Source organism: Malaclemys terrapin, chromosome 10 (assembly GCF_027887155.1).
Source record: "Malaclemys terrapin pileata isolate rMalTer1 chromosome 10, rMalTer1.hap1, whole genome shotgun sequence".
Classification (NCBI taxonomy): Eukaryota; Metazoa; Chordata; order Testudines; family Emydidae; genus Malaclemys; species Malaclemys terrapin.
The window spans coordinates 82,416,479-82,488,567 of NC_071514.1; the positions used below are offsets into that span (position 1 = coordinate 82,416,479).

The 72,089-nt window shown below is 44.4% G+C and overlaps 1 protein-coding gene across 6 annotated transcripts; it reads right to left on the reverse strand.

The window, feature by feature from the left end:
- Positions 1-30,364: 30,364 nt before the first annotated feature.
- Positions 30,365-45,017, reverse strand: SSTR5 (somatostatin receptor 5). Of its 6 annotated transcripts, none has more exons than XM_054042162.1 (4): positions 44,925-45,017; positions 44,142-44,176; positions 32,642-32,723; positions 30,365-32,390 (listed from the first exon to the last, which is right to left on the reverse strand). In XM_054042162.1, exon 4 carries the CDS (start codon positions 32,371-32,373, stop codon positions 31,219-31,221), a length of 1,155 nt encoding a protein of 384 aa, XP_053898137.1. In that variant the 5' UTR covers positions 32,374-32,390; positions 32,642-32,723; positions 44,142-44,176; positions 44,925-45,017; the 3' UTR covers positions 30,365-31,218. The 6 variants fall into 6 exon arrangements, with proteins under 6 accessions (XP_053898137.1, XP_053898134.1, XP_053898132.1 ...); XM_054042159.1 differs by lacking the exons at positions 32,642-32,723; positions 44,925-45,017 and adding exons at positions 43,068-43,224; positions 44,617-44,730; XM_054042157.1 differs by lacking the exon at positions 32,642-32,723.
- Between the last annotated feature and the right edge of the window lie 27,072 nt (positions 45,018-72,089).

Consider the following 72,089-nt stretch of genomic DNA (forward strand, 5'->3'; position numbering starts at 1 on the left):
TAGACCAGCTCCCACCATTACAGAACCTGCTGGAGGACCCTGGAACAGAAAGGGTGGAGAGGACGAAGGCTGTGGTATTGCAAAGGTGTCACAACCTCCTGAGCACACGGCTTTGCTGCCCATGGAGCAGGAAGGAACTTGTACAGACCTCAGAATTTGGCCCACCTGTCTCTTAAAGACATTTTGATGGAGTTGTGCAGTTTTTTTCTATTTACTGCCTCATTTATTCCTATCTATGGTTGGATGGGTGGGTGGGTTAGACAATAAAATATTCAAGAGTCTCCCTAGCTTCACAGGTTTTAGGGGCAGAAGAAACCATTAGTTCATCTAGAGTCTGACCCCCTGTCTAACGCAGCCTGATGTAGGTGAATGCACAGCGCCGATGTGAGCTTTAATTGAGATTCAACTAGAGTTAAGAACAATCTGGTTAATTCTGTAGTCTAGAGGATGTTTCATTTCCTTTCATTACCCAGCACTGCCATCATGTCTTTGCCTTTTTCGCTTCCGCTTTCTTAATCTCGATACCGACTGCGAGGAGTATCCGACGGCGCCGTTCAGCTCTGGAGGGGACCCTGGCATCCAGGCAAGGTGATCTTTTAAAACGAGTCTGTACTTTCGCAGCAAAAGAGCCTGCGTCTGTAATATGCAAAATCTATTATACTCTGCCGAGCATTTTTCAGCCCAGACGTTTCAGCAACCGTGGTGAATCCTAAGTACCAATTTGAGACTGGGAGGAAAATACGGTGCAACAAATGGTTCTATTAATTTGATTAAATCCGTTTCCCTTGCTCTTGCGCTCTGTCATTTTGCAGCTGACAGTGGGTTTATGACTGGCTACCGAAGCTGAGCGCGCGAGAGAGACAGCAAAAGCTGTAGCTAGTAGGAGACAGTGTGGCTTAGTGGATAGGGCCCGGGGTTAGAACTCCAGAGACCTGGGTTTTACTTGGCTGTACCACTGCGTGGCCTTGAATCAAGTCACTTCACTTCTCTGAGCTTGTTTCCCTCCCCACTCTTTGTCTGTCCTTCCTATTTAGATCGTCAGAGCAGGGGCTATCTCACTGCGGTACAGCACCAGGCACAATGGGACTTAGGTGCTACTGGAGTAATAGCTATCTCAAGGCAGCAAGATGTTCTCTGCATGGGGTCGGATTGAGGGGTTTCCGTTAGCTTCATACTGAAGAAGAAATCAGAAAGTGACTAGTATCGTAGGCACCAACTTTCCCCAGCGCCGGTAGGTGCTCACACCCCTGGCCCCGCCCCGCCCCCATTCCAACCCCTTCCCCAAAGTGCCCGCCCCAACTCCACCTCCTCCCTGCCCCTATTGGATCCCTTCCCCAAATCCCCATCCTGGCACCGCCTCTTCCCCAAGCACACCGTGTTCCCCCTCCTCCCTGCTCCCTCCCAGCAAGCGCTGGGAGCTGGGGGAAAGAGCAGGCACATGGCGCGTTCAGGGGAAGAGATGGAGTGGAGGCGGAGGTGAGCTGGGTGGCGGGCGGGGAGCTGCAGCCCCAGAGCACCCAAGGTGTCGGCGCCTATGCCTCGGATGGGGAATATGGCCTTCCCACCAGATGAAAAAGCCTGTGGCTGTTGCTTGAGTCGGTGGGTGATAGTGGAGTGGAGGGGGGTGAAGCCAGCCAAAGAAAGGATAAGAAAGCTACAGCCAAAGAGGTCTGTGGTGCTGTGGAAGAAAGAGAAGGAAAAGAACCCATCCCAGGGAGAGATGTGCACAGGGTGCGTATGCTGGCACTGCGTGGGGTAAAGGTATGCAGCCTTGTATCATTTAAAATCTGCTCGTCTAGACAATTCAGGAGCTCCGCTGATGGGCTGTGTGAACCCTGCTGACCATAAATGATGGCCATGAATCCAGCAGGGTTTCATCTCTTGAAGGTGGAGGATTTAAATCTGGGTCGTTCCTTGGGAGTCATTCGGAGTGTTAAAATCCCGATCTTGCAAACCGTTAGCACCAGGATCAGTCATTCCATGGAGCTACGTGGCCCACAGCGCGGCAGGGAATTTTAAGCTAAAGGCGACTAGTGTGGACAAAGCCAAAGAGAGCATGAGAGCAGCCATTGCTACTGTTCTGCTATTTATCAGAGATGGGCCAGAACCAAAGCCTCAGATCCCAACAGCCTTGAACTTTGGGAGGCGTATAATGTCCACAGCCATATTTTGCAGTTCACGGCTGTTTGCAGCATAGGAGCTGGAGCTAGGGGCATCTCCTGGCTTGAAGTGGTTTCTATTATTAACCAGATTTACAGTTTAGTTCAATGGTTTTCAGCAACCCCACTATAGACATTCTTCCTGCACCTATGGTTAGGGCTAAGATTTAGTCACAGGTATTTTTAGTACAAGTCATGGGCAGTAAACAAAAATCCACAGCCCCGTGACCTGACCATGACTTGTACTATAAATACCTCTGAATAAATCTTAGGTGCTCTGGGGGACTCTGAGAGCACCGCTGGTGCTCTGGAAGGGGGCTGCAGGGTGGGGGGTGCCACTGGGGGAGGCAAGACCGCCATTGCTGCTCAGGGGGAGGGCATGGCCCAGAACTGCTGCTACTGCTGGGGGGGTGCAGCACAGAACCACCGCCGCTGCCGCTCAGCAGCGAGGAGAGCAGTGGTTCAGGACCACCCCAGCGGTGGCTGGTGCGGCTGGCCCCGGGGCAGCCCTGGGGTCAGCCGCACCAGCCATTGCAGAAGTCGCTGAGGTCCCGGAAGGTCACAGAATCCATGACAGACTGGCAGCCTTACCTATGGTTTCTAGTATATGGGCTATACCGCTCCGGCTATAGATACATTCATGTGCACAAAGACCTGGCCAGACTGATCCCTATGGTATCTCCATCAAGGTCAATAGACTTACTGCAAAGATCGGCTTGGGCCTTGCTCTATATACATTGCAATGTCCTAAGAGGTGAATTAAGACTGAAAACTAAACTGTTCACCTTATATCACCTAGCCTCCGCATGACTCCTAGCCCCAGAATACAGGAATATTCATCCTCTATTGCACCTGCTTCATTTGAATGGGCATTGGCCATGCTCTTCAATTAAACATGTCTGAAAGAAAAACATAGTGGCAATTTTGAAAGATCTTTCCAGCAGAGGAGAGTCCAAGGAAAGAGATTACATCTGATGTTTGGAAAGGCTCATAAATAAATCACTGACCTCAGAGTCCTGGATCAAAAGGCTTAAAGGCTCAGAATAATATCTGGTAAGAGCGAGGAGAGAAAGCTTTCACCTGTAGTGACTTTTCAGGGAAAGATGAAGAGATACAGAGGATTAAGGGTTATGAGATTACAAAGGGAAAAAGAAAGAAAACACAGATACCGTAGAGCATTATCCATCTCATAGCAACACGGCTGGGTTAAGATGGGGATATTCATATGTCACTGAAAAGAGCCAGGGAGAAATGAGTGCGTGTGGATATAACTGACCAAGACACTTCGGGTGTCTGAGTTAGAGAATGCAGATATTCCATTCGGGCAAAAAGGCCGACTTCTTCAAATGGGCTTTAAATGTGCTACTTTTTGCACAGCTCTGATGGCAAAGGGGAATGGAAATATAACCGTGTTAGGGAAAATGTCTGGTTTAAAAAGTAATATAAGTGGCTGCCTTTTTAGTGATATTTTTGCTGCGTCAGCGGTTGGAAACTAGAAACAAACCCAAAGCACTGTGAATTCACAGGAAATATGTAGCCTTTTGGAAAACTGCATTCGCTCAGACATGGATCAATCTGATGTTTAGGGTTATAAAATAACAAAGGCATCTGCGGCTCTACCACTCCTGGGGCGACCAGGACAATCTAAATGAATGGGACACTTCATTCACATGAGTAACGTTAAGCACGTGCAAAGTGTGTATGGAATCTGGGTCTGATTTAGAATATAAACCCCTTGAGCCACCCTTTCTCTATGTTCTGCGGGACAGGGAGTAGGGTAACCAGATGTCCTGATTTTATAGGGATAGTCCCGATATTTGGGGCTTTTTCTTATATAGGCTCCTATTACCCCCCAACCTCTGTCCCGATTTTTCACACTTGCTGTCCGGTCACCCTAGCAGGGAGAAACGATGATGTTGGTCAGGTGTCTAAAGAAGCTGGGGAAGGTATGTTTTCAATAAAAATTCTGATAGGTTTTTCCAGATCGATTGGGTTTAAATGAAGGAGTGACTGAGCACTATTGATTAAGGAAATTAGACTGTGTGTGACAGTAGAGGGGAAAGGAACAAACTGGAAACATAGCCCTGAGTCTTCTCTCACTTCTGTCCCTGCAAAGCCAGAGACCTCGGCGGAATCGCTCCTGATTAAGACGCTAATTCAGGAAAGCATTTGGGCCTGTGCTTAACTTTAAGCACACACCGAAGGTGAAATCGGGTCCCACTGAAGTCAAAATTCACCCTTGAAGTTAAGCATCTCTGCAGTGCCTTCCTCTGCTGGAGCCTTAGCTGGTGTCAGTGAGAGGAGAACCAAGGCCTGTCGTTCACAGAAAATATGAAGGGGTGAACCTGGGAATCAGGAGTTCTGGGTTGTAGACGTGACTCCACCTCTGACAGGAGGCGTGAGCTTGGCAGTGGTGCAAGTCTGGTGGTACGGTACGGTATGCCGTGCCAGTAAGAAATGTATAGCTGATACGGCATACCGGAAAGACAGAGGAGGAGCCTGCCCCCCAGCCGCACCCCCTGCCCTTTCACGGAGCTGCGTCTCCTCCGTCGGTACAGCAGCCCCGCCAGAGGGCAGGGCTGCGGGTGCGGGGCTGGGGATGGTATAGCTGCCAGAGTTGCTGCCGCCGTTCTGCTCCTTTTCCCCCTGCGGTTCCCAGGAGCAGAACATGGGGCCTCTGGGCAGCCCTACACGGGCAGCTCCTCCAGTGCAACTGTACCACCCCTAGCCCGGCTCCAGCCCCAGCCCTCCCATGCAGCTGCATCTCCTGAATCCTCCTGCCTGGGGTCTGTACAGCAGAAGTCTCCCGAGTAGTGGGAGGAGGACAGAGCTCCCCCCCACCCCCGCCATGAAATGTAGGACGTATGTGGATCATGGGGAGGGGACGGGGAAAGCGCCGGGGCCCCAGGCTGGGGGCAGGGTGGGGAGGAGTCACATGGGGGGGTCACGTGTGGAGGTCATGCGCCTCCCCTCTTTGTGTCCCTCCCATGAGTGCAGCATACCGGCAAGAAATGATTTCTATTTGCACCACTGGAGCTTGGCTAAATCTTACTCAGTCACTCCGTGCTTCACTTGCCCCCTCTCTAAAATGGGAATAATTGTAGTGTATGGGAAGAGGGCAGCATCCCTTTATATAGTTTGAGAGTCCTCTAGCGGCCTGGGTTTGAGAAAGCCCCCAGAAAACAGTTGGAGCAGCAGTATTTATGTAGCTACGCCTGGCATATCCGTGCATATCTAGTACTGTAAATACAGTTATTTGAGACCTAACTCTACCTATGTGCTTCGTTCATATTGTTTTTGTATGTAAAGCGCAAAAGACACAGGAATGTTACAAAATACTTTGAAGTGGTCAGTTGGAAGGTGCCAAAAGGGGATTACTGTATTCTACAAATATTGCCCGAGTGATTTTTTTTCTCTATCAAATTCTATGCACCTTTTTTGGTTGCACAAAGAAAAGTAATGCTACATTTGCAAAAGAAATTGGTCCTTTGTCCCAATTCATCCCTTATTTTCTCCTTTCATATATACTTTAGCAAGCCTGACACTACCTGGCAATTTAACATCTCTTTGTTTAGCAAGTGATCTGCATTGATGAACATTCATGATGTGTGAGTTAAACAGGAAAAGTGCACTGTGCCCGTATTTTTTTGTACATTTCATGAAGGTAGGAGGGACACAGGACATGGCCTCTTTTCACCCTTCAACCTTCATTTGCATATATGTGGGTTAGTCTTCACCAGTGGAGCCGGTTTGCTAGCATTTGTTTTGCTTTCACAAAGCACAGGGATCGCAAAGAACTGAGAAGGCAAATGGAGTGGAAAGATTCTAGTTAGAGCACCGCCTGGCCCTAAGCATTCCAAAAATCATAAGCCAGTTCCTCAGAAATCTTGAGATTGGCTTAAAAATCACAAAAAAAGTTAAAGATAATAAATGTTGGGTTCCTTTTACATGTCTTCTGGTTTTCAAGTAGAGCAGGCTGGAAAAATTTCAGTGCAACATTTTTCATCAGAACATGCCAGTTCTTCGAAACTGAAAAGTTTCATGGGGACGTGTCAATTTTGAAGAAGTTTTGACGGAAAACAGATTCCTTGGCAGCTTCTCCAGCCTTGGCCATCTGCACTCTGTGCTTCCACTGCGGGTGGCCCTGGGTTAGCCCGGCTATACAGAAGGCTAATTAATAAAACATCTAAACCAAAAGTGTGGGAAACACACATTAGCAGCCGTGATGCTTCCTGGGGTTGAGGCACATTGCTACCACCGGCCCTTAGTGCAGGGGTTCTCAAACTGGGGGTCGGGACCCCTTGGGGGGTCGCGAGGTTATTACATGGGGGTCGTGAGCTGTCAGCCTCCACCCCAAATCCCGTTTTGTCTCCAGCATTTATAATGGTGTTAAATATATAAAAAAGTGTTTTTAATTCATAAGAGGGGTCACACTCAAAAGCTTACTATGTGAAAGGGGTCACCAGTACAAAAGTTTGAGACCCACTGTCTTAGCGTGAGGAAGTCTTTTCTCTGCCTCTTGTTGGTCAGTTCCCCAACACCTCCAGTCTCTGGCAACACAAGCACTCCACAGGCCCTGATCTTTCATTACAGGTTAACGATAGGCACACTGTAACCCCCAAGTCCTCCACACATCTCCCTGGAGTGCCCAGCCCCTGATCCACTGGACACTCACAAAATTCCCAGATTGTCCATTCCTGAAGGACCAGAACACCACAGCTTACCCATTACACCATAAAACACAGCTCCATACAAAACACCACACTTAGATTTGTTTATAGAGAAAACACGTATACATTTATTGAACAAAGGACAGAGATTCAAATAATAGCAAGCAGAAATAGTGGAAACAAAGGATTATATATAAAATAATATCATAACACTCATACTAGAGCCTAAACTCAACTGATAAGACATTATGTCATAAGAGCAAAAGATCACCCCAAAGGCTTCTAGCATATTATAGCCAGACTTGGCTGTGATCTTCTGATCATGCACCAAGCTCACTATCAGCTGGCCTCCTGGGTGTTCCTTTGCAACCCTGGACATATCAAAACAGTCCTTTGATCTTTATTCTTAAATCAGGCACCCTCCACTTGTGCGTTCCTTCCTGTAGGTTTTGTGATCTCTTGTTAATTTCTTCATCTTGATTAGCTGGTGATTTAGTATGCAAATAGGTATCCATTGTAGCATATACAATAGTCCGTTTGCATGAAATCAGACAGATAGATCAGTGTCTCCCGCCTGTCTGAAAGGAACAGGTCTCATACCCTGAGACCAACATGGCTACAACAACACTGCAAAGGAATAGTTTTGTCACCTCCTAGTGACCTGCTTTAATTCCGAGACCTTAAGAATATAATTTCTACTATAGGTACCCAGCTCCTTGAATATTACCCGCCTGTATATTTGGCAATGATTTTGATGACCAGTGTGGTACTGGCTCTCAGTAGAGACCTCACATTCCATCCTTTAGTGAGTTATTATGCATATAAGTGATCCCTGTAAAACTACGCACTTCATGGGCTCTCTGCCAGTCGGCAGCAAGAGGTTCTTGGAGAAAATGTCCAATAAGATTCAGCTGAAAAGGCTGGAAAACTCATGATCAACCAACGTTTGTAGTTGGTTTCTGTTCTTTGGGACCTGAAGATTTTTTTTTCTCCTCTGTCATTGATGGGAGAGCAAAAAAACTTGACAACGGTTGGGCAGATTGTGCGCTGTGACCATCACCCATTGGGCAGGGATGGTGTCCCTAGCCTCTGTTTGCCAGAAGCTGGGAATGGGCGACAGGGGATGGATCACTTGATGATGACCTGTTCATTCTCTCTGGGGCACCTGGCATTGGCCACTGTCGGAAGACAGGATACTGGGCTAGATGGACCTTTGGTCTGACCCAGTCTGGCTGTTCTTATGTTCTTACCATGCTAATCAGTATTGTTTCCTTGTGCTCCCGCATCTGTCTGTCTCCAGCTGTCGTCTCTTAGACTGCAAACTCCTTAGATTGCGGTCCTGGTCCATCATTGAACTCCTATGTGCTACTGCAACACAAATGGTATAATAATAATAATGTCTGGCTGGAGTTTTTTCTAAATGTTGTGTTTAGAGTTGGTCAAAAATGCAAAATTTCTATTTGAAAGTTTTTTAGTGCAAATTTGAAACAGCTCTAATTATGTCATTAGTGTTGTTGATGGCAATAAACATGTATCCTGAAGGCAATTTCAGAGTCCAGTGGGTCAAAGTATTCCAAAATTCATTTGTTCAATGAATTCATTATGTTCAATTTTGATGGGGAAAAGAGGGGTGGAATTTTATGAACGTTTTGTTTAAAATGCCACCTGGTTTTTAATCAGATCTAGTGCTGGTCAAAGTATTTTGATGAAAGAATTTGGATGGGGAAAAAAAGGGAGGAGTTTTTCATGAAAAATGTTCCAGTTTTTTATCCGCCAGAGCATTCGCGTGAGCAGCTGATTCACTGCTCAGCTGTGTAAGGGAGTACTCTGACGGGAGTAAGGATATGCAAATACGGGACCTACAAAAAGGCAACACAGCACCAATAGAGAAAGCTGGTGTAATGGACAGAGGTAAACCAAATGGGTGTGGTTTTGTCTTGACTCCCGAATTTCCGTATTCTGGGTGTTCATAGCCAGCCCTGTTCTCCCTTTAAGAAGAGAGGTTTGAGGCTGGTAGAGATGATAATCAGACCCAGCTGGGAAAGGACCAGAGCCTCAAAGGTATTTAGGTACCCGACTCCCATTCAAATCAATGGGGAGGACTGATCTGGGCCCTGGTGATTTGAGGATCAGGACCCAGTGATTGCCTGATGAGCACCTGATTCTTATAAAGGCTGAGAGCGCTCAGATTGAGAAGATGAGCTATTTAAAGCAGGTAGACTCATGTGGCGGGGAACAGATGGTGTGTTGGAGGACTGGGGAAAAGCTCAGAGCAGGGGAGGCTGCATCAGGGGACTGTTGGATTTATGTTATTTTGGGATTTTCTAAAGATTGTGCAGCCAGTAAATGCTGCCCTGAAAAAAGGGCCTGAGCAGACTCTAGGTGTGGTGTTTAATCCTTCCAGGACTGAAGAGCCAGGCTAGCAGCCTACGTGGTATTTTTGTTTACTGTAGAGACTGTCCCTATCCCAAATAGAGCCCCCTCATTATGTTTCCCTACCAGGGAGAACCATTTATTCTGAAATGGAATGCCCTAGACAGCTGTTCGCTCAAAAGGTCATTTTGCTGTCTTCTCGGGTAATTGATGTATTAAAAGCTTTCCTAAACTTGCTAATTAAATATGATACATTACCATAATAACTGTTGAAATGTTAATGCAGAGGCCTGAAACTTGAAATGCGGCCTTAATTTCCTGATAATGAAAGCCCTAATCCTGCAACAGGTAGCGTGTGGCTGGACTGCTGTGCCCAAGTGGGACGGTCTTGCCCTTATATGCAGCAGAACTGAGCCCAAAGGTACCAATTGTTCTACTGATGCCCTTTGCAAATCCTCAGACTTGATGGTGGGAACTAACAGTTCTCCAGTGGCAGAACGGAAAGGAGTTTGGTTCTTCCATTGCTCGAGGTGCATTACTAATATAACTCCCAGGAAGGGAAAGCAGAGGGAGGAAGCTAAAGCAGCAAGAGATGGGAGAAGGGTAGAGGAGTGCGGGGGAAAGAGAAGGCAGAAGTTGAAGAGGAAGAGAGCAGGCATGGAGCAAAGAAAGGGAGAAGGATAGAATGGGGAAATGAGTTTGGAATAGCACTGGATGGAAGCCAGATTTTCTGTTTTAAGGGGATGTAAGTGCCTGTGTTCACATTTAGGTCACCCCCTTGTGCCTGCACCTGGTGTTAAAGGGGACTTCTCCTCTCATCCCCCTCCTCCTGGTAGCCACTTCCTTGGCCATGCAATGGCCAGTTCCAGCCAGCATCTTCTCCTGACTCCCTCTCTGGGCCTCAGCTCTCTGGCCAAGTCACAATAGTTCACAAACGATGTCCAAATGTATAGTTCTTCTGACTCTCTTGGGCTCATCTGAAATCCTCTGCTTCCGAGCCCCAGTAGAGATTCTTTTGAACGGCTTCTTCCCCAGCCGGATTCGCCTGCTGCTTCCCTTCACCAGCAGCTTACCTCTGGGGATCTTCCTGATCTTTATGGGTGCTGAGGGCTCTGTGGGTGCCTTAGCCTGATATTCCCTTGTTCCACTCTCCAGGATCTTCCTTCCTCTGCTGAGTTCCCATCTTTATTTAAGTAGTTGTCACAAACCCCATGCATTGGGTGTCCCTAGCCTCTGACTGTCAGAAGCTGGGACTATACGACAGGGGATGGATCACTCGATGAATGCCTGTTCTGTTCATTCCCTCTGAAACATCTGGCACTGGCCACTGTTGGAAGACAGGATACTGGGCTAGATGGACCATTGGCCTGATGCAATAGGGCTGTTCTTATGAATCTGAGGAAGAAGAGGGCCAGGCGGGAACAAAAAGGAGCAATTCACAGTCAACCCAACAGTTCCTATCTGCAGAGATGCATCAATCTTGCTCAAATGAGCAAACCCCGTTCCGACCTTTTCTGTAAAGTCAACTGATCGTTACACTTCATTTAAGTGAAGACACTAGCCTGCTAATTTCGGAACTAGAGTTTCCCATTCCAGTCTAAACACTGACAATTAATCTTTCAACTACTAGCTGGGTAACGTCGGCTATAATTACCCAGTAGCTTACACAAGATGTAATGATTCTATTTAAAGTAGATGTTTCTTGCCACATAACTGCCAAGTGTTTAAATACTTACACCTAACCCCATAAGGATGCCTTTCTCTGTGGGATGATATTGCTGTCTTCAAACTATTACAGCGCTTGGGGTGACCAGATCAAGTGTAAAAAGCAACAGAGGGTCCTGTGGCACCTCTAAGACTAACAGAAGTATTGGGAGCATAAGCTTTCATGGGTAAGAACCTCACTTCTTCAGATGCAAGTAATGGAAATTTCCAGAGGCCGGTATAAATCAGTATGGAGATAATGAGGTTAGTTCAATCAGGGGGGTGAGGTGCTCTGCTGGCACCATCAGATCAGGATTAAACAAAGACTGTGAATGGCTATCCAACTACAGAAGCAGTTTCTCCTCCCTTGGAGTTCACACCTCTACTGCTAGCAGAGCACCTCACCCTCCCTGATTGAACTAACCTCGTTATCTCCATACCGATTTATACCGGCCTCTGGAAATTTCCATTACTTGCATCTGAAGAAGTGAGGTTCTTACCCACGAAAGCTTATGCTCCCAATACTTCTGTTAGTCTTAAAGGTGCCACAGGACCCTCTGTTGCTTTTTACAGATTCAGACTAACACGGCTACCCCTCTGATACAGATCAAGTGTAGTTTCCTTTCAGAGGCATTCTCTAAGGCCTGGTCTACACTGGGGGGGGGGCGGTCGATCTAAGTTATACAACTTCAGCTACGTGAATAACGTAGCTGAAGTCGACGTACTTAGACCTACTCACCGCGGTGTCTTCACTGCGGTGAGTCGATGGCTGACGCTCTCCCGTCAATTCCACCTGTGCCTCTCGCCCTCGTGGAGTACAGGAGTCAATGGGAGAGTGCTCGGGGGTCGATTTATCGTGTCTAGACTAGACACGCTAAATCGACCCCCGCTGGATCGATCGCTGCCCGTTGACCCAGCAGGTAATGTAGACAAGCCCTCAGGCTAGGCGTACACTAGAGGGCTTGCAGTGGCGCAGCTGTACCGCTGTAAGATCTCTCGTGTAGCCGTTCTGTGCTGATGGGAGAGAGCTCTCTTGCTGACATAATCCATCCCCAACAAGCAGCAGTAGCTATCTCGGAGGGAGAAGCTCTTTTGCCGACATAGCACTGTGCACACTAGCACTTACGCTGGAGTAATTTATGTTGCTCAGAGGGGTGGAATATTCACCCCCCTGAGTGACATACATTTTGCCGACATAAGTGGTAGTGTAGACATAGCCTAAGGCTCTGATCCAGCAAAACTCTTCCGGTGGTTTAAGTGTAACAAAGGTAGTGCATAGCCCCTGTGTTTGCCCTCTACACAAGAGTGAATTTTACCCATACTGGATGATAAACAATAGAGCTTAGAGATCCTAACTACCAGCCTGCTGATCTAACCAGTTGGCCACAGTCCTGTCTGTACATATGTGCACGCATGCTGAGCATTCGTTTGTCTGGAAGTCTGGAGAATGCCACCATTCTCAGCACAGGGGGCTGGACTTGATGACTCCTTGAGGTTCCTTCCAGCCCGACATTTCTCTGATTCCAAGGATGTTTGAGAGATACGGATGCAGTTCTTTTCTTGCAGAGAATCTCTCAAGTTTCTTCTTTTGATCAGTGCAGCTTCCGCATGCTGCAAAAAAATAAAATAAATCAGCCAACCCCATGTAGTAATTTGTCAAGCTGCTTGCAAGACTCCAGAAGACATATTGTGAAGCATTGTGCTGAGTTTCAATTAAGGAGCATGAAAGTCTGTTTAACAAACGCTTAGAGGCTTATTAGCTGAGACATAATTAAGCTCAATGTTAACTGGGGACCCAAGGAAACAGATCTGAAAGTGAATCAGAAACTGCTAGAGGGTTTCCACCATTTAGATAATGGGAGAATAAACTCTCTGAAACAGCTGCTATCATATCCAATCCTGAAGTGAAATGTGCTGTGCTGGAAAGAAATACAGTTTTGCATCTTTCAAAAGGTGAAAATTAAAAGGGACAATAAAAGTTTTCCCTATTCCATGAGAGCAGATGGAACCTCTCTCATCTCTAGTGCAGTGTGGGTTTAACCTCTGCAAACACTTCAGGCCTTTGGAGTGTACTTCAGAGGAAGCCTGAAACCAGCCTCTTGGCAGGTCTTTGAGAACGAGTCTATCATTCCTCCCCACATCTCACTTTCAAACTGAGCATCAGGCGCAATGGTACATACTCGCAGCTTTCGTCTTATAGAAATTGAGAGACTATCCGACGAAGGGGTGCTACCAAAGCCACCCCTGGTGATGGCTGGATCCTCCAGAGAGAAGGATGATCTGGAGGTAGCTTCGGTATACCGGGAGGAGATCCATATTCAGGTCTGGGCAGCAGAGTCCCCTCCAAAGTTCTGAATATACAACCCGCCTGTTAAGCAGGGCTCTTTTCTTTCTTTCTTTCTTTCTTTCTTTCTTTCTTTCTTTCTTTCTTTCTTTCTTTCCTGAGCATTGAAGGAGCTTTTAAAGGAACCATTTAGTGGTGCGAGTTTGTTAACTCCCCCGGGAAGGTGGATGAAAATGACCTTTCTAAAAATGAAAACCCGTCTACAATGACTGTTACTTTGCAGAAATCAGCAAATAGCCACCTACATCGTTCATCTTCAGCTTGTGTGTGCGCGCGCACAAATGTTCAGACACAAAGTGTTCATATCAGAACTATTTAAAGGGAGGCAGATGCACATTGAGGTCAGTGGTTGTACCCACGGATGGCATGATTCCAATCTGGATAGAGTTTGACTTGGGTTTCTGTTTATTTATAGCATTTATATGGCCCCCATTACCATAGTTCCTGAGCGCTTCTAAATCCTTCCATGTATTTCTCCTGACAACACTCTAATGAGGCAGGGCAGTGTTATTATCCCCATTGTATAGATGGGAAACTGAGGCCCAGAGAGGTTAAGTGACTTGCCCACGGTCATATAGAAAGTCTATGGCAGAGCAGGGACTTGAATCCAAGTCTCCCAAGTTCCAGGCTAGTACATTAAATGCTGCCTCCCACAATCAGGTTTAAGGCTGAAGCAGGGCTAGATTTCAGGCTTCGGTTGGATGATGCAAAAGTTCTGTGAGATTTCAACCCAAAATTGCTGTAAACTCATCAGAACAGTTGATCGTGAAGCCTGCCATCTGGAATAGAGATGATGCTAACCAGTTCAGCTGTTCTCCTAACATTACCTCCATTCAGAGCCAGGATCTCCTGAGAAAAACCTTTGTCACAAGATTTCATCTGCCTCTGAACTCTAGCACCACAAATGTAAGTGTTAACTTGTATAATTCCATCAAAGTAACACAGTGGTGAATAAGGCCCTAGAACTGGAAAGGTTTTGGATCTGACACAGAACTAGAGCTGGTAAAAAAAAAAAATCAAAATGTGCAACTTCAGTCAAAATTTTAATTGAAATTACAAATGTTGATTAAAAAAGCAGGTGGAGATGTTAGCTAAACTGAATCCAGTTTTCCAAACAGCCAGGTCAGCTTGGACCTAGAGCAGTAGGAATAGATTTGTACCTGGGGATTCAAATCCAACAAGGTTTGAATTTCTTCTTCTATTTGCCTTTCTCTAGTTATAACAGCGCTTCAATGTTACTTGAACATAATTCCAGCATCAGTATTCTTCTGATTCATATAGATTGTTGTTGTCTAGCTATATAGCAATATTTATTCTCATTACTAATACTACTTTCCACTTCTGTCATGCCTCTTATCCAACCATCTCCGAGCATTTTACAACGATTAATCAGAGTTCATAATGTTTAGTTTACTTGCCAGTAAAATAAACCCATAGAAATCATTTGGTAATACAGCATGATAAAGTCTTGATTTTTTTACAGTATAGAAAAATTAAAATTAACAGAATAAATTCAAAGCATCAGAACACCTGGTGTGATAAGCAACAACTATTATTATGCTCATTTAACAGAGTGAGAAACTATGGGACAGTCTGGACAATTCCCAACTCTGCCACAGATTTTCACTGTCATCTTGGGAAACTCACTTAGGACTTGTCTATGCTGCCCCACATTTTGGACTACAGGGGTCTGAATAGCAGTGTGCACCAAAGTGCCACACTGTAACTCCCCCTGTGTGGACACTGTGGGCGTGAACTAAAAGGTTCCTAGATTGCATTAACATAGTCCTCTTCAAACAGGACTACAGTACACTCCCATAGTCCAAACTGCGGGGCAGTGCAGTAGCTCTCTCTCCACTTCATCTCCCCATCTGTAATATAAGGACAGCAGTGCTTTCTTTCTCCTGAATGCAGTGCCTAGCATACTGGAGCCCAGACCTTAGCTGAATCTGCTAGGTGCTCTTATAATACAGATAATTAATAATAAGTAATGCTAGTGGGAACACTGCGTAAGGCAAACAGATAACAGGATGTGAAAGAAAATAATGCAAACACTACCAAGGTCAGACTGACCTAGAGGCAAGCACGACATACGCAGAGAAATGACCGGGCGAGGCTTAGTGGAGAAACAAGCTATAGGCAGGAATGAATGGTGATGCTGCTGGCACCTATGTGTGCAAAGATGCTCGGGGATGAAAAGAAGAGCTGAGTGAAATTTTTTGGCCAAAACACTTTTTTCAGCAAAAATGCAGATTCGGCAACACCAAAACATTTCCTGAAGTTGTGTCTGTTTTGCCAACTTGTGGGGGAGGGAGGGCGCGGAGGGGGGGAAATCCACAAATGTTTTTATTTCAAAATTCCCTTCAACTTTATTAAACATGCTCCAAATCGAAATGAAAGGTTTTCAATTTTTTGATTCGCTGAAAATTTGCAAACCTTTCGTTCTCAGGATGACCCCAAATTATTCTAATTTATGATGCTGGCCTTACCAGCGAGCTGAAAAATCTCATTGGTCCCACCGCTTTAATAAGAAGGTAGAGTAAGACAGTGGGAGACTTGAGAATAAAGCCGAAGGGTTCCAATTCCCAGTCTTTTTCTCTAACGAGCAGGCTTTTTAGCCGGTATTTTCTAATGGTTACCTGATTGCTGTGATTGCTAGGGGAGTTATGCACACAATAAGGCATTTGTTTTTCAGTTTCCTTTTCTGCTTTTCAGCTTATGAAGGATGGATTTTTCTCTTATTGGGCTGTGACTGGTACTGCTGGATTAGTTATCATCTTCTTTTATACGGCTTGGGTAGGTAGCAACAACTACAGCTAGATTAGTAAAAACATAAGTCAAGGTAGGGAGGCATTGAAACCTATAATCAACCTACTTATCCACAGCATCCCCAAAACAGCTCCACCACTTACTACCAGCTATGCTTCTGGGTTTCGGTCAAGCCCTAATATCTGTAAAACAATCATTTGAGTTTCCCTTTAACATTTCATCATGGCACATCTGCTTTAGAAAGCAAACAGGGAATCTTTAATAACCTCACAATAGAGCTGCTCGCCATTTGGGGGAATTTTGAAATTTCAAAACTAGAAATGTTGAGATTAATATTTTTTTGGTAAATGTCAGCGCCACACTTTCAGTATTCGCCCCCATTTTACCATCAATGATAGGGCTGTTCAAAGCTATTCCTGTTCCTAAATTTCAGAATAAAGAAAGAAAATACAACGGAGGGGGAAAAAATCAGAGGTTTGAATTCTCCCCCCTCCTCCCCCCCCCCCGGTGATCATTTACACTTAAAAGGAAACAGCCCATTTCTTATACATGTCTATTGTGATCAGAATGGATAGTTTATTGAGCCCTGATTTTGTGGCCTGGAAGAGCAAGGCATTACTTATCATAAACTATGCACATGTGGAATGTGCTGGTGGTAGGTGATTGACGTTAATCAATAGCTGCATTGAGATGGGAGCAGAAAAAGGTGAAAGATGAAAAGTGTGCAAACTGTCGAATTCCTCAAAGCTTGGCTTTTTTGTCTCCCCCCCCCCCATCATTTCTTTTATTTATTTGTTTGTTGATTTATTTATATTTAAGTTTCTTCTGCATATGCATGACAGGGTCAAGTACAGCTTTAAGGTACACAAGTATAGATCCAGAAAAAAGAAGAACAGGAGTACTTGTGGCACCTTAGAGACTAACAAATTTATTAGAGCATAAGCTTTCGTGGACTACAGCCCACTTCTTCGGATGCATCCGAAGAAGGGGGCTGTAGTCCACGAAAGCTTATGCTCTAATAAATTTGTTAGTCTCTAAGGTGCCACAAGTACTCCTGTTCTTCTTTTTGCGGATACAGACTAACACGGCTGCTACTCTGAAACCTATAAATCCAGAGTAACTCCACTGGGCATAATACTGAACTCTTGGTTTATCAGGAGTAAGTCCAATATAGGAGTAAAAATGGAGGGACTGAGACCAGACCCACTGAAGTTCATCTGGATTGACACCTCTAAATGAGAGCTAGATTTGCCCTGATATTTTTAGTCTAGGTATAAATAGGGGCTTAATTCAATCAGGCCTTGGCTACACTTACCAGCTAGTTCGACGGCTGGAAATCGAAGTTCTGGGTTCGACTTATCGCGTCTAGTCTGGACGCGATAAGTCGAACCCGGAAGTGCTTGCCGTCGACTGCGGTACTCCAGCTTGGCGAGAGGAGTACCGCGGAGTCGACGGGGGAGCCTGCCTGCCGCGTGTGGACCAAGGTAAGTTCGAACTAAGGTACTTCGACTTCAGCTACGTTATTCACGTAGCTGAAGTTGCGTACCTTAGTTCGAATTAGGGGGGGTAGTGTAGACCAAGCCTCAGTTACTTCATTTGGAAGTTTTGCCTGAGTAAGGAGAAATGGAGTTAGAGAAATGCTTTTTTCCCCTCACCTAATCTCACACAGGAAAGTAAATCAGAAATAGCCCCACTGAAGTGATTGTCATTAATTACCCTTATGTAAGACGGATCTTGGCACCAAGTTCTGCTCTCTGCCACTTTGGTGAAAACCCAGAGTAACTACCGATTTCAATGGCGCTACTCTTGATTTGCCTGGGTGCAAACTGAGAGCCGACTATATCCCTACATGATTACCACACACTGAATAGAACACCTACAATCACAAGCTGAAATGTAACTGATAAAAAGGACAGGGGAAAAGATAACAAGAAAGGTGAAAAAAATGGAAAAAGAAACGAAAGGGGGTGCCTACCTACCACCTAAATGCATCGTGGAAATGCACGTGATTGCATTTCTTATTGAGTACTAAATATTCAGTACTAAGCATAGCGAAAGAAGAGCAAACAAGTCATAAACACTACAATTTTAACTAAACTGAGAGTGCTTAATCATATATTTCAGAGTTATAAACCCAGTTTTTAAACCTAGCCGAGCTGAGGGCTTCATCAGAAGGAACATTTGGGCGTCTGGCCATCACTCCAGGCATGTAACTGTAACTTGTTGTCTTTATAATTCATGCTAAGCAGAAGCCAACTTCCTCCACAAATACACCAGAAGTGGAGATGCAATAAAGTTGTTGGTGGAACAGACCGAATCCATGAAAAGGCTCAGGATTTGTCTGCTCATAAAGGAGATTGGTTCTTGGCTTCGTTGCACTTGACTCTTCATTTGATACTGATCTGAACTGGTCAAGACACCTGTCCCTGAGCTTAGGCATCTGGTGCAGGTAACAAAGCCCTAGTCCTGTAATCCCAAGCTAGCAGTTAGGAGGCTTTCACTATAATATTACTACACTTTACTGGGGCTAAACTGTAACAATACAAGTTGCCCTGCGTAAGGGCCAGCATGTAATTGCCCTGCCCCAGGAATAGATCAGTGAATGAGTTACGGCTCAGTCTCACAATTCTGTCTCTGCTTCCCTCTTGCTCCGTGGGGAAAGGACGCTATGACAGCTGCTGGCTGGCTGCTGCTTGCTTCCCTTCCCTGTGCTGGTTCAGCTGTGCTGGTTTGCATGCCCCTATGCTCACTCCCTGATACATCACATGGGGGGAAGTAGTGGCCCCGAAGAGGTTGCTCCCCTCTCTGTGACCCATGATGCAGGTGCATAAGGGGCTGACGTATGGCTCATTATTTCCTTGCATGTGGGGCAAGGTACGCTCCTACCCTTCAAAAATACCCAGAGCAGCCAAAGAACCTGCAATCACTTGATTTCCCTTTGAGTCCAGTAATGTTATAATATAGGAAAAGTAGGGTCTATGGCTCACAGAGCTGCTATATCTCAGGGCAAAGTCAGAATCAAACCCAGTTCATTTGGGCTCTTTGCCCAAAATACAGTAGCAAGATTAGTACTGGTCATGGGCTGGAGACAGAGAGGAATCCTGAAGTAAACAGAGAAGGCAATATGGGAAAGGCAGATAGCTACTTCTGGGAGCAGCATAATAACACACTGATGCCCAGATAGTCAACATAACAGAAGGACAAGAACCCAGATATTAGAGCAGGTGTCTGCAAGCAGGGAAACAAGTTGGATAATTCAGTTTTAGCTTTTTTTCTATAGGGCATATGTAGTCAGCAAATCTAGGCAGTTATCCTTTCTTCACTGCGACGCACAGCAAAGTGGGATTGCATAGAGGTCTGAGGGACGCCTCATGAATTGGCGAGAATGGCGTTTGCATCTTTTCCGTCAGGTTCCCATTAGAGGTGATGGGTTTAGGCTGTAACAATACCCCTCTTCTCCTCCTTCATCATGTAAATTCAGCTTGCACATGGAGCCCGGGGCTGAATGGAACGACTATGGTGCTTACGGATACATGGTACAAACTGGATGGGCCAGTCTGGCCACAGCTGCTCAGACTGAAATGGTTAATATTTAACATAAGGAAAACTCCTCTTTCCTTCTAGACTCTTTATTCATATTCTAATTAGTTAACTTAATTTTACCCCCCCAAAAGTTTCCCAACTCCTTGTGTATCGTTCTGTTTGGATGGGCAAATCTCAGAATCTTTGCTTCAGATAAAAGACCCCAAAGCCTCAATGTTTGTCCAAGCCTGATCTGAACAACCCAAGCCCTTGGACTTTTCTAAACTGGGCTGGCTATCTCCCATGAACAGGGTACCGCGTCAAGCCAGAAATCCAAGGAGAGCAGCCTGTTTTGTAATATTGGGGCACTTCTGCTCCCAGCCAATAACAGGCCGCCCAGAAGCAACAGAGCAGTGAAAAATTACAGGTGTCGGGGCAGGATTAGAAGGAGTAGGCAGGCTGCTTGATGTCTTCAGCATCTCTAATCCAAGGAGCCCATTCTCAGCTAAAGTAAATGTGCACAGTCCCACTGAAATCAATGGCCCAATCCTCCGCTGGCAGTTTGAATGGAGCGATGCCTGTTCCCGTGAGCTGTAAATCTCTACCCAAGCCTTCTCCTTGTCCCAGTGAAATGTCTTCTTGTTCATCCATCTGTACCCACTCATCCCTGCTGCACCAGCTCCTTCATCCCCCATGGAGCTACCACCTAATTGCTTCCATGTGACGTGTCAGCAGGACAAAGCCTGCCCTATTTAAACGGCTTTCCCAATCTCGGCCAGCTTTGTGGGTTACACCCCCCCCCCCGAACCAAGACTCCCTCTCTTCATTATTTCCTTAATGGTTTCATTTATTAATGAAATCGCCTAATTGCACTTAGCCTTATTCCCTGTCACCACTACGTCAGAAAGGACAGGAGAGTCATTAATCATGCTCAGTGCCTTTGTCCCTTGCAGAGACAGAATCTGATAGAAAGCTATGAAGAGGTCACAGGCTGCAAGGAAAATCACATAATAAAGATATATCTGAAGCATGTCCCCCTCCCTTTCTTCTCCCCCCCCCCCCCAGGAGTTGAAATCCATGTGTTACACTATAATGCCAGCAGCAGGATAATTAAAGGGCTTCTGTTTTGCTATATGACTTGCTTTATATTTTCGCTCAGTTGCACAGTTGCCACGTAAAGAATAGTAATTAGGTGTCAGTTTCTATTTTCCTGATTTCATCTCAGCTACCACACGTGGGGCCAAGTTTGCAGCTGGCAAAAGTCCAGAAAAAAAAAAGACAACAGCTGAGCACTGGACCCAGGCGATCTTTCCCTCAGATGCACACCTGCTCTCTTCCCCTCTGAAAGATAAGAGGTGCTGTGTTTAACTTGTCCCAAGACAAATAATCCTCTCTGTGGCAGCCTGGCAACATAGAGTAGATCTCCCTCTTTGATAAATGTTGGTGTGCAATTGAAGAAGTCTTTGTAGGACCAATCCTTCTCTCATAGGAAAAACTCCAGCTGAAAGGTTGCAATGTAATGTGACTTTATTTCTTAGGATCCAGAATGATTATACAGAGAGAGAGAAAACAGGCTGCTCCTTAAGGTAAAGAGAGACAACTCATCCCACCTTGCTTTAAAATGGCTATTCAGACTGACTGTAGGTACATCGGCATGATGTGTAGAGTACAGACACTATAAACCCAGCTAGTATGGGTATACGTAGTAGTGTAGACAGTGAAGCACTACTTCGATGAATAGCCTGAATCTCCTCGGCATATATCCTACTGGGTCTCTCTACACAGCCAAACAGTGCCTCCTACGTCTACATTTTTAGCAATGTAGAGGCCCGCTGCTGGAGCCTTTCATTGTGGAGTGTAGCTACACACCGCAATGACAAGTTTGGACACAGCCTGTCTTTCACTGCTGCACGTGTAGGGACTGTACTCTGCAGGCCACCATAAGTGTAGACATAGTCTCTGACGCTGTGCTTTGCTTACAGAGCCCCCTAGCCTGCAAACAGGACCAAGAACTGCACCCTCCGCCCCCAAAAGCAATAGCTTTACAATCCCATCGCAGACCTCAATACACCACAGAGCAGTAGCTGGCCTTTCCATCAAAAACACTTTTTCCCCTTAATCCATGTCCTGAGCTGGAGAAAGTTAAAAGCCAATCCAGCAGAAATCTCTGCGAAAGCACGTGTGCAAAACTGAATTGATGTTCTCCCAACCTGGCAGTTGGGTTGAGTTTGATTGAGACTCATCAGATCGTCACTAGATGATCCACTGATAAGTTGTGCATTTGTTGAAATGCCACCGGGCTCACTCCATTGATCAAGCACCCTCAACCTCCATTGATTTCAGCCAGTAATCAAGCCCTTGGGTTTCATAAACTCAAAATCTAAGGGTGCCCTGAGCTCATCCAGATGAAAAAGAAAAAGGAACCTGAAACTTCACCTACAGCTTGGACTCTCTTTGCTGTTTTGGAAGCTGTCTCTTACACACGTTATCTGCACTCCATCTTTGTAGCCTTATTTATAAACAGAAGTGCTGAAAGGCTATGGAAATGACTGATCTTGCCATCTATTCAGCCAGCCAGCTGGAAGCATGGAACCCTTCAAGATAACATATGGTGAGATTTCCAGTTAAGCCCACGGCTCCATCAGGCTCAGATAAACTTCCAAACACTTGGAGACTCAGTGCTTATCCAAGCGGAACCTTTGCATTTTGGAGCTTCTCACATTACTATTATTTATCTGCCCTTTGAATGACTGACATCACCTTCCTGCATCATCCTCCAGGACTCTCTTTTGACGACTTCCCCCTTGGGGGATGGGGGAGGGGGAAGAAGAAGAATAAGCAGCCCTGCTCTACACAGAAGACTAGAACTGTTCTTGTGAATGACCTTTGAGCAGTCGTGCAAGCGAGAAGAAGTTTTCCGCACCTTCCTGTGTGATTATGTAAGGGCCTTCACAGTCTGGCCCTAGTATTATTATTTTCCAGTGCCCACAAGTGTTCTAGGAGCCTCCCAATGCTGATAAAAAGACAAGGCACTTCCAAAAGTATTTCACAGGTAACACAGAAGAGGGTCAGTGGGTACAAAAAACAGTTGTGAGGGACTGACGGAAAGCAACTCATGGTGACACCAATGGATTAGGGGTTTCCTCAGCACTCGCTCATGTGACCCACATGTCCTCCTCTGTGCCCAGTCCACACCGGATAGGCGTCTGTTACTGCCTTTAGCTTCAGCATACATGTCTTTAGTTCAAGCTGTAGAATCTCATGTTTATAAATCCAGAGATCCCCACTGCTGGCCAAGATAGAGACCGTCACCCTATCTACAACATGCTGTAGCACATGTTTTATAAATAAATATTTGTCAGCTGTATGGGGCTTGGGCCGTAGGCAGTGGTTTGCCAGACTTTCTTTCCCGCTAATCCGCAGCTGTTGTAAATTGACTTTTGTGGAGCTATACCGATTTGCACAAATTAAAGGTCTGGCTCAACGGCCATACAGGAAATATCTTGACAAGATCTGGTGCTCTGAGATAGGTGGGTGGCTATCCTTTTGAATCCATTGAATTGCTAATAAATCAGAGAGAAGCACAATTTCAGCAAGGCAGATTGCATTTCTAATCGACTAGAAGGGTTCATAATGATCCCTCAACCAGAGCCAAACAGCAAAAAGCTTTGGCTGGTGAATAGGCCACAATCTGTTTTCAGTTACATGGGAATAACCATTGACTTGAGTGGAGTTACTCTGGATTTGAACTGGTGTAACTGGGAGCAGAATTTGACTCTTAATCTTTTGTTAGCCTCAGACGATCAAGTTCCAGATATAAAATAGCATAAGCAGAGTATTTTAAAATTCTCCCTAACAGTGATTACAAATTAGTTCTGGGTGCATTTTAATATTAAGGAATCAGTTTAACTGAAAACCCTAATGCATGCTCTGTCCATCTCATTTACAAGAGACTCTGTCCCAGTGCTAAATAGAATAATTTTTTAAAACATATATAAAAAGAATTTGGCAAAAACATTCTCCTGGCTATTTTCTCTTATTTTAGCAACCCAGAAGAAGCTTATGTCACACAGATCACACTTCCACTGTATAATCCTTTCTGCATTTTCAAAGCATGGTCCTTTATTTGCCAATCATTAGCAGCTGGCAGCCAATAACATCACTCAGCGCTATTTAGATAAGAAGTGGTTGGTTATAAAGCACTGGCAGAACACTCTCACTCGCTGTGCTTTGACGTTAGTCATGAAGATAACTCAGCATCCGCTGTTTTATATCTCATCCATTGAAAGTCTTCAGCTGTTGGTGCAAAGAGTTACCTTAGTCCTCCAGCACGGACTCCAGTGACAACACAGAATACACCATTCTAGGGCAGGAATTGTATTTACACTTGACACAAAATGGGGCTCTATAGGCTGTGTTGACAATGGGAAAAAAAGATTCATTTTTCCCCCCAGTTTAAAAAAAACCTAACAGGTTTGCAACGCTTCTAATTAGGGCTGTTCTTTAATCACAGTTAACTCATGCAATTAACTAAAAAACATTAATTGCAATTAAAAAAATGAATTATGATTAATCGCAGTTTTAATCACACTGTTAAACAATAGACTACCAACTGAAATGTATTAAATTAAGGGACATACGAATGTTTAGCATATTTGGCATGTAAATACCTTGCAACGCTGGCTACAAAAGTCCCATGTGAACTGTGTTCACTTGCTGGTGACATTGTAAATTAGAAGCAGGCAGCAGTATCTCCTGTAAATGTAAACACACTTGTTTGTCTGAACGATTAGCTGAACAAGAAGTAGGACTGAATGGACGTGTAGGCTCTAAAGTTTTACCTTGTTTTATTTTTGAATGCAGTTATTTTTTGTACATAATTCTACATTTGTAAGTTCAACTTTCATGATAAAGAGATAGCACTACAGCACTTGTATGAGGTGAATTGAAAAATACCATTTCTTTTGTTTTTTACAGTGCACATATTTGTAATAAAAATTAAGTGAGCACGGGAGACTTTGTATTCTGTGTTGTAACTGAAATCAATATATTTGAAAATGTAGAAAACATCCAAAATATTTAAATAAATGGTATTCTATTAACAGTGAGATTAATCACAATTAATTTTTTTATTCACTGGACAGCCCTACTTCTAATATTTTCTGAGTGATTTGTGTTAAAATCAGAAGCAAAATGGCTTTCTAGTCGTATACCTCTTCTGAGCAAAGCTGAAGGGTAGGAAATCCATTGGTGACACACAGACAGGAAGCAACAGAGAGTCCTGTTGCTTTTTACAGATTCAGACTAACATGGCTACCCCTCAGATACTTGACAGACAGGAAGGAAATATAAAAGTAAGGGCAAATCTCATCCAATTTCCCCTCTCTATAAAATGAGGATAATAATACTTCCTTTCTCCACCTTTTGACTGGGTTGTCTACTTAGTCCTTTCCCCACAAAGTTTACAATCTATCTCTAATTATGTGTTTGTACAGCACCTAGGGCCTTGATCTCAGTGCTGTTGTAACACAAATAACCATGGTGACAGTTTGATTATTTTAAAAAGGGTATTTAGAATCCAGAAGGTATAAGAAAAAATGGTGGCTTGTTTCATTTGATGGGCAAACTACTTGACAAAATCTACTCTTCCACCATGTGTTTAACAGAGAGACTAAAGGAATTTCTTTAAAATATGTCTGAAGACAAATGCACATGCTGGAGATTTATCCTGAGATAATAGTCTATCAATACATGTTGGCCCAATTTTATGTCTCAGAGAGGACTGGAATGTTGTAATAAACATTCTTGATATGCAGTAAGCATATTCCTTGCTCTAAAACCCGAGTTTTTCTTTTCCTCTAGGGTAAAAGCCGTGGTTGTGTTAGAACAGGGAAAATATTAATGTTTGTAAAGCATGTTAGCATCAAGCATCACTTGCTTTTCTTTTCGGGGTGTTATAAAATGATCACGGAAAGAAAAGCAGATAATGCCTAAGCACATGGCACTATTGTAACAGTGATATCTCCGGGTACAGCACTATATCTGTGTGTGCAAAGCAATAAAATTCTGGATCTTCATTTACAGCACCTCATTAGCTCCCTACGCTGCTCAAAGTGGTCAAAATGTTAGACATTGGCTTCTCACGAAAAGAAAAAAAATGCCCTTACTGCTACAAAGAGGTTGGCATTTGAAGTCAGCACTTCCCAGCTGTTGTCACCCAGTAGAGTGATAGTTCCATTCTTCCCCAGCTGCTGGTCCTTATGAAAGTTCTTGGCTGCTTTCCTGGTGAAACGCTGCTTTGCACAGGATGTGTCTCTCCCTCTCTTTCACTCACTCACAGACACACAACTCACTCATTCTTCCATCCATTGTATCCATGTTTCTTCACATGTCCCCAGTCATTAGGGCCTAGATCCTCAAAGGTACAGAGGCACTTAACTCCAATGGGTTAGGTGCTTCAATACCTTTGAGGATCCGCGTCTCAGTGCTTGATTTGAACTGCAAAAAGTTCTAGCGGTCTCTTTTTTTTTCTTTTAAAACAACAGTTCCAAAGTGCTCCTGGAAACACTAGGCTTCTACCTGAAAATGCATCTCAATTACACTGAGGTCAGATCCGAAGAGCTCTGAACTTTGTGGAGTTGGGTTTTAAATCTAGATCTGATTCTGAATTGTGTGACTGGCCCCTTTCGCTCTATAATGAGCCAAACCAACCAGCCCGGGGCCAAATTTGGGATAGTTTGAAGTCTGGATCCAGTTCGGGAACTGAAAATTGTAGAATGGTCTTATCTCTAATCCAAGTAGGCCTGTGTATCAAACTAGCTTTTCATTTGTAATTACTCCAACCCTTATAATGGCCCTGTCCAATTATAAATATTTTCTTAAGCTATAAAAGGACACATATAACACTTTAAATGCTCGCTTTCCTAGTTGTGTAGAACAATCTCATATGTAACCAGAATTGCCATCCCCAAGCATTTAAAAATGATGACCCAGGCTTCAAAAATCATGAGAGTGGCTTAAAAATCAGGACATTTTTTAAGATAATGAAAGTTGAGGTTCATTTTCTTTGCCTTCTGGTTTCTTGACCTTTAGGATTTACTTGCTTCACATTCTTCAAAACCATGAGGGCTAGAAACTTACCTTTTGTTTTAAATGAAAGCTGACATTCTCAAGCAATCTCTTGATTCCAGCAGTTGGAGTTTTAAGAAAAACTTTGCAAGACTCATGAGAAAATCACAAGGTTGGCAACACTGTATTGGCAACACCTTTCATTCCCTGGTTACCTGGGATACTGGATGTTGTCTTGGCCTCCTAAACTGTAAGGTCCCAAAGGCAGGGATTTTGGCTTCTCTGTGTTCTGTACAGCACCATGCATATTGGTGGCACTCAATAAATTATACCTACCACTTGTTTAGCACTTTTCATCCATAGATCTCAAAGCACTTTACCAAGGAGACGAGTGTCATTTATAAAATGGGGAAACTGAGGCAAAGTGATTTTTCCAAGGTCACTCAGCAGACCATGGCAGAGCTGGGAATAGCACCCACCAACTCCCTGCCCAGTTATTGTGACCATTTTCATATTTGGCTTCACAGAGACAAGTCACTGATCACTAGAGCCAGCCAGTTTTACCAGTCTTGTGGACCCAACTCTGTTTCTTTCCTGCATGTCATGGTGGCCCCAGCTGTTACCCGGTAGATGCTGATGTTCCAGACCACTTAGTAGTGCACATTGAATAGCACTGCATAGCTTTGCATGTTTGCAGAGCATTTGACAGACACTAAGCCCCACACCATCCCTGTGTGGGGTAATTCATTATTACTGCCACTTATAAACATATTTGTAGACTTAAAGGGGTTTTCTCAGTACAACAGCTAATCAACTGGTGGCAGCAGATGGAAATGGTGGAATGGGAACAAAATGTGTGCGCTCATTGGTCCATGTAGCTAAGGGAGGGTTGCCAGGTGCCTGCAATGTGCCGATAACTCAGGAAATAGATATGCATTGCATGAATAAATCAACCAGTTGACAGAGGGCTGCATTGTGGTTTCAAGCTACTGCCTAAGAGAGGCGCGAGGGAGGTTTACACAATGGTAGCAACTCCTGGAGGACCCATGGCTGACGGGATGCAGCCAAAGAGTCAGTAGGAACAAGCCCCGCTTACGCACATATGTGTATGCACCTGTTTTTACAGGGCCTCCTAAAAGGGAAAAGTCGTGCCCCGGGAAGGTGGCCTTTCAGTCATTAACATAAAGGAAACGTTCGTACCTAATTCTGCATCTGCAGTGCATTTACCTACCCATCTCGGTGGGTTAGACTTATATTACATGGCAGATTTTTGCCCCGTATTTGTAGAGCCATGATATTGTCATGGAATACTGAAGCGGGGGGGGAGCACCTTTATTCTCAATTTTGACCTCACAGGTAGTCCCTTCCCCTAGTATCTCTGTCTTTGTTGAAGTGGTGGTGGAACTCTGGTGTGATTTAGTGACCTGGTATATTGCTGCAAAAGCATTTCTGGAAGACCTCTCCGTCATATACTGACAATATTTGCTTTTTTGTGAAGAAAGCCAAGTGTGCGCTGGGTTGGTATATGATACACGCCACAGGACTGCAGGGGCAGGCCAGCTGCCATCTGCATGCCCAGGGTAAGCGCTTTGTTCACCCAGCATTTTCTGAGCTTAGTTAACAATTAATATTTGGGTTTTATTTACACTGGAAGCCTAGTATATGCATTACTCTGATTGATATGAAACACATCAAGGTGAGCTCCTCACAGCTTGACCCAAAATCCACTCTGTGTCTTGGACATAATGTCGGATGGAAACCAAACTTGCTTATTATTAATTTTTTGTGGGCCAGCGCTTAAGCTGGTATAGTTCCATTGTCAAATTACAGGGGCTGATCTCATCCAACCTGCAGAGTGGCCCACTGGTTAGAGGACTGGGCTGTAGGAGGCCACGGTTCCATTTCCAGCTCTGCCAATGGCCACCTGGGTGATTTTGGGCAAGTCACGCTGCCGCTCTGTGCCTCAGTTTCCCCATCTGTAAAATGTGGATAATGATACTGACCTGCTTTGTAAAGTGCTTTGAGATCTACAATAAAAAGCACTGTATGCTTTATATCCCATACCAATAATACAGCATACGGATATCTGAACGGAACACAGCATGTGAGATGAATTTGGATAAGCAGCAGGGTTCAGATAACAAAGTGTAGATAGACGAAATTCTGGCCCCATTGAAATCAATGGCAAAACTCCCATTGACTTCACTGCAGCCTGGATTTCACCCAGTACATCCAGGGATCAGTGGATAATGCTGCTCCGAGCCCATTCAATCTTGGCTTCTCTCTGCTGAAATAAGAAGCTTTTCAATAAGGGCCTGACCCAAAGTCTCCTAAAATCAATTAACTTCAATAGCTTTGGATCAGATCTTTAATGCTAAATGTGGTGATGGTCTTATATGTACCCTAAATATATAAGAACATAAGAACGGCCACACTGGATCAAACCAATGCTCCAGCTAGCCCAATGTCCTGTCTTCCGACAGCGGCCAATGCCAGATGCTCCAGAAGGAATTAACAGAACAGGCAATCATCGAGTGACACGGGTCCGCTTGGAACTGGACTGATACCTACCGATTCATTCCACATAGAAGTGGCATCATCTTCGCCCCATTAAGGATCCCAAAGTAAAAGACTGTGAAAATAATCTCGGGATGCATGTTCAGCTGACATAACTCAAGATTGCTCATTTCATGTCCATGGAGCGATGCCTCTTTATGCCAGCAGGGAATCTGGTCCATTGGCTCCATTTTTCTCAAGAGCTCTCTTAGCTTGGTACAAAAATTCATAGTTTTACGTATGGACTTACTTTTTCTCCCAATGGTTTAAAACCCTGGAAAACCCTACAATAACAACCTGGTGTTTACATTTTAGTAAGGAAAAACGTGTGCATCTCAAGCTGCCAACGTAATTTTTCAAAATCATACGCATATGTGTAAAACTTAACAAGAACCTCCGAATAAGCCCTCCTACTCGACAATAACTCTTCTAATATTGTTCCTTGCAATATGAATAGGACCAAGTTATCGTCATGTTCTGTTTACAGCTATTTGAATAGACTGTCTCGTTGCTTGTACAAATAGCACGCTGACATTTATTTGGTATATTAGGGCTCAGCAAAGCTTCCCAAGATAAGCTGTAAAAGGCCCATGTACTGCAGGGAGCAATCCAGTAAAGGTTGAAGGGCTGGCTTAGAAGGCCTGTTGGAATAGGTCTTTTCTATCTCTTACTTCCATGCTTCCATGTCCTTTCTTTCATACAAATAAACATACTGATAGGAGGGCTACAGTTATTTGAACAGCAGTAGTGACAAGAAGCAATCTCTAGGCAAAATAAATAGCTTGTTTCAGGATTAGAAAACCAAGGCGCTAGTTTGGAAAGAGGAAAACAGCATAGCAGTATTCCTTTCTCGTTTTCGGCTGAGAAGCAGATTGGTCCATTGGATGGGGCACTGGGCTGGGACTCAGGAGATTGAGGTGCCCTTCCTGGATCTGTCACTGACCTCTCTTTTCCTGTCTGTCTTGTCTACTTCAACTGTAAGCTCGTCAAGGCATAAGGTCTCTCATTAGGTCTTAGTACAGTGCCTAGCACAATGGGCCCCTGATTTGGACTGTAGCACGTAGGCCCTACTGTCATACAAATAATAAATAATAACAATAGTTGGATCTATGATAAGTTAAGCATCAAGGACAAAGCTGTATCAGTTTCAGCATGTGGTGACTTACAATGGTAGGAAAAGAGACGCGCCTGCTAGCCAAGAGGGAATTCAACTTGTTTTAATTTCTGAAAATACAATTTAAATTCAGATCCATACTTACATTCAGAACCAATAAATAGACACAAAACAGCTTTTCAGGACTTCACAATCACTGTCATTTACATAGTAATAAAGTGACGACGTTACAATTCATAAGCAGCTTGGATTAGACTGTTATACGCACTATGGATGAATTTTCCATTTCACATTCATTTAATAATTCTTTTTCAAGGTATTTTTATTTCTGGGCTGGGTTTTCTTTCAATTGACTTGAAACGCTTCTGGGCATTTGGAGTCTCTTATGTGGGATAATTACAGTAAAACAATGCAAATGGTTAAGCAGCACTTCCAAACTATGGCATATGCATACTTCCAAGATCAGTAAATTAGTGCTGTGAGCTATGTTACTTTGAAAACTGCCCCTTAAGAAATAGTGCTTTTTCCTTTTTTAATATAAAACATTCACTTACCCAACTATTGAGAATACTTTGGGGCAAATGAACCAATACACTCTCTGCTTTTTGCTGATCCAGCAATGCAAAGCAAATAGGATGGTTAAAACAGGCTCACAGCTGCTTTGCATCACCAGAACGGCACACAGCAGCCAGAACGTACCACTAAATCTGTCCCCTGCATATAGAAAGAGAAAGTGATAATACGTCAGATTGCTTTAGCTACATGCCTTAGGCATTCCACAGAATCCAATATATTCCATAATTCTTTCATGGGGAGGGGGAATCTATGTACATTTGTTGGAGCTTGTGGGTCTCAGGATTTCAGTTTCATCTCTGATTTTCATCCCCCCCCCCAGTTTTTCAGCTCTGCAGTTTATTTACAGTTTTTCAAGCCAGGACCTCACACCTTACTTGTTTGCATATGTCCATTGAATTCCATGTTTCTCTGGGTTAGCATTGCTTCTTGCAAGCGGCTGCTGTTTTCCTGCCTGTTCTTGGTTGGATCGCCGTCTTCAACGCCATTCCCCTTCCGGAGACATAAAACTTTCTGAAAACTCTGCTTGAAGTTGTCAGAGAGAAATCCATAAAGTATGGGGTTGGCACAGCTGTTTGCATAGGACAGAACCACCACAAAGAAGTAAACACCAAGTAACCCAGGCTCTTCTGGCAAGGTGGATATCAAATTGACAATGTTCAGTATATAAAACGGGAGCCAGCAAAACACAAAGACGACCACAATGATGACCACCATCCTGGTCACTTTCCTCTCTGACCGCCTGCGCCTTGTGGACCCAACTCGGACCCCAGAAGACTTGACCTTAATCACAATCAGCAGGTAGCAGAGGCAGATCACCAGCAGCGGTCCAAAAAATCCTAAAACCGATGTGTAAATGATGAAGACTGCTGACCATATGTTTACTGGCTCTGGCCAGTTCATGTTGCAGGTGTGAAGGTGTTCCTGAACATCTGAAAATATAATGACTGGAAGAACCACCAAAAATGAGAAAGTCCAGACTGTTATACTGATCAGTTTGGCCACCCTTGGACGCCGCCATTTGGTGGACTTGATGGGATGAACTACTGCAAGGTAGCGATCCATACTCATGACAGTCAAGCAAAAGATACTGGTGAATTGATTAATGCCATCTACGGTCATAACAAGCCGACACCAAAAGGAGCCGAAGGGCCAGTAAGAGATGGCGTTCTGAGTAGCCAGGAATGGCAAGCCAAGCATGAAGAGTACATCGGCTACGGCTAAATTCAAGATGTAAATGTTGGTGACTGTTTTCATCTTGGCATAACGCAAAACCACATAAATGACCAAGGTGTTCCCACTGAGTCCGATTGCACATACAAGGAAGTATATGATAGAGATAAGAACTGTGTGAACATCTTTGGATACAGGAAGTCCTGCTATAGTCCTATTGTCCGTCATGTTCGTCAGTGAGGAAGAATTTACATCTTGGGCACTGACCTCCATGCCAAAAGCATTGGAAAAATATAAAGGATCCATTTTTCCTTTCCCAATTTTTTTAAGGCTGAGATAGATTAACATTCACAAACATCTTGTTCCTGAAATAAGAAAAGGAAAGAAGAAAGAGAAGAAAAAAGAATTTTTAAAAGCCATGCATTTGATGGGCAACATCCAGAACTGGATTTTACATTAAGCATCTGTTGTAGGCATTGCTCAGTGTACCATAAATGTAATTACAAGTGTAATCAACAATCGTTTTTGTATCAAGCAGGTGTTGCACTGCTATACAGCATCCCCAATAAATAATAATATAAGAATCTATGATTCTATTCTATGATTAATCACCAACCTGGAACAGACCAATAGCGCATCACAATAGGGGCACATAAGTCTAGGTTTCATTCTCAGAAGCTGTTTGGAAAGGAATACGTCTGAAAAGCAGAGATAGAACATTCAAATACAGATGCAGATTTTGAACGCTCCAAAGTTCAGGGGCATTTAGATCCAGAGTTCTAGGTCAAGCCCATCATGACTTTGAAACCAAAAAGTGAGTTTTATATATTGTTTTTTTGCCCATCATTGTTTATAACATTGTGCTGGCAGGTGGGTAGCATGAGCAACCTTTTCCCAAGAAAGCACTGCCGATCACGATTGTTAATTTCTGTTCATCATCTCATGCCACCTCGAAGACAATGTGTTATTTGAATGATTCTATAACCCATCTGCCTTATGGCTCACCTCTTTCCAGGGCCCCCCAAAAAGGTGAAATTTTCTGCTTTCGAGTGTGGAAAAACCACCTGAGCTCCTATGGAAAGAGATTAGCCATTAATTTAGGGCCAGATTTTCAAAGGGTTTTTTGCAACCAAAGTGTCACAATAGAACCTGCTGGGCTGAGGCCTTTTGAAAATCTCGACTCAGTTATAGCTGCTGACTTGGTTTAAAATCTACCCATCTTTTGCTATAATCTGGTCCATAATGGCTATTCATTAATCCATTGTGAGTAGCAACAGGCGTGACCTGAAATTCCAAATCTAAATGCCTGAGGGGAGAAGGGTGTTTTTAAAATCCAGACCAAAATCTGGGTCTCATATTTGCAGCTGAGGCTCGTTCCATTGAAATATTTCCCAGATCTGCCTGCTCACATAGAAGCAATCTGAGCTGATAGATTCAGATGCCACTTACAGTCTGGCTAAACCAATTGAAAACCCACGGGAAACATCAACATCTGTGTAGGTGTGGAAAAATAAAACCATCCATTACAGCAAACAAAGCCCGAGTATAAATTCACTGATATCTATGACGGGAAGTCCTACATTTTGGAACATTTAAGAATAGACAAAGCACTAGATATAGCACTCACGAATGCAAAGAAAACTGCATTAGAAAGGAACAGATCAGCTCATTACCAGCTGTAAATTCTAAGTCCATTAACTTTTCCCGTATGCCCTTTCTGCATGACCCCAAATTATGATTTGAGCTTTGTGTCAAGGAAATGCCTTTCGTGAGCCTTGACTTCAATGGGTGTCCTGACAGTCAGTAGTAATAATTCCCGGCTCTTATAGCAGGGGCGGGCAAACTTTTTGGTCTGAGGGCCGCATTGTGTTTCAGAAATTGTATGGCGGGCCGGTTAGGGGAGGCTGTGCCTCCTCAAACAGCTAGGCATGGCCCATCCCCTATCCGCCCCCCCCATCTGCCCCTCCTTCTCACCCCCTGACAGCTCCCCCTCAGGACTCCTGCCCCATACAACCTCCCCCTACCCCCGTTCCCTGACGGCCCCCCTGGGACTCCTGTCCCATCCACCCCCCACTGCTCCCTGTCCCCTGACCGCCCCTGGAACCCTTGCCCTGACTGCCCCCCGCCACCCATCCAGCATCATTATCAAACCTTTTGCAGGTGGGGAAAGCACAGCCCAGAGGTGAAACCACTTGCCCAAGGTCACCCAGCAGTTGAGCTAGGAGCAAAACCCAGGTCTCCTGTGTCTCAACCCAGTGCACTATCTACTAGGCCACACACATTTGAGTAGGAGTTACGGTTTATTAGTCAAGCTGAGTAGGCAGAGCCGGCTCTAACTTTTTTGCCGCCCCAGGCAAAAAAAAAAAGAGCGCCACCCCCCCCCGCAGCGCTGCACCGCCAAAACCCCTGCCCCACCCCGCAGCGTCGCGCTGCGCCAGGCCGCCCAAATCCCCGGCCTCCCTGAGCGCCACACCGGGCCGCACAACCCCCCCGAGCGCCGCGCCACCCAAACCCCCACCCCCTTGAGCACCACGCCGCGCCGCCCAAACCCCGAGCGCAGAGCAGGGCCGGTCCGGGCCACCCAACCCCCTCGAGCGCCGCGCTGCCCAAACCCCTGCCCCCCCCAGCACTGCGCCACGCCGCACCGCCCAAACCCCGAGGGCCGCGCTGCTGAAACAAAACAAAACAAAAAAAAAACTCCAAGCGCCCCCCCGCCACCCGAAGATTGGCCGCCCCTTCCAAGGTGCCGCCCCAAGCACGTGCTTGGTCGGCTGGTGCCTGGAGCCGGCCCTGTGAGTAGGGGGAACTTTTCCAAGCTTCTGCCTCCACTGTGCCTGACTCATACTGATGTTATTTATTACTTTATCTCTTGCTAGTTTATGAAGCTGCCACTACAAGGGTAATGAGGTGCAAAGCAGACAGTGTAGAACTGCAGAAGAATTTACATTAAGAACCTTGCGGTCAACTCAGCAGGTTACTTCTCTCTCTTTCATCCCCTACATTCACAGTGGGCCATAGCGTAAGTTCCTCCCGCTCTCAGTAATAGTAAGAAATAGTTTGTTCTGATTTTGAAATTCGCAGGTGGGAAGTCACTGTCTGAAGAAAACAGTCTGCTTTATAATTTGCAACTGGGGAAGATGTGCCAGTGAAGACAATAAATGCACGAAGATTAGGACAGAAAACCTAAGGAGAATGTGGTACACGCTGTAGTTAGTCTTCATCCTTTGATGTCTTCCAGTCAAGACTGGATGCTCTTTCTGGAAGATATGCTTTAGCCAAATACAAGTTACTGGGCTCCATACAGGGTTAAAAGGGTGACATTTAAGGACATAGGTGTGCGCACAGGGTGTGCCGGGTGTGCCCAGGCACGCCCTAATGCAGCGGTGGGCAAATGGCCCCCGTCTCCCGGCGCGGCAAGCCGCGGGGTCTGGGCTCCCGGGCCGGAGCAAACGCAGCAAGCCACTGGCCCGTCCCCTGCCTTTCCCCCTTCCCTGGAGCCATGCCGCCACACACGCAGCGCTTCGGGGACCAGGGCTGCGCGCTCCCACGGGGCAGTGTTTGGCTCCATGGGGAGGCAGACACGCTCCCCCCTCCCCTGGAGCCATGCTGCTGCGCGCGCAGCGCTCTGGGGGCTGGGGCTGTGCGCTCCCGCGGGTCAGGGTTTGGCTCCATGGGGAGGCTAGGAGCCTCATCTCATGGTAAGGGGTCCGGGGCCAGGGGGGTTGGAAAAGGGGTGGAGGCAGACAGGGAGCAGGGTGGGTTGGATAGGGGGTGGGTTGGATAGGGGGTGGGATCCTGGGGGGTGTGGTTAGGGATGGGGGGTCTCTGGAGGGGGCAGTCAGGGAGCGGGGGGGTTGGGTTTTGCATGGGAGTCCCGGGAAGCAAGGAGGGTCCTGGGAGGCCAGTTGGGGGGGGGGGGTCCTCTGGACAAGGTTGGTCAGGGGACAAAGAGCTGGGGGGGTGGATGAGTCAGGAGTTCTGGGGGGGGCTGTCAGGAAGCAGGGGTGTGGAGAGGGGTAGGAGGAGGCAGGGAGCAGGGGGGGTTGTATGGGTCGGGAGTTCTGGGGGTCCTGTCAGGGGGTGGGGAGCGGTTGGATAGGCGTGGGAGTCCCAGGGGTCTGTCTGGGGGCAGGGGTGTGGATAAGGGTCAGGGCAGTCAGGGGACAGGTAGGGGGTAAGGTCCTAGGGGGGCAGTGAGGGGACAAGGAGCAGGAAGGCTTAGATAGGGAGTGGGGTCCTGGGGGCAGTTGGGGCAGGTGTCCCAGGAGGGGGTAGTCAGGGGACAAGGAGCAGGGGGGTTTGGAGGTTCTGAGGGGGGAAGTCAGGGGGCGGGAAGTAGGAGGGAGTGGATGGGGGCAGGGTGGGGGCGGGGCTAGGGCGGAGCTCCCTGCGTGCACACCCTAATGAAATGGGCTGTGCACGCCTATGTTTAAGGACCTGTGATTTACAGAAGGTCAGACTTCCTGATCTAATGGTCCCGTCTGCCATTAAACTCTATGAAACGATAGCAAATATGGGAGAAAAGAAATTGGAGGGGAATTTGCAGGTTCTGTACCTGATGAACTCCCCTTCTACCTTATGTTTTTGACAGTGTAGTGATGGGCCTGATAAAAGAGCCTTGATAGAGACAGTAGGTAAGTAGCTCCTGAGATTGTATAGCTCACAAGCTAAAGAGGAGTGGGCTAAGTTAATATTTAGCTGAGGAACCTCAAAATACATTACCACCCATGTTCTGCAGACAGTGGGGGTGGTGCTTCTGTGAATGGTACTCTTCCCTGCAGAATGCCAGTTCTGACTGTGTCCCAGCATGGTTGGGAAAGGAACTTGTGCTGCTGGAAGGAACGTCTCTCAGTGGAGATGCAAAGACAAGGCCCTAATGCCTTTTTTCTTTAGAGATTCCTCAACAGATTTGTATTTTATTTTATTTTGCAAAAGCAGGAGTTTTAGCCCTGGTACTCTTATTAAATTCTATCTAGTGCATTTTGTATATTCGGTTCCATGGAAACCACGTAGCTGTTGCTTACATGATAAAATGCTACTGCTAAACTCATCATGTTGAAATTTTTATCACAAAATCTTTCACCGGTTTCCATCAATCCATGATACCCTGAGTGCTGGCTAAATTCACAAGGAACTACCGTCATCCCTACATTTCACATCTGGATGCCTTACTGGGGGAGAAGTAAAAAGACAGCTATCTTGGGGCTCAGCACAAGTTCTGAGGTCCTCTCTGCTTTCTGATATCAAGGACGAGGCAAGAGACGAGGATGGAGAAAGGCTTGAGTCGATACGTCTGCACTTTGCCAGGAACAGTTCTCCGCCCCTGGCTTGTTCTGATGTGACCAGTCTCCCTTCCTTATTGGATCCAAATTGCTCACTCTGTCCGAGAACTTTCTGGGGGAGGAAGAAGCAGGCCACATAGAATCATAGAATATCAGGGTTGGAAAGGACCTCAGGAGGTCATCTAGTCCTGTGGTTCTCAAAGCCAGTCCCTAGTCTGTAGTAGTGCATGGGATTCTTCTGTCCTAAGTGCAGGACTTGTTGAACCTCATCAGATTTCTTTTGGCCCAATCCTCTAATTTGTCTAGGTCCCTCTGTATCCTATCGCTACCTTCCAGCATATCTACCATACCTCCCAGTTTAGTGTCATCTGCAAACTTGCTGAGAGTGCAGTCCACGCCATCCTCCAGATCATTAATGAAACTATTGAACAAAACCGGCCCCAGAACCGACCCTTGGGGCACTCTACTTGATATCGGACGCATCAGGAATGCAAGTTGGGGATGGGGAATATAGACATGCAGTCCAGAATGGCACCACACAGAGACGTGCTGGGTTGGCCGACAAGAGGAAATGGGCAGGGAACATGAGGTTATCCGTTTGTTATGGGACAGGCATATCCCAGTGGGGCATGGGGTAAAGAACCGGGGAAGGATGTTTTTTTCTTTAGGGGAGAAAGCAGGAGCATGGAGGGAAGCATGGATCTTGAGTGCATACCTTTATACAGAAAGAAGAGTTTTGCTGTTGTAGACTCCAGTAGCTCCACTCTTTCCATCTGCTATTTCACCATCATTAATGAGTCAACAATAATAATACTTAGCTCTTATATAGCACTTGTCCCTCATAGATCTCAAAGCACCTTAGACTGGAGAAGAGTATCATTATCCCCATTTTACAGATGGGAAAACTGAGGCACAGGATGGGGAAGTGATTTGCCCAAGGTAACTCAGCAGGCCAATGGCAGAGGCAGGAATTACACTCAAGTCTCCTGTGCCCCACGCTAATACCCTCTCCACTGAGCCAAATAAAGAATCACTTTGCTCTCACCGTGTAACGACTGACAATTTGGGCTTCAAACAGCATGACAAAAAAACTGGGCAGCTTTGGATAGGACAGCTAGTGATGTATTGCAAGCATAGATCATTTTGCGCTACATCTAGCTAATAGAATTGTATATTCTATCACTTATATTGTTGCTGCAGTAATTAATTACTGATCAAGCTTCAGCATGGGCTGGCGATAGGTAATTAAGGGATTCTGACTGATTTGTTTTTTACTTGGGTTTTTTGGTTGTTGTTTTTTTAAAATTAATGGAACATGTTCACTGGAAATTATGCACAGCTCCCGGGGAGTGTTTATCTTTCAGATTATTTTGTTTTTTGCTTTAGTTTCTTGGCCTTTCTCTATTTCTGACATCATACTGGGATATTTCACCTAAATGTGTCCAGTGCTTAAAATGCACAGACATAAAAGCATGAGGATTTACTTCAGTGGAGTTACACCAAGGATGAATGTGGCCCAATATTTACTCTGACATTTTGCGTAAACGTTAAAGCTTAACAGATGTTTCTTCCCTCATCTCTGCACTCCAGAATGGATGGACCTTCTCTCCCACCTCCTCTCCTGCATAGATAGGTTCTTCTCTTCCTCCGGCTCCTGGGTCTTCCTCTCATGTGAGACAAACACCTCACCCTCACCAGCAGCAACTACTTCTCTGCTGTACTGTCATTTCCATTTCACCACCCATCTTCAGGCTATGTTTTTGAAGGATTCAAGAAAGCTGCCTCCAAGGGTTTCTCTCAGATCATAGGCGGGTACAACCCCCATTTCAGATTTAGAGACATGTTTCCATAACTAAGAACCTACTACTGCTGCCAGCTAATGGAGTTACACCTGGAGCTGCACCATTATACTCCTATAGTTTCAGTGCTGAAGATCTCGGTTTCAACCTCTGAGATGATATATGTGGGGTTGTTATATATATTTGAAACCCAACCATTGCTTCCCTGAGGACCTGAGGATGAAAATGACTACAGGTCTGTCTCATCTTACGCTGGGGTTACGTTCTGTGGTCAGCACGTAAAGCGAAAACCGTGTATAGTCAAAATTACATTGAGTGTAATGGGCAGAATCGCTTGCACTACAGGAACAGTATTTAAATTGTTGTTTTTCTCTTTTGTTTTGTTTTGTTTTTGCCGACCGCGTAAAGCTGAATTCGTGCATGTTAAATGCGCGTAAGATGCGACAGACCTGTATAAGCAAGGCAAAACTGGTTTTATTGCTTTTCATACTCCAAGCTGAGAGAAATGTAGAAGGTAAATAAACAGCTTAAAGAGAAGAGCAGTAAATAGGATTTTAAAAATTCTATCAATTTTAATAAGCTAGGGCTCGATTCTCCAAACTTTACATGTCCAATTGTGTGCATAATCTGGACGTGTAATTACCTTAATTGAATGCATGAAATCCGATATTTGTGCATGCACATGGTCATTCAGACACATAATTGGCATTTGCAAATTCAATGGCGCGGTTTGAATTTGCAGTGTTGGTAACTTCATTCATAAATGAGGCTTGCAATTTGGTGTACTTGCTCCAAATTGTGCTATATACAGGACCATAGTTACAATAACAAAGTTAAGGCTTAACGAGCCTAATACTTCAGGACATAAACTTGTCACCAACAGAGATCAGGAAGAAGTCGCATAAAAACCAGAATCTTTGTGGGTGAGGATTTCATTGACTCTTACGGCTTATTTGCCAACTGGAAGCATAATCTTCTCTGTACAGCATGAAATTTACTTGGTGTGAAGAGTATTAAGATAACAAAGTTAGATTATGGCTTTGCAGTGAAGAATAAGCAGCAGGAGCAGATGAAATACGAACCTGCCAGATAGATCCTGTTTTAAAGCAAATGATGGTAGTAGTAATAGAAAAACCACGTGGGCAAATAGCCAGGACACATCAGTAGAATTGTACCTCGATTTTGATTGTTTCTCAAAGTTTCCTACAATGTGCCAGTGGAGCTACAGGTTTTGAGCAGGAGAAAAATGGCTACACTACTACCTCCTAAGACTGCTTCTTTTGTGAAGCAAGGATACTGCCCCCTTCCTCAAATACTAGAGAATGGGGAGGCAGGTGAGGACACTACATCTCCACCAAAGACTGCAGAGAGGGAAACCCAGCTCTTCATTTAACAGGTGAAGCAAGAGGCGGGGCTTGAAATGGAGGAGCGGACCCTCAGCCGGCTCCCTTGAAGTCAAAGGAACTGTGTCAATACAGAGTACCGAGGATCTGGCCTTAGGAGGAGTGTGTGTTGAGGTAGGCAGGGAGGTAAAACAATATAATGAATGTGTAACTCTACTAGACACCAAAAGCCAGGGACTTAACAGGGATACTGATTCATTCAGGGAGAGGGCTTAGTAAACAACATCACGCTGAATGAGGGGGTAAGCCATGCTGCCCGCATCCCCAAAGAAAAAAAAGCCCCCCACCCTCCCCCAAAGTGGCCCGTTAATTAAGAGGAAAAAACCTGAGGGCCACGACCTGCCCAAAAAAATCACCGAGCTTTTAACATTTCAAGCCCAAGGTTGCTTGTTTTTAGCTGGCTGATTTTACATCTGTATAACTATGTCTCTCAGGAATGTGAAAAACCCCTGAGAGACATAGCTACACTGATCTAAGTCCCAGAATAGCCAGCAGAATTAGCTACTGCCTCCTGGGAGGTGGATTACTGAGGGCAATGGGTGAACCCTTCTGTTGGCGTAGGTAGAGTCTACACTGTAGCATTTTAAGTGTAGACAAGCCCTTAGCACCGCCAGCAACCTTCAAACTCTTTATGCATAACAATCTAACCCCCAGTCTCCCACAGTGACCTCCCACATGTTACCCCTTCTGCTAAACAATCTGTCCCACCTTGTATTTAACTCAGACACTCTGCTTCCTTCCCGGACCTGAGGAGCTCGAAAGTTTGCACATTCTGCCAGAGTCGGTCCAATAAAAGACGATACCACCCCTACCTTGTCTCTCTCTTAATAAACGGAGCTGGTCAAAGGTTTTGCAATAAAACCTTCTTTTTTTTTTTTTTTTTTTTACCTAAATGGAAATTTCCATTTTTGTGGAAATTTTTCAATTTTCAATCGAAATTATTTTTAGCAAATTTTAATTTTTTAAAATTTAACTTTCACAGTTTTTGCTTCTTCCCCCTCTCCCCCATGGAAAAAGGGATGGAAAAGTTGGGAAAAAATGAGAGTAATTTTTTCTCACTTTTTAAAACGTCCCTTTTTTCCCATTGGAAAAATACATTTTAAAAAACAAGAGAAATATTTTTTTCCTCAGCAGAAATGAAACCACATTTGCAAAACCTGTCCACAAATTTTTTTAAAAAATTGTTCCATTCTACATTTTTCACAAAATAAAGTCTTTTCTTCTGCTGCTTCTTCTTAAAAAAAAATAGAGCTTTTTTCACCTGATCTGTTGATAACACAAATACTGACTGACTCTGAGGGCAAATATAGAATATGTTACCATTTTGGCTTTGGGTAATGTATCAAATTTTTAGGAATTATATTTTTCTGCTGATAATTTTACTGTTGTTACCCTCATGCCCAGCCATTATTTATTTTATATACATATTAAAGCAGGACAAATAATTCATGGTGATAAGTGATCCCATGAACTGTGCCCTTTTCCATTGATAAAATGTTCATAAATGTATATTTGCAATTTGCAAGTCTTTGCGGAATAATTCATACAAAATTTTTCAGACTTTGGTATGTTCATAAATTATTCCTTTTGACTAATGGTTCATGGTGTGTGAGTGGCCACGTAAGTCACGTGGCATTATTTCTGCTCCCTGACTAGTTGTCTAAAATGTTTTAAACAGGAGAATAGTGAATAGTGATTAATGAACAGTGAATCCTTTTCTTTGTACACAAATACACTTGTTCATGTGAGAGTCATTCCAGCAGCCCTACATTTCTATGATTCAGTGATTGTCTAATTCATGCAAATGAAAGTGCTTTCATGCAAATCTCCATGAAAAGGTGTTAAATGGTACAATCTCATTAGAATGAGCAGTGATGGTTTGGCATTCACACATATACTTGTGGACACTGTATGAATAATATTTGACTAGATCTCACATACAAAGAGTAAATATTTTCAGGCTGGATTGTAACCCTAACGAAACAAAATTCTATGCATTTGTTTCCCACTAAACAAATGCACTTCATGCAATCCCTGCCTATCTACTGGTGACTCTAGCATTATGCTCCATTTGTACAGCTCCTGTTGCTATAACCTTTCCAGGTCATTGCTCATTACAAAGATCAAACAACGTGGAGCTTGTCTACTATGACAAGATCTACATACACATCTTCAACAACCACTTCTACAGGCAACTCTCCCTACCTCTAAGTGATCACTTTAAAGCATCCCTAAACAACTCTGTGCTGCCTTTAAAAACTAACCTCTATTAGGCAAACACTCCATTTTTTGCTGTATGCAAGGTGATTGCTTAGGACTGCATGGGTCACTTGTCATTGTATTATATATGCATGTATGCATTTATATGTACATGAGCATGAACACATATGCAATGTGCATGTCCAGGTAGGCTCAGATTCTTGACGTAACTCCCCTGCAGTCACTGTTGTATTTGAGAGCAACTTTTAGCCATTCATAGCTGTTGATCACACATGAACACACACACCACAAATTGTCCTTTAGGAAAGATAAACTTTCTAACTATTTTAAGCACGTACATTCTCAGTAGGTTTGATCAGTAGCTCTAGTGGGGACTCGAGAACTCTAGTTACATTGTCCGCTTGAACTTCCATGCCTTTAATATAAACGTCCCATAAAAACGACCAACACAGCCCTGGTCAAGGACCCCACAAAGAGACAGATGCATAAATCCCCCTTGGAAAAAAAAAGAGAAGCAACATTGTATATGTCCTTCACCAAGAAGGCCCTTTTCACCTGGCTTTGCAAACAATTCCTCCGTTATTTCAAATCTTCCCTAAGAAGGAAAGTTTTAAGGAAATGGGAACTCCGGACTATGTTTGGTTCAAATATCTGCATTATTAATACAAACTTGACACCACTCTGATCTCAGCCTCCTATTTACTTTACCCCTCAGGCAAAATCCGTTCAGATGCACTTTGCCACCCCCTCCCTGATCAGTTATTAAAGTCTTTTCTCTTACTAATAGGTTGCAAGAAGCAGAGGGAAAGTCGATGCAAATTTGGCCATTAATCTGCTAGGATTTCAAAGGAGCCTAAGGGAGTTAGATGCCCAGCTCAGATGGACTAGGTGCCTAACTCTTTTAGGAGCCAAAGGCAGGATCCCTTATGACAAACTGGAGATGAAAAGGGACAGCAAAAGAAGGAAGATCATTCCAATGCCCACTCCTTGTGCCCCAGGACTGACCTGGCAATAGGCGCTAGCCGATGCCACAAACCCCAGCCCTACACATATCTCTACATGCCTCTCTTCCTTTGGCAAATGGGAAAACAAAGGGGGCAGGGTTACCTGCATGTCCGTGGGTTCTTCTTTGTAAGATCAAGGTATGAAATAAACTGCCCCCGCTTCCCAGCTGATTCTCCAGCTCAAAGGAGCCCAAGCGGATGCCACACATCCCCGGGCTACAGCTCCGAGCCGACTCTTCTCCCTCCGAAGCCAGCTAAACGGGGATCAGATCTTCGCCTCTCTCCCCCCCACCTCTTTTGACGGGCTTTAAAGCGGGTGTGAAAGGGCAGCAGCTGGTAGCCCAGCCCCCTCCAGCCCTACGGCAATCCATGCAGCTAGGGGGCAGGCCAGGGGGAGCAGCTACCTACCTGCTGGAGCGGCGGGGATGGAGGCGGACAACACGCTGCAAAACAAAAAAACAAGACCAAGACCCTGAGCTGTGCCAGGATCCGCTTGGGAAAAGTCCCGTGTGAACGGGAGGTCGCTGCAAAGCGCTCGTCGCCTGGGTCCCTCACAGGGGCTTGGGGGCTGGGACACCCCAGGGGGAGGAAGAGTCAGCCAAAGGGGGGCGGGGGCTGAAATCCCAATGCCCACTTCCCCCCAGCGAGCAGCTGGGTTTTCCCAGGCTCCGGGTGCTTCGTGCGAAGGGGAGGAAGTTACAGGTGCCGCCTTGCGCGGCCGCAGCTGGCTGCAAAGTTATCCGAGGAGCAGAGAGAAAACCTCCCCCCGGGCTGGGATCTGAAAAGCCCGGCTCCTTCCCTAGTAAGGGGGGGCTCGCTCCAGGCCCTTTAGTGGCAGGCATGGGGGGGGGTGTAGAGGAATGGGTGAAGGAGAGGCGCTTACCTGCGCTCCCTTTGCTCGGGATCCCTTTGCTGCCTTGTCTTTAACCCCTCCCCGCACCCCGCTTTTAAAGATCTGGGGGTGGGGGAGAGGGGTTGGCTGGTCTGGCGGCTGCTTCTGGGATCCCTACGGCGGGTGGGTGTCCTCCGCCTGCTGCTTCAGAAATGCCTCCCTGTCTCTGGTTGCCTTCTGGGGCTTGCGGGCTGTTCAGAGTAAATCCCCCCTCTCTCCGAGCCCTCCCCAGGGGAATTTCTCCTCCCTCCTCCAAGCCCTGCTCTCCCCAGCCCTCTGGGTCACTAGGCAAAACTCACCCTGCTGATACAGAGGGAGCAGCGACCTCTGGTCTTTGCATCTCCAGCCCAAGTCCGGTGGGTCGCTCAGTTGTGCAGGGATCTAAAGGGAGGCTTGTTACTAGATTCCCCCTCTCTTCTTCATGATGCTGTGTCTGTTTCCAGGAGATCCTTCTTTCACACACATACACCCCCCCCCCCCAGCCCAATTCATCACCATGGCATCTGTCACAGCTTAATAGCCTTCAGCCAGTCACTTGGCGTCTATCTTTCTCTTTTCCTCCTGGATAAATGAGCAGATCATTTTAAAGACGGGGCGCAAAGGGATCCGTTAGCTCAGCTGGGTCCATCTCCCTACCAGGTCAGGAAAGTCCCTAAGGATTGACTCCTTGAGAGTCTGTCCACTGACTGCAATGGGTTGTGGATCAGGCCCCTAAAACAGAACATCTGAAAAATATTAGACTATAGGGCCATATTTTGCACAGATTTGCTCCCCTGTTGCCATCCCATTGACTTCCCCAGGGTTTGCACTAGGTATTAGGTGGCTGAAGTATTTGGCTCTTTGAATGCAGCAAGGGAACAAACGAGACACATACGTCTTCTCTCCCATTCCCCCCCCCCCCCCCGCACCCTTCTCCCCCACACCAGTGCCGCCCCTAGTCAATTATTTTTTGTCAAGGTCCAAATTTCTTGGTCAAGGTATAATCAAGGATAGGCTCCAGAGAACATAACAATAGAGCAACCACAATAATGATAATAAGAAATAAATAAAAAGATGTCATGGTCCATTCAAAAATGTCTGGGGCGGTCCAGATTTGGCCCAGGGTCTGCGGTCGACCCCTGCCCTACACCATCCTTGCCCACTGAAATACCAGAATCAACCATCCACTGCAGTCCTGTGCACTCACATTGCTCACACGGCCCTCTTCACAATGCCACTGCATGCTGCAGACATGACCTTGTGCGGCGAGGAAGCTGTGAATGTTGACATGCATTAGCCTGTGTGTGATGTGGGAGAACACTGTCCCTGTTCAGAGCTAGTCGGGCCCCTCCAGGCACTCCGTTATTCATCGACATGCACGGAATGTCCTTCGGAACAACTTATATGATCTTAATCCCCTGTCCCGGCTTTTCAATTAGACAGCTGCCATTGAGTCAGATGCATAAATGCAAAACATAAAGGAGAAAAAGGCTGTTTTCGGCATGTCTCTTTCTAATGGAGTCTGCTGATGTATTTATGATCATGTATCGCTAAATTAAACTAAGGCTCCAGCCCGCTCTGGCCATGACAATGGGGGCAATCGTCTGATAGCAATAGCGTTGGGTTGATAACCCGAAAGGAAGCAGAGGTTTTGATTGCCCTCTTTGAAAACAGGTCAAATAAAATGTGACACACTTGCCACATTGTGAATATCAACATGAATAAAAATAGGATTCATTTCAAGTGAGCTTTTCTCATAGGCTAATTTACTCTAAAAAAAAAAAGAGAGAGAGAGCCGCTGAAAACACACTGAATTCATTAAGGTTCCCCCAAAGAAACGACACATATTCTGAATAAAGAGTTGGATCGTGCAAATACTTGTTGTTGTTACTGGGTGGGATTTTGGGGGTGCTGGAACAATTTGTATAGTGGGGGTGCTGAAAGCCATTGAACCAAACTATAAACCCTGGATATAATATAAACCACTTCAAGCTGCTGCACCCACAGCTCCAGCACCTATGAGGGATTTGGCGGAAGGTACCTCACTCCGCCTAGGAGCGAAGGACCTCCCGCTGAATTGCCGCAGCAGATTGCGATCGCGGCTTTTTTTTTTGGCTGCTTGGGGCGGCCAAAACCCTGGAGCCGGCCCTGCAGGGACCCCACTGAAATCCACAGGGCAGTGTATGATTAATGCCTGCATCTGGCCACGGGAAGGAGCTTGAAGGATCAAGTCTCCTAAATTCAAAGGCCAGAAAGGACCACGGTGATCATCTAGTCTGACCTCCTGTATAATACAGGCCAGAGAATGTCCCCAAAATAATTCCTAGCACCAAGGCTGCCGGAACAATTTATATAGTGGGAGTGCTGGCCCTTGAACCAAATTGTGAACCCTGTATATAATGGAAACCACTTCAAGCCCGAGGTTGTGGTATTGCTAGTTCTAGTGCCTATGCCTAGAGCATACCTTTTTGAAAAACATCTGATCTTATCTCATTTGTAACATTATGTAGCAGGTGGATGGATGATGTAGCTGGTGTGTGTGTGTGTCTGTGTGTGTTGATGGGTAACAGTAAAACAAGCACATTTTTAAATAAGAGAAGTCTCATATTCATGGCCCTGATTTTTTACTCTAATGGGCTCATCTCTTTTGCCGACAGTATTTATGGTATTTGACATCGTTATAACTTAGGGTGGTTTTTTTAGTGTGTTTTTGTTCAGTGTTGTGCTGATAAAGATCAGGCATATTGCAGTTTTGTGATTTTTTTCAAAAATGTAACTACCCACCCAGGAGACATAATTCTGAGAGGTGGTTCTATTCATTGTGCCATTGCTCACACAGAAATGTAGTGTCATAATATAGTCTGTTAACAATGCATTTCCTAGCAAAATCTTGAATGATGATGACAGTGGTGATAATTATATTGGTTAGCAATAAAATTTAAGTGTAGTGGGGGGTAAAGTTGGCTGCGATGAGGGAGCTATAAAAACAGGTTGCGGGTGAAGCACCTTTTGTGCTTTAGAAATTGACTTGTCAAAACGCAGCTGAAAAATAGAGGATGTTTTGGGATTGCTTTAAAAGAAAAACGCTCAGGAAACCTGTGTCAGCTGTTTTCCCTGTTGAATTAATTGATGAGCAGCAGAGGAAGGAAGCTAGACTGGTTGCTTGAATGGGAAAGAAATATTATTCCAGAATAATGAGGATAAGTCTTTTGTTTTGGTTCAGCCTATTTTAAAGAGGGGGATTCTGATTCGGATCCCGCTCCTGAGTTTATATATTTTGAGGTGTTGCGATCGGGGGCTTGGGGCTAGGACGCTCTGTAATTAGAACAGCTAGGTGGGTTTAGCTCGACCCAAGTACACCTCAGAGGGGTGTGCAGACCAGTAGGAAACACAGGACAAATTTGTGCCCCTCTGAGCCAGTTGCCGCCACAGCCACCATGAGAACAATATTTAGTGCTTTTAGACCACAATTCGGTTTGTTCTTTAAGGACACGAGAAGACTCAATGGAGCCAATCACTGAAGTCAATGGAATTAGTAATTTGCTTAAAATTAGACACACACTGAACTTGACGAATGGGAGCCATAATCCATAGCTCTTGAAGTGCTTCATAAAAGTGGGTGAACAGCATTCGTTTACAACAAATGGGAAACTGAGGCACAGAGTGGGTACGTGGCTTGCTCAAGGTCATGTAGCCAGTCAGAGCTGGGAAATGAAGGCAGGTTCCTGAATCCCAGTCTGAGGCCTTATTCATTCAACCATGTTGCCTTGTTGTACCAGACCTGCTGGCCTTGAGACACAGTGAACTCCCCTGGTCTGGAGCTCCTAGTAGTAGATCTGATACTTGGGGGCTGTGGAAGCTGTGAGCCTCCTGGCTTATATTTGAGGTAAGAAAATGCCAAGTACTGTAAAACAAGACATCTCACCGAAATGAAAAAACATGCCCATTTGACAAAACATATTTGATTTTGTCTACAAATACTTGGACAAACCTAAGAAATGTTTGGATGCTCATTTGAACCTAATCCAAGTAATCTCAGCCTTCTAGATCTGTACTATTAATTTGAAATCTGTCCAGAACAGATTTTTCATGATAGCTTATTGACTAGAAGGTTAGGGGGCTTCTTGATCATGGTCTATACATTCCTATTCAGGGGTAGATACCGAAGGGTCTGCTACTGGAAGACTCTTTAGTCTACCAGACAAAGGTATAACAAAATCCAACAAATGGAAGATGGAGTCAGAAATCATGAAAGTGGAAATCAGACATGACTTTTAAAAGTGAGGGAAATTAATCACAGGGACAGAGTCCCAATCACGAATTCTCCATCAGCTGGAGCCATTGACTGGGGTGTGAATGGCAGCTCCTGTAGACATACTCACACTCGTGTTAATCTAGCTAAAACTGGAAGAAAGGACCCCATGTCTGTAGTTGCACAAGCTTGCCTGACCCCTGCTGTATTAATTCAGATGGGATATATGGGCCCTAAGAGTCAAAGTGTTAAATTGACCCTGAAACTGTCCAACAGTAAACAGTGTTCAACAAGGTTCGGGGTTTGGTATACAGAGACCTCAGGTTGTTTATATCCATGGCAAACCCACCATCAGACAGCCTTTTAACCTTCTATTAAAGCTATAGAAAAAAGAAGGAAAAAACAATGATGGCATTTAAAATGTAAAGTATTAAGACTTTTATCTGAACAGCATGCGGTATTCCCTGTCCCTTTTGCTGGAGAGCGCTTTTAGGAGGAACATTCCCCCCCCACACACACACATTTGACAGTTTTTAGATGGTGTCAAAGATGGTAATAATTGTTCCTTTTTGTGGGGGCGAGGGAGAGAAGTTAGTTGAGATGGGCCAAAGCTGCTGTTATTACTGTTGTTGTTAAAGTCCAATCCCATTGCCGAGAGGACAAAACAAGAGAAACACACCCAAAAGGGAAGAGAACAAAATAGCAGCATTAGAAAGTGCGGCTTCTGTCTCTGGTGTTGACTCACTTGCAACCTCACAGCTTTTTAAGAATCTTCTACCTTCCCGTTCTAGAGCCCAATGCAACACCTGCTGAAGTAGTCAACAGGAATCGGGTTGGGCCCCCTCCCATGCTTCTACTAGGAAATTCAGAGGCAGACAGGAATTAAAAAATAATGACTCACAAGAAGTTAACTAAGCTTTTTTGAACCTCAGAGAAGATCTGGTTCAGTTCATATTCTGTGTGAAAATTTAAGGAGGGGGTGATTATTTTATCTGATCCTACTCCCACATTGACTGTTTCTCTTTCACAAAGTGTACTGTGAAGAGTGGAGCAGCAGGATCCATGAATAGTTTTTGGATTTTCTTTGTGGCTTTACTGATGGGGGCAGAAAAATCAATGGCTTTCAAATTAGTCCATTAGGGACCCCTCCAATCGACATTAATAGGCCCATCTGTTGCTGAATTGCTGGATCACCTGCTGAGTAGTGCCTATGGCAAAGGAGTCTAAAGTTCTAGTTAGTTGTTCATTACCTTAGTATCCAGTTACTATGCACTGTGACAATGCGCTCAATGATCCATAGAGGTCCCTGGGCTCAAAGCCCTCTTTAGAAGAAGAAGAAGAATGCAGAGTTCAAATAGTTGCTTAGATTTTATGACGCAATACCACCCTGGATGCAGGTTGTTGGGTTATTAGCAACTGACTTGAAAAGAAAATCCTGTGTAAACAAAAAAGAGTGTTTCAGATCAACTGCCTTCAGTGGATAGAGAAGAGAAACCTCTTTTATTAATATTAGGTTCAGTAGCTAGGCTGTCAAGGGACTAAGCACATGCAGTTCCCCACCCATCCTCTTGTTAGAAATTTATTTCCCTTGAGCTAGTCCTGTATCAAGATAAACCTATTTAAAAACTTGTAGAGCAACGTTGGGGATTTTTTTTTCTGTTGGCAAATGAGTATTATTCCTAATCGTTAATTGCCGCTGTGTTCAAAATGCACTACCCACTTTCCAAACATAGAAGACACAATCCATGCCAATCCATGACCTTCAGTGCTTTGACTGGAGTTGGTCAGAAAATAGAGTTTTGCTTCGATGGAAAATTGGAACAATTTTTTTTTTTTTTACCAAATTTTGTCTAAATTTTCCCTGGAAAATTCTGACCTTCTGTTGCAATGTCAAAAAAGTGAAATATTTAGTGGTTTGGTTACAATAGTTCTGTCTTCAGCGGAAGTATTTTGATTTTGGGGCACGGAGATTTTTGATGAAAGTTTTCCGTCAAAAAAGAGTTTTTTACCAACTCTACTTTTGTCAACAGCTACCAACATTGTGAGCTTCCATCCTCCTTTAACCACTAGTTACTAGCTGTTCATGTTCAAGTGGTTTCAGCCACTTAAGGCTCCTTTTAGCTCCAAGAGCGACACAAATGACCAGCACAGGGAAAGGGTAAGAAGCTGTTCCATATTTCCCTCCCTCTTCCCTTTCCTCCTCCTTCTTCCCCCCTTTCTGGTAACTCAGTAGCAGCCACCAAGTGCAGAGGCTGTGATTCCGGATGATCCACATGGACTGTGTTTTTGAAAAAAGTCAACCACTATCATTTAAGAAAACAATTCTTTGATTTCCCACCCCCTACTTCTCTCTCACTTCTATTTTGCATTTTATAGAAGTCCATTGACTAGACTCCTAATGCTGTCGTGGCAAATTTCACCATCATAGTAAAATCAAGAGAGAAACCCAGAATTTTCTTCTTGGCAGTATAGTTCTGCCATGTTGGTCCTAGGATATTAGAGAGACAAGGTGGGGGAGGTAATATCTTTTATTGGTCTAATTTCTGTTGGTGAGCAAGACCAGCTTTTGAGCTTACACAGAGCTCTTCTTCAGCGTTTCTTCTCTAAATTGGCATGCAAATTACTAGCACTCCATTGGACCAAGCCTGAAGGGATGAAATGAATGTGTGTGAGATGATCAATTGTCAATTACAGAATATTTAATAGGCAGAATTTTAATATATCGCTTTGCTCTTGTTTCAAATCAACATACTTCCCTTCATTGCATTCAAAAATGGTTGAATAGGTTTCTTCTTACAGAATATAATAAAATATAATTGTCAGCATTTTCAGTTATTAAAAGTCTTTGTTTTATGAGACAGAACTTCCAAGCAGTATATTGTTTTCACACTGTATTTTTATCTGACTAACCTTGTGACTACTACTAATAGGGGAAGTGTGAGAGCTGATATTTTAAAAACCAGCTATTGCATAGGGGTAGTACTATACAGTTGTATAGGGATAGTACTATAGCTATATGAAGCTGTCAGAACCACATAATTTTTCATCGGCAGCATTTCCAGCTGGTTAGCACAAAGGAGTAGGAGGTAGGAATCCTGGTCCAGGCCACTGACTAACTCCATCAATTTGGACAAATCACATGACTTATCTGTGGCTCAGTTTACCCAGCTGTAAAATGAGTGTACTGTTACTTTATGAATTTACAGGAATAGTGTCAGACTCGAGCCATAGTTCTACAGCAAGTAAGTGCATGACTAGACAGAGCTGCATAATAAAACCACTTCTGCAAAAGGCAGTAGCTCTCCTGCCAACATAGTGCTGTTCACACTGGTGCTTAGGTCGGTGTAACTTATATCGCTCCCGGAGTGGCATAAGTTATATGGACCTAACCTGTAGTATAGACAAGCCTGAATCATACGTGCATCCCTGTTAGCACTACAATGAAGAGAGAGCTATTATGAATAAATTGGTGGGAAATGCTTAACTCTTTTGAGATTGCTCTATAGAAAGCTGAAGCAGGTGCTTCAGAGTGCCTCTGAGATTCTCATATGGGGTAAAATTCACCCCTGAGCGAAAGGTTAGCAGGTGGAAGATTCATAGATTCATAGATTCTAGGACTGGAAGGGACCTCGAGAGGTCATCGAGTCCAGTCCCCTGCCCGCATGGCAGGACCAAATACTGTCTAGACCATCCCTGATAGACATTTATCTAACCTACTCTTAAATATCTCCAGAGATGGAGATTCCACAACCTCCCTAGGCAAAGATGCGTCACATAAGCCCCCCACATAAGATTTAGAGCAGGGGTTCTCAAACGGGGGGTTGGGATCCCTCAGGGGGTCACGAGGTTATTCCATGGGGGGTCACGAGCTGTCAACCTCCACCCCAAACCCTGCTTTGCCTCCAGCATTTATAATGGTGTTAAATATATAAAAAAATATTTTTAATTTATAAGGGGTGGGTCGCACTTAGAGGCTTGCTATGTGAAAGGGATTACCAGTAAAAAATGTGAAAGCCACTGATTTAGAGGGATTTAAATGGTTAATATAGTTGATGCAGGCTCACTGCACAGAGAGGGAATATCATCCACAGGTTGTAGACTGCCTACAGCTCTGTCAACAGCCTCCCTGAGACCTCCTGGGGTGACTTTTTGTTGCATTGTAATTGCTGGAGTTGAGTTGAGTGGAGTGAAGTGATTCATTGTTCATTTTGTAACTACTGATGTGAGCAGCAGTTTAGCATTCCCAGTCTCCAACCTTCTTTGGTTTTCTGCCAGACTCCTCATTATGCTCATGTAAACACGTGCAAACCATTTAACAGAACAGTCTTTATTAAATGAAGAGAGTGGCTTTATTAAATTGAAAGTTTCAAAGCTCTGATGCCAAATATTTATAGGTTTGAAGCCTTTTAGCAGAATTGTCAGGGACGCTGGCATCAAATGAAGTGTTTTGAAAAATAAGGAGGCATCATTTAGTAGCAGAGATTAAAAAGTTCTGCCATCTCCAATGGGAAAGTTATGAGGTCAAACAGCATGTACAAGCTTTAGCCAGACATGACACATTGGGTGGTTGTCATACCACTCCATTGGATACAAGACATGCTTGAAAAGATTTTTCTTTAGTGTAAACTGTTTTGCTCACAGAAGGAAGCATGCTCCTGTTGTTAAGGCACTGGACTGTGACTCAGTAGTTTTTTTAATCTCATCTAATTCCTAGTCTAGACACAGACACACTGTATGAACACAGGCAAGTCATTCATCTGTCTTTGCCTTGGTTGCCCAGGTGTAAAATGTGTTAATAACACTTCCCCATCTCACAGAGAGGATACATCCATTAATATTTGAGAGGTGCTATGACAGGGAGGACTAGGCCCTGATGCCCTCTGTTGGAGGCCTCAGGGTTCTGCCACATTCCGTCCCAGGAAGGAGCAGAAGAGATGTCCTCCAAGCAACCTAGAGTGGTTGCAGGGAGCGGCCAATGAGAGAGGCTGCAGGAAGCAGCCAATCAGGGCCTAGCCGGGCCATATAAAAGATGCTGCAGAACAGAGCAGCAGTCAGTTGCTGCCTGGAGCTGGAGAAGACAGTCCTGTGTTCCGGGCAGGCAGACAGGCAGGCAGGCAGGCAGAGCAGCAGAACCATGGACAGCTCACTGGGGGTGTGGGAGCTAAGAAGGATCTCCTGGCTGCCTTCTGAGACAGGGTAAGAACTGAGCCCAGGGAGGGCCACAGGAAGATAGTGTCTCCAGGGAGGAAGCCTGGGTGGTAGAGTCCCATACCAGGGCTGTGACTACTTAAAGACTGAGCCCAGGGAAGGCTAGAGAGACACCAACTGAGGTGTACTGAGATAGGCCCCTGGTGGACTGTATATCCAGGGATTAGTCCTGCTTTGGGCAGGGGGTTGGACTAGATGACCTCCTGAGGTCCCTTCGAACCCTGATATTCTATGATTCTATGAAGTGATCTGTTGTGATTCACATACAGACAGTGTGTGAGAGTGTGCAGAAGGGCTGAGTCACTGAAAAAACACCTGAGAAACCACTGAGAGGGGTCATCATAAACTGAAAGACTGCAGATGCACCTGACCAGAAGGGGGTGCTCGCAAGAGGTGGGGCAGATGCCATTACAGGTGCTTATACAATAGGCTGTTGGAGTCCATATATGTGAATGGACAGTCCTACCCTGCTTGTCTTCTTGAGGCTCTTTCCCTTTAATCCACTCAGTCCTTGTCCATTCAGCCCAATTAGGTGTCAGTTACTGCTGGATGGGATGTGGACACCCATCTGTTAGGATCTAGACTGAGATAACTAACTTATTTAACACAACAGCTGCCATCATCTGACAGAGTTAAATGATATAGTCTTTTTAACAAAACTCCTCTTACTCCCCTGGTGGTTATCATCAGTAGTGACGTTAAATCACATGAGTTATTTCATCTAATTTCCTTAATTAGGGCACTGAGATGTGCAGAACTGGACATCTCAATGGCTCCAAAAGGGTATAGGCTTGAAAAAGATCTGACTCACTTTCATACTTGTTAACCATGGGTTTGATTATTTTCTTTAGAAGATGTCGATAGCTCGGTTCAATCAGTGTTTATCAGTCAAAGATAGATCAGCACTATATAGAAAGAATTAATACCATTACCCAATCCAGGGAGCAGGCCTGCACCTTTACATTTTCACTGCTCCAAACAATAAGAGCTAACTTCAGGGTACACACACACACACACACACACACACACGCGCTACAACAAAATGGAAAATTTTCCAATGAGCACAAACCATTTTTTTGTTTATCTGTCTTGTACCTCTTGTTTTTTCAGGATACAATGATACTTATCCCAGTTATGTATAGCACCTGCACCAATCATTCCTAGCATGTTATCCAGTTTTTAATTATTGTGAAGGTCACCGAGACTTTGTACTAATTATCCTGTTTATATTTGGTGTCACTTCTGAAAGGTTCTGCATACGCAAATAACAGAACTTGCATCCAGTTCACCCTTAGCATGGAATAAGTGGAGAGCATGCTGGGATTTTGATATATAGTTAGCATAAGCACAAAAGCCTTTTAGAAATATATGATATTAGCTAACACACTGGTGTAACTCTGTTAACTAAAGATAGTTAAGTCCCAGGCAGACTGAGAAGAGCTACAAAAGGATCTCTCAAAACTGGGTATCTGGGCAACAAAATGGCAGATGAAATTTAATGTTGATAAATGCAAAGTAATGCACATCAGAAAGCATAATCCCAACCATACATATAAAATGATGGGGTCTAAACTAGCTGTTACCCCTCAAGAAAAATATCTTGGAGTCATTGTGGAGAGTTCTCTGAAAACATCCACTCAATGTGCAGCGGCAGTCAAAAAAGCAAACAGAATGTTAGGAATAATTAAGAAAGGGATAGAAAATAGGACAGAAAATATCATGTTGCCTCTATATAAATCCATGGTATGCCCACATCTTGAATATTGTGTGCAGATGTGGTCACCACATCTCAAAAAAGATATATTGGAATTGGAAAAGGTTCAGAAAAGGGCAACAAAAATGATTAGGGGTATGGAACGATTTCCGTCTGAGGAGAAATTAATAAGACTGGGACTTTTCAGCTTGGAAAAGAGATGGCTAAGGGGAGATATGATTGAGGTATATAAAATCATGACTGGTGTAGGGCAAGTAGATAAGGAAGTGTTGTTTACTACTTCTCATAACACAAGAAGTCACCAAATGAAATTAATAGGCAGCAGGTTTAAAACAAATAAAAGGAAGTATTTCTTCACACAACCACAGTCAACCTGTGGAACTCCTTGCCAGAGGATGTTGTGAAGGCCAAGACCATAATGGGGTTCAAAAAAGAACTAGATAAATGCATGGAGGATAGGTCCATCAATGGCTATTAGCCAGGATGGGCAGGGATGGTGTCCCTAGCCTCTGTTTGCCAGAAGCTGGGAATGAGTGACAGGGGATGGATCACTTGATGATCACCTGTTCTGTTCATTCCCTCTGGGGCACCTGGCACTGGCCACTGTCGGAAGACAGAATACTGGGCTAGATGGACCTTTGGTCTGACCCAGTAGGGCCGTTCTTATGTATTCATAGATTTTTAAGCTCAGAAGGGACCATACTGTAGTTTGACTTCATACATGACACAGACCAGAACTTCATAGGACTTACCTCTGACTTAAACTGGTGTAACTGTGAGAAGAATCAAGCCCTAGGCCATGATTTTTAAGTGATTAATGATTTTGGGGACCTCAATATTTGGTTGCCCAAAGGAGCCTAATTTTTAGAAAGTAATGAATGCCCACATCCTAAAAAACCTTGCCCTTAATGGTGTCTCAAGCTGAGCATCCAAAAATAGAGACATTCTAAATTACTCATCACTTTTTAAACTCTTGGCCCTAATCCGAACCCTAACCCATATGCGATGTTCCCCTGGTGTTATCTGGACCAGTGATCTGCTAGGTCACTCCAATCCTCGACTCTGGGGGCCAGCCTTACCCTGCTCTGCTGTGAGAACCCCCGGTCCTGGGCTGTTCACGCACAGCCTCTAACATGTAAGCTGCTCCCAGCTATGAGAGTGAGCACTTTTGGCCAGCCGCCGCTTGGATTGTGCAACCAAATGACACTAGCCAATATCTCCGGTCCTAGACACAACCCTAGGAACCTCTGTCTTGCATTGTCCAGTTATAAGCTTGCAGCATCCAGAGGGCATGAGTTTGTCAATTTAACAAAGAAATTGATATGTACCAGGCTTGTTATCTCAAGGGGAATCTCTGACACGCTTCAAACCAAACACACTGCTTGGGGTAGAATAAACAAACAAATGTATTAACTAAAAAAAGATTTTAAATGATTATAAGTCAAAGCACAACAAGTCAGATTTGATCAAATGAAATAAAAGCTAAACTGATCTTAACACTTTCAGTGCCCTTACAAACTTAAAAAAGAACAGGAGTACTTGTGGCACCTTAGAAACTAACACATTTATTTCAGCATAAGCTTTCGTGGGCTACAGCTCACTTCTTCAGATGCATAGAGGAAACACACAGACAGAAGATATTTATACATACAGAGAACATGAAAAGGTGGAAGTACACACACCAATTGTAAGAGGCCAATCAATTGAGATGAGCTATCAGTAGCAGCAGAAGAAAAAACTTTGAAGTGATAATCGAGATGACCCATAGAAGGTGTGAGGAGAACTTAATATGGGGGGAAAAAAATCAATTAGTGTAATGACCCAACCATTCCCAGTCTCTGTTTAGACCTAAGTTAATTGTGTCTAATTGAATTTTTCCCCCCATGTTAAGTTCTCCTCACCACCTTCTATGGGTCATCTCGATTATCACTTCAAAGTTTTTTCTTCTGCTTCTACTGATAGCTCATCTCAATTGATTGGCCTCTTACAATTGGTATGCGTACTTCCACCTTTTCATGTTCTCTGTATGTATAAATATCTTCTGTCTGTGTGTTTTCACTCTATGCATCTGAAGAAGTGAACTGTAGCCCACGAAAGCTTATGTTGAAATAAATTTGTTAGTCTCTAAGGTGCCACAAGTACTCCTGTTCTTTTTGCGGATACAGACTAACACGGCTGCTACTTTGAAACCTTACAAACTTAGATGCTTCTCACCACAGGCTGGCTGGTTGCCCTTCAGCCAGGCTCTCCCCTTTGATCAGCGCTTTATGGTGGTGTCTGTAGATGGAGGTGGAAAAGAGAGAGCCTGGCAAATGTCTCTCCCTTTTATCGTGTTCCTTCTTCCCTCTTGTCTTTGCTCCCCCCCCCCCTTCAGAGTCAGGTGAGCATTACCTCATCATAGTCCCAAACTGACCAAGGGAAGAAGGGGTGACTCACTCGAGAGTCCAACAGATCCTTTGTTGCTGCCTAGGCTAGTGTCCTTTGTTCCTGTGAGGCTGGGCTGGGCTTGTCCCATACATGCCCTGATGAGGTGTGAACTGCCCCTGTGCTCCTGGAGAGTTTTGCCTGGGTTTGTTTTAAGCCACGAGGACACATTTTCAGCCTCATAACTATATACATGAAATTACAACCTATAACATTACTATAACAACAATGCTCAGTGCACCATGAGCCTTCCGAAGACATCCAAAATGACAAACTTTGCATTGGATACCACACAATCATATTATAAGGATGAACATGGGGGTGCAGGGTGTTCCCCCAAAGTACAGAGTGTCACACCATAATCCTTACATAAATCAAGATGTGGGTCCACAGCAAAGATCCACTGAAGTGCAAGGACTTAATCCAGATTTACTGGAGCAGAATTTTGCCCAAACACCCCAGAACTTTGAAGCATTTGATTTAGATCTAGATTCAAATGCAGTGGTTTAGGTTGGGTCTACTTTTAATCTAACCTGAAAACACTAAACTGGTGTTTCATCAATGACTTCAAAAATGATGCATAATCAAGAGAAATAATTCCAAGCAAAGAACTGAGATTGCCTTTCAGAGTGTTTTCAGATCTTTTTTTTCACAAGGGGAAATTTTTGTCTCTCCATACTCTTGGAAATGTCACCACTCCTGCCTTGAGTAGATCATAAATACATCTCAAAGGCAAAAAGGTCATAGGTTAGTCACAATGACACAGGGTAGCTTGGTAGCTGTCAAGGATATTTACGAGAGACAAGGTGGATGAGGTAGTAGCTTTTATTGAACCAACGTCTGTTAGTGAGAAAGACAAGCTTTGGAGCAAGACACAGCTTTTCTTCAGGTCTATCTAATATCTGTCTCTCTAATGTCCTGGGACCAACATAGTTGTAACAACACTGCATGCAACAATATTTACAAAATCACAGGCAAATAGAAAGCCGCCTCAAATTCTTTTAAGCCTCAGAACAGTGTTAGAGAAGTTTGCTATGGCTACATGGAACTAAATTAAAAATACATAATTATATGTCTACAAGGAGACCAACACAAGCTGTGATCTTGTCAGATCTCATAAGGTAACTGGGGACAGTACTTCGATGGGAGATTTGTAGGGAAACCCTGGTGCTGAAGGAAGAGGTGTTAGTGATTCAACAGGAGATTCTCTCTTTTCTCTGGGTCATCACTGAGGCCCCAATTCAGTAAAGCACTTCAACATGTACTTAACCGCTTTGCTGAATAAGGAGGGCCTAAAGTAGGTACTTAAGTATTTTGCTGAATCAGAGTCTGAACCAGTGCCTCAGCATGGTTCTATGAGACATTGTTGGTTTTGAACCAGACATAGAAGTGAGATCCTGACCACTTGTGATAATTAAAAGTCCCAGGACCTTTTTGCAAGAGCAAGAGAATTCACCCTGGTGTCTTGGCCCACTGGATATTGCTGCATGCTGTTTAAAAGCTGCTCCACTTTTCCCTCTAGATATTTTCCTATCAAAGTGTAAAGTGCACTATAAATATAGATTATTATAGGCATGGCTGGTCACTCTACCTTTTATTAAGGTTGCCCCATGCACCCCATTATAAGACCATGTTTTCAATTGCTTATAACTTTGCCACACTTTAACCATTTGGACGGAATGAGGCAGCGGTCTTGTGAAGAAACTAGTACGTGTTCATGTAATGAAAGACTGTTTCGTAATGCAGTTACACCGGGGGGCCGAAATAAGGTTGTCAGAGTCTCTTTTGCTTTTTACAGTGCCAAGAACACAGTCCCTGTTCAACAATTAACAATAATAATGTCAACCTTCCAGCAGTGGATGGGGATCAGCTGAGGTGCTAGCAGAGCAGGTGTTTCCAGCATCAACTAGCCTGTATACGCCTCCCCAGGGATCAGCGTCAGAAATCTGAACTGATTGTTTCATTGGTGCGACAGTTTGATTTTTAAGGATGAGCTCCTCTGAGAAAACGCTGGTTTCATTTTTCAAAGGTGACAGGAAAGGCAGGTTTGTGCTGGCATCATAGTTCTCACGTGTTAGAAAAACATAGTTCATTGGGCCAGCGGCTGGTCTCTAGTTCTTCGCCCCCCCCTTGGATGCCATGCTTCTGAGATGGGGCTAGATTCTGCATTGCCCTTACTCAGGTGCACTGTACTGACTGGGGATATGGTGAGGAAGTATAACCTACCTCACTGGGGGACTTTAGCTCCGGACCTACAAAGCAAGAGGAATGAGACTCAGCTGTTTGAGCTAAAGGAGTGTCTCCATTAGCTAGTAACTGTAGTAGACTCCTAAAGGCCCAGATCCTCTCAAAAAAAGAAGACCTGAAGAAGAGCTTTGTGGAACTCAAAAGCTTGTTTCTTTCACCAACAGAAGTTGGTCCAATAAAAGATATGACCTCACCCACCTCGTCTCTCTAATATCCTGGGACCAACATGGCTACAACCACCCTGCAAACATATCATGAAGGGCATTTAGGCTCATAACTTCCACTGAAATCCATGGGATTTAGGAGTCTAAATACCTTTGAGGATCTGGGTCTTATTCTCTTACGTGCCTGCAGAGAGTGCTTCCTGATGCCCCCACGCCTGGAGGCAAGTTGCATTTTCTACACTTATTCCTTTACATGGTGTTAACTAATGAACAGTTAACAATGTGCTAATGTAAAATACTTTGCCCTGTGTGCTTATTAAAAATTAAGGCAGCTGACAAACTCACTGAGTTTTATAGCTTTGCATTTAACGAGAAGCGGATGCAAAAAATGACATTTTAAAAGCAATCCGTAAATGCTTGTGATGTTTGTGGAATATCATAGCAACATTATTAAATCATGCAGTCAAATTTGCTTGCACACTGGAGTGAGCCTGTCTCATTAGCGGGCGATCTATTCAGAGCTAGAATGATTATCTAATCAGTGGAATATATTTTCTTGTATCGTTACTGGCATTTCATATGTCTTCCTTTGGGAAGAGCAGACATTTTATGGTTTATAAACATGTTGTTTTACCATTTATTCCTTTTTAATTCATGATTTTTTTTGAACAGCTATGATGCTTTGCACTGAAACCTTTCATCCAGGCATCTCAAAGGGCTTTACCAATAGGGATTAATTAAAGTCACTGAGGATTATGATGCTTCTCTGAAGCATAAAGAATGCGACTCACCCAGTGCCACTTGGAGTATGTCCGCACTGTAATAAAATGTCTGGGTCAGCTGACTCGGCCACGTGGGGCTTGGGCTGCAAGCTGTTCAGTTGCAGTGTAGCCGGTCTATACTGCAATCTTATAGCCCCACAGCCTCAGTTAGTGACCAGGGCCAGCCAGGGGTGTTTTACTGCAGTGTAGGTATATCCTGGCGGTACTTTTACACAACCCTTGGCAGCAACTCTCAGAGCTCAGGCGCACGGAGTTGGACTCTCACCACAGCATTAAAAACATTATGTAGCTGTTGCAGCAGGAGTCGGCGCTCGGGCTGTGAAGCCTCGGAATGGGGGTGAACTTCAGAGCCTGAGCGCCCGCCCCAACCGCAGCTTAAAATCTCTGTTTACACAGCTACTTTTAGCGTGAGCTCTGTGAGCCTGACCTGTGTGGATGTAGCCGTGGTGAATCAGCGGCAAAGCGAACAATTTATTCCCGAAGTCCTGACTCTCAGGCTTGTCTACACTTAAAATGCTACAGCCACACAGCAGGGAGACTGTCGCGCTTCAGTGTAGAGACTGGCTTCCGTGCTGGGAGGGGTTCTCCCATCGCCCGTTGTTACACCACCTCCCGAAGAGGCGGTAGCGAGGTCGGCTGAAGAATTCTGCCATTGCCCTAGCACTGTCTACACAGGGACTCAGGGCTGGTCTACACTAAAAAGTTCGGTCGACCCAGCGACATCTTTCAGGGGTGTGAAAAATCCACCCAATACCCCATGGAGACTGCTGACCTAAAACCTAAGCTGACCTAATGCCCCATGTGGACAGTGTTACATCAATGGAATAATTCTTCCATTGACCAAGGTACCGTCTCTTGGGGAGGTGGGTTAACTACACAGATAGAAGAACCCTTCAAGTGGGTGTCGCGCTACACTGAAGCGCTACAGTGACACAGCAGCTGGGCCGTGGTCGTGTTTCAAGTGTAGACAAGCCCTCATTTGTAAAGGCTGAGGCATTTTCTGGCTGACTCCCTGATCTTAGGCTTCCGGCTGCAAAGTGACAAGCAGGGGAAGTGAAGGATATTTATTTCCCCAGTGTTGTGGTAGATCTGGAGAACTCTGTACAGTTGTATTCATGAAGGTCTTCTGGCACTGCCAGAGGGTTTACCTACTCAGGGCTAGATTTTTCTCTTGGTTCCACCAGAATGCTTTAGAGGGGGTGGACATGGGGACAGGCTGATCTGAAGTCTTCAGGAGGAATAAGGACTAACTCAGCCAGAATTCATCCTGGGATCTCCTGGGAAGTACGCACTGATATCCCTGCTGCACCAGCCTGCAAAAGGATGCGGCTTACTCCCTGTCTCCCTGCCAGTTAGCTGGGCTGGCACCACCCCCGCTATCTGTACTAGCCAATGCAGATGATAGAGCCATTATTATTATTATTGTAATACCTAGTCCTGGACCAGGACCCCATTGTGCCAGGCGCTGCACAAACACCGAACAAAGAGATGGTCCTTGCCCCAAAGAGCTTCTAATCTGAACACAAGACAAGAGACAACAGATGGATACAGACAGACGGGGGAGCACAAGAAAATGATGACACAATATCAGTCAGAATGTTAGGCAGTGGTCTCCGCTCACCACCAGCTCTCACACACACACACCCCTTCGTTCACTATGCTTCATCTGCTCTTCGTTATTTTCATGTTTACAATGCGTCACTCATCCAGAACCTGATCCCAAACTGGATCCAGTCGCTGGAAGTTGAAGTTAGACAAATTCAGACCGGAAATAAGGCTACATTTTTAACCCTGGAAGTAATTAACCGTTGGAACAGCTTACCAAGGGTCACAGTGGATTCTCCATCACTGACCATTTTAAAATCAAGATCGGATGTTTTTCTGAAAGCTCTGCTCTAGGAATTATTTGGGGGAACTTCTTTGGCTTGTGTTATACAGGAGGTCAGACTAGATGACCACCGTGGTCCCTTCTGGCCTTGGAACCTGAGTCAAAGCTCCTTTGAAGATAATGGAAAGACTCCCATTGGCTTCTATGGGCTTTGGAGCAGGCCCCCAATCAGGAGGCAGAAACAATAACATGTGACCTGTCACACAATCCCTGTCAGGCTACCTGTTGCACACCACCATACCAAACAGCTGCAATGAACTGAGCTGCTGTGAGCTGTTCACCTAAATGATTTGTCTTTGCCACATATATACAAATTAGGATTGTGTTAGCTGGAGTTGGTCATGAATGGTTCATTATATCAACCTTTCCAGACTACTGTACCCCTTTCAGGAGTCTGATTTGTCTTCTGTACCCCAAGTTTCACCTCACTTAAAAAACAACTTGCTTCCAAAATCAGACATAGAAATACAAAAGTGTCACAGCACCATTACTGAAAACAATTGCTGACTTTCCCATTTTTACCATCGAATTATAAAATAAATCGCTTGAAATACAAATATTGTGCGTACATTTCAGTGTGACACTTGAGTCTGTTTTTCACTTGTGAGCCTTGTCTGAAGCCCGAGCTCCGGGCAGTGGGGCTGAAGTATGTAATTTAGCTTTGCGGGGGCCCCTGTGGCATGGGGCCCCGGGCAATTGCCCTGCTCATCACCCCCTAATGCCAGCCCTGCACTTGCATCCCCCCAAAACCTGTTCCATGACCCCTTTGGAGGCTGTCAACCCCAGATTGAGAAACACTGATCTAGATGAGTTAAGTACCCCCTGGAAGACCTCTGAGTACCCCCAGGCATACACATGCCCCTGATTGAGAACCACGCCATTAGGTAACTCATTTGCAATGAATAATCTAACTAGCTAACTGTAATGATAACACTGCATATATCTCTTTGTTACCCTTTCTTTTTTGTATGAGTTTTATGGAGCATTGGTCTTTGTATATGAAATCCATTATATAAATGTAAACCATCACTCCTATTGCCCTTGCCTTGAAGAGAGAGTCACGGTACAAACATGAAAAGCCATGACATGGAACCAAATCAGCTAAGCAACTGCGCTAGAGAGGTAACATTCACAGAGAGATTCCTCAGGCATGAGCTAATTCCAAACATGAGTGTCACTATTGTTGCTTCACATGGCAAAGAATGAACAAGCCATTGCCAGACTGCTACTCATCTTGACACTTCCATGAGCATTAAATGCTATTTTGAACAGTGGTTTGCTCCTTTTGTGGGTTGGGTTTGTATTGTGTCTCAGATGCTACTGGATACACTTCAGGGAATTGCTTGGGTTTTAAGCCATGCAACATCCACTGAGTCACGTGGCTACAACCCTGGATAAATTTCTGAAACGACACCTCTTTCTATCAGGCATTGAGAATCAGAAGGAGAAAATACAGCAGACAAAGAGGAATGTGGTGTTTCAGCTTCCTGGGAGGGAGAGGGGAAAAGGGTACAGAAAAGTAAATAAAAGGAATGTTTGCTGCTGATTTCTAACAAAGATCATGTGCAATTACTGACAAGGAAATGTGATGCTTAGAACTTTCACTTACTTTGATCCACCTAATATGTCCCAGGCTTTCTGGTGCAATGAAGAAATCAAATGTGGCAACCCCTTGATCTTATATTAGCTCACCGCCATACAGAGCATCTCATGTGACATGCCAGTGTATATTACTTGCAGGAAACCAGCACTTGTAGTACTGACTAGAGCTTGGTAAAACATGCATTTTTCAGTTCCTTGGCAATTTCAAGAGTTAAAAAAAAATGTTAAGAATTGGACTGGAAGTGAAAATATTCAAATTGTTCCGTGAATTGGGAAGTTGGGGAAATTGTTTTGGATCAAAGGAAATAAAATGTTCCCCAAAAATCAAAATGAAGCATTCACTTTGACCCAAAACACAACTTTTGGTTTGATTTCAAGCATGTTAAAAGGCTTTTGAATTTAAAAAAATAAAATAAAAGTAAAGGAAATTTTGAAATCAAAGGTCGTTTCAGTTAAAAAAAAGGAAACATTTTCATTTTTTCAGAATTTTTTTAGTTCTTCTCTAAAATAAATGAATAATTTGGTGAAATTGACCCGAATGTGTGACATGTTTCAGAGTTACTGAATCTGCAATTTTCACCCCAAAAAGAGCATTTGTGTGGAATTTTTTTTCCAGCTGTAAAACTGAACATCTCTTAGAATTTATGATCCTTCTTCTCTTCTCTCACAGTTGACAATGGTTCGCAGAGCAAATTTTGTTGCACAGGCAGCAAGAACCAGAATTTTTTCAACATGTAGAACCAACTGATTCTTGTCCAAAATAGAGTCTCCCTAGAATCTCCAGTGACGTAGAAGGGGTGGAGAGAATCCAATAGAAGAGTGTGTTGGACTCTGTAGGGTGTTTGGAGGGGAAGAGGGCAGCATTTTTGGCTTTCGTAGTGGCTCTCAGGATGGTTACCGTGCTAGGGCCAAATCCTGGTCCTTTCGAAGTCAATGGGAGCTGAATGGAGTCCTGAAGTTTTATCAATACATTTAGAACATTGTCTGCTTTTTTTTCTGATAAACGGAAATACTTTTTTGCATAATGTGGAAGTCATTGAGGCCAAGAAATTAGCAAGATTCAGAAAGGGACTGGTCATTTCTAAGGATAGCAATATCCACCTTTAGCATAATTAATGTTTTGCAAGGGATATTAAACTTTGTGCTTCAGGGCTTAACCCCATTTCGAGCTAGTAGAGTGCATCTGCACAGCAAGCAGCGACGTGCAGCTGGGCATCTCAGAGCCCAGTCACCAGAAACAGGCTCGCACTACGGTGCTCAAAATAGCTGTGTGGACATTTGGGCTTGGACTGTGAAGCCCACCCCTCTCTCTTGGCTTCAGGGCCCAAGTTCAAATGCCTACACAACTATTTTTAGCACCATAGCAGGAGCCCAAGTCTATAGACCTGGGCTCTGCTCCTTGCTGTGTAGACGCACCCTCAAAGATGAGGCTGAGACCTAAAGCTGGGGGCAGATCATCCCACATCTGTCTACGGTAGGGTTCTAATGCCTTCCTGTGAAGCACCTGGTGATGGCCAGTGTAGGAGACAAAAATACTAAACTAGAGGGCCCTTGGGTACTGACCCAGGTTCACAATTCCTATGCCCTTTTCTTGTGGGCAATGTTGAGGGAGCTTCATGGCTAAGTGGTTAGGACCATATTACAGGTCTGGGTGCTAGATGTGCACCCCTGAGTTTCTGTGCCACATTCCAGTCCATTTACAGAACATGCCACTGACTTTAATAAAGATGGCTTGAAAGGCCAATCCACGCTAAAATCCTTAGGATAATGAAGATTTTGACTCCAACTCATTGGTATGCTCCAGACACTCGGGTGACGCAACGGCAGCAGTAAACCTCTTGTAACCGGCCAGTTGTAGTGGGTTTATGGTGGCATTAAGTCACTTGAATTTGCAAAACAGTTGGAGAGTATCTGCACATCTGGCCCACATTATTTTTCGTGGTAAACTATTGTCCTATTCTTGCCTTTAACTTTATTTACTCCAATGAGGGTAGGAAAGTGAGTTTTCTTTTTATGAAAAGGACTGTTCCTTGCCAAAGAGGATTTCCCAGTAGATTCACTCAGATGCTATAACATGCTATATAAGCACTCGGAGGTCCATAACTTGCTCTAAATAGTCTTCTTTCATCCAAGGTTTGGGATTTTTTGGTTCAGTGGCAGATGCTGAACAGTCCCAAGTGTGTAATTTCCCCAGTGTTTATCTCCCTGCATTTGTAACTTTATTTTTTTCTTCCATCGTCAGAATAAACGTCCTATACAAGTACCTTTCCCAGACCTGAAGCAGAGCTCGGTCAAGGATGTCACCTCACCCACCTTGTCTTTTTAATATCCTGGGCTGGACACGGCTCCAACAACTCTGCATACACACACAAGTTGACGCAGATTTCCAGACAAGATTCTCATAAAGTCAAGACAACAACAGTTCTTGTCAAACAGCTTCTTTTGAATACTGCAGCAGTGGATGCAATCTGCAGCCCCTGCGATAATGGAGGAGTTACTGTAGTAATTTTGCTTCCAAAACATAAGACAACTTTGCTTTTATGACAATAATCTTCGCCAGCTTTATTTGAGAACACGCAGTGATGCTGAAACACACCATGTGCTGTCACTTTTATAAGTAACCACTTTCTATTACTTAAGGCTCAGAAGATGAATGAGTCAGTGTATTAACTTTCATATTTCCCCCTAGACTTTGCATTTAACCTGCTCTCAGACATTGGCTCCTTAGTTGTTTTCAGGAAGCTAGGACACAATATGTTATCAGTTTTTCCACGTACTCTGTCTAGGTCCATATATGACCCTCAGTACTGTTCCATCCGAGCACCTCACAATCATTAGTTCCTTTTATCCTCACAATACTTGTAGGAGTCAGCAAAGTATTATCCCCACTTTGCAGATGGGGAACTGAGACTAAGGCCTGGTCTACACTAGAGGGGGGAATTGATCTAAGTTACGCAACTTCAGCTACGTGAATAACATAGCTGAAGTTGACGTACTTAGATCGCCTTATCGTGATGTCTTGACTGCAGTGAGTCAACTCTGCCTGCGCTCTCGCCGAGCTGGAGTACAGGAGTCAATGGGAGCACGCTCGGGGATCGCTTTATCGCGTCTAGACTAGATGTGATAAATCGATCCCGCTGGATCGATAGCTGCCCGCCAATCCGGCCGGTAGTGAAGACATACCCATAGTGTAGATTAATTAATTTGCCCAAGGTCACTCCGTGACTTAGGAACTGTGGTTTACCCTCTTTTCTTGGTACCTCTTGGTCCAAGAGACAGGGCAGGGAAAATCCTGCTGATGATATTTGCAAAACATTCCAAAAATTTTCAATGAATTCTCACTCCACAGGTTTCGGAAGTGGAATGATTGTTTGAAAAAATGTTGTGAAATTTTGTTACTGAAAATATTCATTTTTTTCAAGGCTTCTAAAGACTTTTTTTATTTCTCCCTCCCCGTCTTCTCTCTTTTCTTCCTTCTCCATTTTGCAACTGAAAAGGAGGGGCGGGGGGGAGGAGGCCTCGTTAGAAGGAAACAGGAGAGAAGCCTCCGCATTAATTGGAATTGAAATACAAAATTTTAGGGAGGAATCTCTAAGGGCCAGATCCTAGGGTGCAGGACGGCTGCTTTGCACCACACTGCCAGCAGATTCTGGCCAAAAAGCAGTTTAACCAGCTGCAGGTGGATCACCCGATCTTCCAAGGGCATAGCATGGTATCTGGCATTGTGCCCTCAAGGCCTGAGTTTCCCAGACAGCCTGGATGGGGTGCTGGGAAGCTCTTGTTGTTATGCACAGCTAGTTGGAACCGGACACAGAATAAAACAGATCTCTTGCAAGCTCCTTAAGCACCAAGACCCAGATCCCCAAATATCTTTAGGCACTTAAGTCCCATTGAACTTAATTGGTGGTTCAATCTGTCAATCAACCTTCCTGGATCTGGGGTCAAGTGATCACTGAGCAGCACGCAGAGCTGGGGTTGCAGTGCCCACGCCACACCTTGGTGCATGGTTGGAGCAAAGGGGAAATGACATGGGCTCCCTTATACCCACCAATCCCCAGCTGCTGTTTCAGCCCTTTGGGACCATTAGCAGGCTATGGACCCTACCTAGAGCACCCCTCAGGCCATCCTCAATTATTCCTGGAGACCAGTCCAGCAAAAAATCATGTTTGCTCCTTCCAAAGAGTAAAAAAATCAATAATAACAAGAAGAAATTCCTGTGTGCACCAGAGGACTTTGATATTTCCCTTCAAATTGTTTCTGTGGCTGTGCAGCCACCTGCATATTCTACTCTTCAGGCAGTTTGACTGATTCCTCTTCTGGATTTCCCTGTGAGAAAACACGTCCAGCCATCGGGATTGATAACCGTGTTCAAGCAAAGCCTGTGAAATCCATCCAAGACGATGTTTGCATAGGGATTTCAAACAGAGCCAAAGCAGTTTTTAGCTCACAGTTATTTTGTTTTGCATTCCACTTGGGTTTGAGTCACCAGAATTAGTTACTTTATTTATTTATTTTGAGGACACACTGCCCGGTGGCTTATCTCCAACGAGCAGCTGCCGAGAAAGAAAAGCAGGAAACGGCCAAGCAAACGCCTGCAAGAATGAAAAATCATCGTTCCTCCCATCTCAAGCCTCCAGAGAGAGAAGTGAAGGACGAGTCAGGGAAAAATCTTTCAAGCATTCTAGCTTCGTTGGGCTGTTTGCATCTCCCATCCGTCATCTTACAAACACTTCCACTTGCCTTGAGGTGATGTGAAAAACCCTGTGACAAGACAGATTGGAGGTGGTTCTGAAGTTCTTTCTATACCAGGAAAAGCAAGTCAGTTTCTTGTGCCAGGGAATACTGACATTCTACACAACTCAGACTTTCTTCTTTTGCGTCTGATGTCTTCAAAACTGGCATACAAAACGACACATACAAACCCACCCTTGAAGTATTTAAAACAAGACGGGTTGGATTCTCTGGTCTAGCAAATTCACTTTGCACATTTACACTTATGTGGTGCAAAGTGAAGCCAAAGCTGCCCAAGGTACCTGCTGGGGAATTTTATGGAAGAAGAAATGAATGTAGAATAAAATGTTATTTTATGTAGCTGTCCCTTAAAGAGGAGGGGGCACGGTGGGGTAACACAACCACTGTACATCTGAAGCTCGTCTGTTAGGGACCCCCGTCCCTGCCCCTCCCCTGCAGCCTGGTTCTGTCCTTAAAAGCCACACGAGAGCCCAAAATAATCAAAGGGATGGGAAAGTTAGGCAAGAAATGCAGGGAAAACACCAGCCAAGGAACAAATATCAGTTAACCACAAACTCCGTGCTAGAGCTAGCAACGTTTCTTCCACGACACATTTTTTCAGTCAAAAAAAGGAGATTTAATCAAAAAAACCTAAATTTCTTGTGAAAAAAATTCATTTTTGACCATTTGTCTTGTTTGTCCAAAAAAACCAAATTGAAACAAAAAAACGGAAAAAATAAAAATGTTTCATATTTTCAAAAAATTGTTTAAAAATTCCAACCTTCTCTTCTTTTTCCCCCTTCTTTCCATGGTGACGCTGGGTGCCACCTCTGGAATGGCTGGCAGTCATGGAGGGCTTACATGGGAATTAAATGGTGTCACCGGACCTATGGTGGTCCTCTACATGGGATGAATTTCACCAGCAATTAGTAATATTGGCTTCAGGGAAATAGCTTCTGTGAGTAAATGTTCCTCAGCCATGACTAAAAGCTGCAGAATATGTCACCCTTTGGATTTTCAGCCTTGAAATATTTGTAGAGCTTTGTGTCCCCTATTATAGAGGCTTAGCTGAGCTATGTGTTTTTTATCTCTGTTAATCTGTCCTCATAAATGAATTCTTTGAGCCTCCAGATCATTTTTGTTGCTACTGCGAAGCAACAGCCATCTTTCAAAGAGAGCCCAACAAAACGACCCTGTAATGAGCACGGAGGATCCTTAAAGCTGCTTTGTCAAATACTTGCTGTCATGCACATCTACCGGGGTTTATCAAGTCCTAATGAAGTACACTGCCTGGATTTTGTGGCCAGCTATCAGCATCTCAGATGTGAAATTAGATTACACCGAAGCTGAGACATCACAAAGTGAGACGTTAGGCGATGCACAACCATTGCGCAAGCATAGCTTGTGGGCCTTCTAACAAGTTCTTGTCTACATGGGGACACGCAAAAAAGTTAAGTTGAATTAACTAAGAACATAAGAATGGCCATAGGGGGTCAGGCCAAAGGTCCATCCAGCCCAGTATCCTGTCTTCCAACAGTGGCCAATGCCAGGTGCTCTAGAGGGAGTGAACCTAACAGGTAATGATCAAGTGATCTTTCTCCTGCCATCTAGCTCCACCCTCTGACAAACAGAGGCTAGGGACACCATTCCTTACCCATCCTGGCTAATAGCCATTAATGGACTTAACCTCCATGAATTTGTCGGGTTCTCCTTTAAACCTTGTTATAATCCTAGCCTTCACAATCTCCTGAGGCAAGGAGTTCCACAGGTTGACTGTGCGCTGTGTGAAGAAGAACTTCCTTTTATTTGTTTTAAACCTGCTGCCCTAAAGTGAATTAGGGTATGTCTACACTACCAAATTATGTTGACCTAAGTCATGACAACATACAGCTATCACAGTAATTAAATCGCTTTTTTGTGTCCACACTATACTTCTTGTGTCTTCAGCGCGTGTCCTCACCAGGAGCGCTTGCACCAATTTAACTGTCCGCGTGGGGCATTGTGACGGAACAGCTTCTGAAAGGCAGCAATAGTCGATGTAAGCAACACTGCATCCGAAGAAGTGGGCTGTAGTCCACGAAAGCTTATGCTCTAATAAATTTGTTAGTCTCTAAGGTGCCACAAGTACTCCTGTTCTTCTTTTTGTGTCTACACTGGCACTGCGTTGACCTAACTACATCAACATTGACTCTATGCCTCTTGAGGAGGTGGAGTTATTAAGTCAGTGTAGTGGGCAACATTTTAGTGTAGACGCTTACAGAGTTAGGTCAATGTAAGCCACCTTACATCGACCTAACTGTGAAGTGTAGACCACGGCTTAGCTTCCAAAGTGAAGTAAGCTAAAGTGAGCTTCTGAATGAGTGCATCCACACTGGAATTCGATGCAGTTTAACTAATTTTTTGTAGATTCACACATTTAGCTAACTCCGCTTAACTTTTTTGAGTGTCCCTGAGTAGACACAACCCTGCAACT

Excerpts from the sequence above, each read along its gene's own strand:
- SSTR5 (XM_054042161.1), bottom strand. The coding sequence starts at position 32,373 with ATGTTAATCTATCTCAGCCTTAAAAAAATTGGGAAAGGAAAAATGGAT.